The 72,089-nt window shown below is 42.4% G+C and overlaps 1 protein-coding gene across 1 annotated transcript; it reads right to left on the reverse strand.

The window, feature by feature from the left end:
- Positions 1-17,680: 17,680 nt before the first annotated feature.
- LOC113407206 (coagulation factor XIII B chain-like) lies at positions 17,681-47,656 on the reverse strand. The gene is made up of 11 exons (XM_026655380.1): positions 47,547-47,656; positions 45,476-45,652; positions 44,027-44,215; positions 43,697-43,879; positions 42,684-42,884; positions 40,873-41,055; positions 36,779-36,961; positions 30,217-30,417; positions 28,033-28,233; positions 21,830-22,030; positions 17,681-18,253 (listed from the first exon to the last, which is right to left on the reverse strand). The coding sequence occupies exons 1-11, from the start codon at positions 47,650-47,652 to the stop codon at positions 18,240-18,242; spliced, it is 1,839 nt and encodes a 612-aa protein (XP_026511165.1). The 5' UTR covers positions 47,653-47,656; the 3' UTR covers positions 17,681-18,239.
- Between the last annotated feature and the right edge of the window lie 24,433 nt (positions 47,657-72,089).

The following is a 72,089-nucleotide window of genomic DNA, read 5'->3' on the forward strand; positions in this document are numbered from 1 at the left end:
CCAGCAGCCAGCGCCTCCCACCCACTGGAGGTCCTGCCAATCAACTCCTCCTCCTCCCTCCCAGTGCCTCCTACCCACTGCAATCAGCTGTTCCGTGACGTGCAAGAGGTTCTGAGCAAAGGGGGAGGAGCAGGACCAGGGTGTGCTTGGGGGCAGGAAGAGGTGGGCCAGAGCAGGAGCTTGGGGAAGAAGTGTGGTTGGGGACTTGGGTAAGGAGCGAGGTGGGGCCTGGGGCAGAGTGAGGGCGGGGCCTAGGGTGAAGCACGGGTTGGGGTTTGGAGGAAGGGTGAATGGGGGCAGGGCCTGGGGTGGAGCAGGGGTTGAGCACCCCCGGGGGAAGGAGGAAGATGGCACATGTGGGGAAGTCAAATAGTGCTTGTGACTTATGCAGAGCCCACACCACCAAGCAAAACACCTGTCCCTACCCTCTCTCTCTCTACTGGGATTTGGCATCCGAACCCCCTGCTTAGCGAGTGCAGTTCAGTTGAGGGTGACCCCTCAATCAGGACAGGCTAAGCACAGTTCTGCTGCCCTTTATTCATACAGTAAGGATAACATTTTGTTACCCCTGCATTCAATACCAAAGTGATTTGTAACCAAACACCAGCCAAAATTGATCACTTGGGCAACACAGCTCTGGCTGCCGGATACCTAGACAGAATAGATGTGTTCATGTAAATACAGTCTGGTCTTGAAGCCTTTCCCCTCCACCCTCTGGCTCATCACTAGCTGTCACGGGAGCATTCATTCAGACCTTGCTTACAAATCATAATTCAAATTATTAGATTGGCCATCAGCACTGACATTGTCATAAAAAACACAGCTGTGTGAGGAAGCTAGTCTTTGTTCATAATTTCCATACCTATTATGCTTTTTCAGGTACAAGTATGTGATAGTGCCTTCAGTGGCTGGGCGACCTAGTGACTAGATTGTTGGGGGGAGGGGGGCGGTATAATGGAATGTAGGTCCTCCCTCTCCACCAGGTCCCAACCCAGGGCCCTGTGTAGTTCAACCTCTAAACAGGGGAGATGGGTCTCCCTCCTGGCTGGGGGGAGGGGTCAATACCCATTTCCCTGGGCTACTTCCTACTAAAGTCTCTTTAGTTTGGAGCATGGCCCCGCTAGTCCAGTTACCCCGCAGTTGGGTCTTATCTGCGGGTCCCCCTTGGCAGGGGAAGGCTTACTTGCCTCCAGTGGCTGCGCTGGCTGGCAGGTCACTGCTCTGTCCCTTCAGGCAGGCAACCAGAGCTCCTGCCTCCTCACCAGTCAGCCCCCAACTGAGCCAGGCTCCCTTCTTTTCTCCCCCCTCCAGACCTGACATTGGCTACAGATATAATGGGGTAGGGCTAGCTGAACCCACAGGTTTTCTTTAACCCCTGCAATGCTAGGTGGCAGTTTCTCTGCTTCTTCACAAAGTATTTTATCATATACTGTATATGCTTTTAAAGTGTGTATTAATGTTTCAATTTCAATTCAAATTTCCACCCAATGACTAAATTGACAACACTGCATGTAACCAGTTGACCACTGGGGGATGCTGGGGAAATTCAGGGGACATATAGGGATCTGTTTCACCACACACCTTGTCTTGTTTGGGGGTTTTTTCGCGTCAGTGTTTTGTGCGCTATGGAAATACATTATTCCAGGGAAAGCAGAGAAATACTAGCATGAAAGAATGAGCTTATGTGAAAGCAGATATACATACAATACAAGGGAAATGTAAGAGCTATGGGAGCATATAAAAAGGCAACCACAATAAACCACAAGAAAAGTTGAAGACTTCAGGTCATACATCTCTGCAATGTTCTTATTCTAGGCCTGAATGGATAACAGCTAAATTATATATTTGGCTTTAGTCATTATCATTTAGCTGTTTGATAAAAGTCCTATCCTCATGGAAACCCTCTTTTATACATCTCAGGATATTTTCAATGTTCACCTGAGGCAGAACTAATAGGAAGAGTTTCAGTCTGGGACTGTGTCACACCAATATTTGTGCTGCTACTGGATGGCTCACTCTAAGAAAGATTACTACTATTTGAAATCTATATGACTAGTTTTGATGTCAATGGCACTACTTGTGCTTGAAGTTAAGCACATGCTTAGATGGTTTGCTGCATTGTGGCTTCAGATCCTAGTATTTTCTGGGAAGTTTGCTTCAACAATGGTATACAATTGCCATATTCTGGCAAGAATAAGGGAGGGATGTCTCCGTTCCCTGGAGAAGGGGGGACCCTTACTTTCCTAAAAGGAAAGGACTAAATGGGTTATAACCATAATATTATTATTTATTATTTGCTGAATTAGTCTAAGGCAGAAATGATTACCAATCATTCCTTTTATACAAAGAAGCAGAAGATTAAGTCTAGAACAATAATCTCAGGCAAAAAAATCTCAAAACACTCCAAATTCATAATTTGAGCATCAATACTGAAGTATATTCAGAAATTTAATAACATCAATATTATGTTAATTGGATGGCCAAATTAGGTGATCAAATATTCCAGCTTGCTACCCATATCCTAGTATACTGGCCCATGTGCCTGTATAGTTGAGATCACCAAGAACCTGTACAATGCAATTCACTATGTAACTCTATTCTGCTAGGTGGTGCTAGTAGTTTATGAATCAGAGGCCAGGATGTGCCAGTGACAGAAGCACTGACTTCAGTTTGGCATTGTCTCTTCGCTGGCAACAGGTTCAGATATCATTAAGCAGTGGAGTTTCTTTGAGAAGTGCTTCAGGCTTCCCGTGTACAAAAGAGTGGTGGGGGAGGTCACTCTCTGTGTGAGTTCAGTTACAGTTTACAATATGTGATGTATACAAGGTTTTCTGGCAAAAATCAACCAATCATTCCTACTCCAGGTGTGGTGCACCCGCATCCTGAATGCCCTCCAATATTCCAGATCCAAGGGCATAAAATCAGAGCAGCCCCAACCACGGCCCAGTTCCTTCTAACAGACTGTGGGTGTGAGACAGAACCCCTACAGTATCCATGTCTCCGCACAGTGAGTGAATGTTTTTTCTCTCTAGTGAGTTGTTAGTTTAGTGTTATAGTTATTAGTGTAATCATATTCCCTCTGAATTAGCTACAATGCTTCTAGATATAGAAAAAACAATCCTGGACTCAGCCTACTCAGTAACTGTGAGATTAAAATACTGGGTGACTTTGTGGTAACTGACTAGTCAGAGTCACTCTGGCTGATCCCTACTAGGAAGCATTTGGTCCCAGGTCCATTTATATCTATCACCTCTATGTCAGTGCAGGATACTGCAGGACCTTTCAGAACTCCAGAAAGAATGGCTCCACCTGTCGAGGAGAGATACTCTTTCTCTTCCTCTGCATCTGAAAGGTGTGGAGCAATGTCTCTTACATATATGCCATACTCCTCTTCCCATGAGCCAGGTTACTCAGACAGTCAATGCTGAGGACATGCGTATAAAAGGGGGCATTGGAAGTCTCCAGAGGAACCTTTATGGTATTCTCTGTGGCCCGTTACACTACACCCATATCTCATGCCTTCCTAGCCATTTTTGGCTCTATGGGGGACCCAGAAGAAGGACACCATCCACTACTCCTGCCTCTAAACTCAGGTATTTTCCCACCATAGACCTCAGCTGATCTGGTATACACCATAAAGATGATGGGCCGGAGACAGGTACAGCCTATTTCTATGGCAATTTCTTCACTCTTGCCTGATGAGGTTAGTATGCCAGCTGTCCCACCTCAGCCAGACAACTATAAAATCTGGAAGCTTCCCCAACGGATTTCTGATAACCTGGAAATTCCAGTAGAGTTTAGTTAGTTAGTAAATGGCACTAGCATTTAGGGCAGCAACGAAGCTCTTCCACGCCTGTCCATTTATGGCAAGTCTTTCAATGGCTTCCCAGCTGTGCCCCAAGTTTTTCAGCTCAGCTTTCACAGCTCTTTGCCATGTTGTTTTTAGACAGCCTTGTTTTTGCTTGCCTTCAGGTGTCTATCTTATTGCTACTTTGGTGATGGAATCAGTTTCCATCTGAAACATATGGCCAATCGATCTCCAACACTTTCTGGTAATGATGATGCTCAGATCTTCTTAGTTGCACTATGTGAATAGGTCTTGATTTTAAATTGTTCTGGACTAAAAGATATGGAGGATTTTTCTGAGGCAGGTTGTATGGAATGAAGACAGTTTGGCATGTCAGTCTGTCATTCCACAGCATTCTGCACTATAAAGTAGTGTTGAAAGTACGCAGCTCTGATAAATCTTGAGTTTGATTTTTGATGTTGTATTTTGCTGATTTCCAGACTGAATTTAAGCTCCTGAGAGTGTTCTTGGCTTTATTGATTCTGTTCCGGATGTCCTGACTTGTTCCACCATCCTGGCTGTTGGTGCTGCTCAAGTATGTGAATGTTTCTACATTTGCCAGAACCTGGGAATGAGAGACAGGGAATGGATCACTTGATGATTACCTGTTCTGTTCATTCCCTCTGGGGCACCTGGCATTGGCCACTGTCAGAAGACAGGATACTGGGCTAAATGGACCTTTGGACTGACCCAGTAAGGACGTTCTTATGTTCTTATGGTGAGCACATGATCCTCTATGCATACTGGTGATGGTGAGACAATATTAAAGCTCTTATTGCGGTTGATTTTCAGTCCAAATTGCTGGCTGAATGTGTTGAGTCAGGTTGTTTTTTCTTGTATATGGTGTTGGGTATGTGATAGGAGATCGAGATCATCTGTGAAGTCCAGGTCTTCAAGGAATAAGAAGGGTGTTCATCTAATGCCTCTAGGCATGTCTTCTGTTTTACACCACATTATCCTGTCGATGATAATGTTGAAGAGGATTGCAGACATGACACACCCCTGACGTACTCCTGTTTTGACTTCAATATTGTGATCAATATTGTATGTAAAGTTGGAATAGACGCTTTTGATTATGATGATTATACGGAGAGGGATTCCATATATCTGCAGAATGCACTATAGGCTGGTCCTGTGAATTCTGTCAAAAGCCTTCTCAAAGTCTATGAAGTTTATGTAGAGTTGCCATTGCCATTCTAAGCACTGTTCTATTATGTTTCATAGAGTGAAGATCTGGTCTGTGCATCCACGCTCTTTCAGAAAACCGGCTTGCTCTTTTCTGAGAATGCTATCAACTGCCTTTTATATACATTGGACTATGATCTTACACAAAAGCTTGCTTGGCACAGATAGAAGTGTGATACTAGTAGAGGGTGCTGGAGAAGTGCTACTTGGTGTTTATTATTATTATAGCATTCTGTAGGTGCACACAGCAAGGAATTTAAGATAGCTAAAACTTGTAAAAGATTCATATAGCAAGTGAATGACAAGGAAGTGTAGGCAAGGATGCTTAAAAATGGGAGGGAAAGCTGTATGCTGCACTATAAGTGGGAAGGGGCAACATGAAATGAAGTACAAAGCCAAGTGTGGAATATAAGATAAAGAGAGTGGTTAGCAGTAGGATTTGGGAGGAGAGTAGGAATTTGGGATGTAGCAGTATAAGGAAATGTCATAACCTGAGAGGAAGTTATAATTTATAAGACTGAGAATAAGGAGCTTCACTTTGGCTCTTTGAAGAAAAAGAGATCAAGTTAAAGAAGGGCTTTAAACAGGGGTGCAGTGGTTGACATGGTCACAGCAGCAAGAGAGCAGAGGCTGCAAATTGGAAGGGACAAGTTTTGAATGTGGGGGTCAGGGAGCTTGCAGCTGTCAATGTGGTAGGTAGCTGTGTGATATTTCACTTCTTCGATGTGTTCACTAAAGGCGATAGGATTTTCTTTTAATTGAAAGTGAGGATTAGAGGGGTGTGTGTGCATTCACGTAGTTTAGTGTCATGATAGTAGTAAACTACTAGCAGTTTGGAGATTGGTATTGTGTTGAGCATATGTATTGATTTCTTTCAATGTTATTGTTTTCATTCTTGGGAGGAAATACAACTTGAGCAATGCAAAAAGTTAATGATTGTGTGTGTATACAAATAGAGAGGAATAAGTGACACTCCTTACAAAGCTTAGGTGTGAGGAGAGAGAAGCTGAATACAGTCCTGGAAGATGGACAGGCATGGGGAGGCGTCACAGTCATAGGGAAGTGAGGCAGAGGAGTTTGGAGAAAAGGCAAATGTTATTACAAACTAAGGGCCTAATGCTTCTTTAGGTGCTAGATGGCTTTTAAAAATCTTTATGGAAGTTTCCAACAACCCTTAGAGCTGGGATGTGAGATATTAATCACATCCTCTGACCAGGAGCGCTGCCAGCTTTTCCACTGCCCTAGGCGGTAGAAGGCCCCGCCCCGAAATGCTGCCCCTCCACAGAGGCAGCGGAAGGTCCTGCCACCAAAATACTTGTTGCTTTTTAATTACTATAATTACTGCTTAGTACATCTACCTTTAGTCTTAGTGAAGTTCACTAGTTTGAAAAAACAACTAGTTTAATTATTAAAACATGTTTATAGGCTAAAGGGTAGCAAAGATAACTTACTGCTTTTAAGTTACAGGAATAATTTGACATTCTCTGAACAATTGACTGGTATGAGGATCAGGGTATTTTATTCCACCATATCTTTACAGAATCTTCCTTAAGAAAATCAAATCCCTCTGCATGCATTAGTAAAATATTATAATAAAGTTAAAGATGTTTCATTAGGGGAGTTTCTGGGGGCAAAGCCTAGCTTTGGAGCACAGAATTCACTAGATTTCCTGTAAAAATTCAAAGCCCTTCTTTTCCCAAGAGACAAAAATAGTAATTTTCTCCCTGTTTCACCAGTAAGAAATTGGAGGGGGAACAAGTTGGAAATAATGTTATATCTGCATGGTTGACATCTTCAAACCACAAACCCTGAGACTACAGTAGGCAGGTGTTCATGAGCATCTATTAAGCCACATTGCTTATACAACAACCATCCTCTTTTCAGACCTGGGGCTACTTCTAAATTTCAAAAAGTCAAATCTCTACCCAACTCACATAATTTTATTCATGGGGTCCATAGTGGACGGGATAGCAAGGAAAAACTTCCTACCAAAGAACAGATTTTTAAAAATAGTGCAATATTTTTTAAACATTCAAATATGTTAAACTCAGAAAGTAATTTTCTTCCTGGATCTCATGGTGGTGACTACTAATATGACTCCATTTGTGCATCTCAAAATGAGGTCAATGCATCATAGAATGTCTCCGGTCTACAGACCAAAACTGGACAATCTTCCCGAGTTAATCAGCATACCTTCAGGCATTCAGATTGTTGATGTGGAGGTCAGTCAGAGCAGTTTTCCTCTGAGGAGTTCAATTCAATCCCCCTTCACCATCAGTGCAGGGAACTTCAGATGCATCAAATAATGGGGGGTAGGGGTCATAGCTGAGTCAGTTTACAGTTGACAGATCTACTGACCAGACACCCAAAGTCCAATTACTGTGGAGGTGGGAAGGCATCAGGTCATCACCTGCGCCAGTCCTTACTCAGCGTGAGCTGACTCTTACCTGCATTGGGCAGCTGCAGTTTCCAGCTGCGGCTCCTGGCAAGACCCGCCCAACCCAGGCGGGGGTAGGAGAGGAGAAAAGCAGCGACCGACAGGCTTGAGGGGGGGGAGAGAAGAGGAACGGATGGAGGTGGGGCCTGGGGGGAAGGGGGGGGGCAGGGCGGGGGGGGGGGGGGGGAGGAAATCTAACACTCCTGCTGGAGTGTCCGATTTTTAAATATTACCAAATTGGCAACCCTATCCTGCACTCTTTCAAAAGCTCTTATTGAGATTCTTTGTTCGTTTCAAAGTTTGAATATTCTGAATCCACGTGGGCCTCTCTACTCTTTCTTTTCCTCCCGTTCTTTCTTTTCTATGTATCTTAGGGATACATGGTATTTCTCCTGGTAAATGGTAGAAATTAAAAATATTTTAACTGGCCAAAAATTTAACTCCATTCAAGTTGATGTAGAAAGCCAAACAGATGTTGTTTTCCGATAGCATTACATAAGGGTCAAAGCCATGGCTTCTAGTGCAAGTTGATATGATCACATATCAGTTTATAATTCATTGTTCATTGCTTCTATGGAACACACACAATCTATTTTAGAACTAGAGTTATAACAGATTCCATCAATTTTCTGTCAGTGAATCAGATTCAGATTATAATCCAATTAATTTTACTATATTATTCAGTTTTAGAGTCGTCATCACTGTCTTATAAGGATTTGCTGACTATATTGTTTAAAAGAGAGAAAATTGATAGTGTACATTTGTCTCTCTCCCCTTTCAGGTGTAACATGTGGAGCTCCATCTGAAATTACCAATGCTGATATTGTAAATAATGAGGAGAGAAAGTATCTGCCTGATGCGAGAGTGCAGTATAAATGTCATGAAGGTTTTCAAAGTATGAGATTGAATTATGTAACCTGTCATGGTAGCGAATGGTCACAACCACCAATTTGCAAAGGTAGGAGTTTGTATTTTAATTAATATAGGTAAGACCAGGTGCATGTTGGTGAGCTGGGAACATAGAATCATAAAAATGTAGGACTGGAAGCAAACTTAAGAGGCCATCTAGTCCATCCCCCTGCATTGAGGGAGGATTAAGTATACCTAGCTAATCTCTGTTAGGGAACCTCTTCTTAAAACCTCCAATGATGCAGATTCCACAACCTCACAAAGTAACCTGTTTTGGGACTTAACTTTCCCTATTGTTAGAAAGTAGTTAGGGTGGAACATTTACCTTTACAAGGTCCAGACTCCAACTATTCCTGCCACACAAATTGTGGTACTGGCATCCTTCTTGGCACTGACATGTTCAGTGTCGCTGGGAACTGAGCCTTTGTCAGTAGTGCCAGAGTCTTGAAGCTCTATTTTCCAGCAAGTCCCTTCATCAGAAAAGTCTCAGTGCTTCCTCTGGTACTGTCCATCTTCTGTTGGTCCAGGTCCTGCAGTTTATCATCTCCACCTTGGCATTCCAATGCTGACTCTTCTTTAGACTAGAAGTCAGATCCTGCATATTGGAATCCCCTTACAGGAGATCTGAAGCATCTCAGGATTCCTTATTGTACTGTGCAAGTTAACGTGCTGGCACCATGACTCTTACATGAGCAGATCTAGACATAGCTTCCTTTGGAGTTGGGCCATGGTACTGCATCAATCCAGGAAGTATTTCTCTAGTCTCCAGGTGATCTTCACATAGTCAGCACTCTGCTAGGTCTCTATCAGGGTGCCATTCTCTAGCTGGCACCGTTTTGTGTACCAGAACCATTACACTGCAGCTGAAAGAGCTGTTTCCGCACTCTGAACTTTAGGGTACAAATGTGGGGGCCTGCATGAAAACTTCTAAGCTTAACTACCAGCTTAGATCTGGTCCGCTGCCACCATTCCCAAAGCTAATTCCCTTCCCTGGGAAGCCTTGAGAAACTCTTCACCAATTCCCTGGTGAATACAGATCCAAACCCCTTGGATCTTAAAACAAGGAGAAATTAACCATCCCCCCTCCTTCCTCCCACCAACTCCTGGTGGATCAAGATCCAACCCCCTTGGATCTAAAAACAAGGAAAAATCAATCAGGTTCTTAAAAAGAAGGCTTTTAATTAAAGAAAAAGGTAAAAATCATCTCTGTAAAATCAGGATGGAAAATAACTTTACAGGGTAATCAAACTTAAAGAGCCCCCTCTAGCCTTAGGTTCAAAGTACAGCAAACAGAGATAAACACTCTAGTAAAAGGTACATTTACAAGTTGAGAAAACAAAGGTAAACTAACACGCCTTGCCTGGCTGTTTACTTACAAGTTTGAAATATGAGAGACTTGTTCAGAAAGATGTGGAGAACCTGGATTGATGTCTGGTCCCTCTCAGTCCCAAGAGCGAACAACCCCCAAAAACAAGGAGCACAAACAAAAGCCTTTCCCCCCCAAGATTTGAAAGTATCTTGTCCTCTTATTGGTCCTTTGGGTCAGGTGTCAGCCAGGTTACCTGAGCTTCTTAACCCTTTACAGGTAAAAGGATTTTGGAGTCTCTGGCCAGGAGGGATTTTATAGTACTGTACACAGGAGAGCTGTTACCCTTCCCTTTATAGTTATGACAGGTTCTCTCTCCAGTTTCTGGTCCTCCAGCTATGGATGTCCATCAGACAGTGGAGAAGATGGAATATTTAATGCTTTCACTCAACACTTTATTGCCAGATGAGGCTGCTGTTTCAGAATCATCGTTCCCTGTTCCAGACGATTACAAAAAGTATGAGAAATTTTTGAAAAAGGTAATTACCTCTCTGGGATTGAAACTGAGTTGGTCCAGGATAATCCACACCAACTGGTGGCTATTTTGCATTTTTCAGGACCTGAGCACTCAGGAAGTAAATGCTACTTTTACTTAGTGAGGATGTGTTCTGCGGTTCCTTATGCTTCACTCCCTGGAATCTCGGACCTATTGAGTGGGCAGCTACAGGTCTTTGTGCTCTCTCTCTCCTTCTGGGAGTGTTTACCTCTCTGGAACTGCTGAGGAACAGTTGAATAAAAACAGCTGTTGTTTGATATTTGGCTGACCCAACCATAATAGATTCATGACATCCCTACTGTCCAACTTTCCCATATTAACTAAGCAGCATTTGGTTTTGTCTGCCAACTTGTGGCCATAACTGAGAGCAGACTTAACTGTGAAAGTTACTAGTGACCCCTCCTTAACAGCTAGCAGCCTTTATGTCAACCAGTGGCCATTAGGGGGAAGCAGATACCTCACTACACAGTAGCCTGAACTTTTGAACTGTCTTCTCTCCTTTGCCTTGAGGCAGAGGGAACTAGTTCCAAGCCGGTTTTCACTGACCAGATAGCAGAAGCACGGGTCTGGCAACCACCAATCAAGTGTTAACACAGCAAGGGCCTTTGTCTGAATGTGTATAAAGTATCTGTAAAATGTGTGTAAGACAGAGTTTTTGTACCAAGGTGCAAAGTTCTCCTTTCTTCTGCAGAATAAAGCAACTCTTCCTTATCCCTGTCTGGCTGTTATTGGCTCTCAGCTAGGTGGACCCGATATTTCGGTGACATAACCAATAAGCATAGACCCCATCTGGTGTCTGAACTCCCTGAGTATGCTTCCTGAACTTTGTCTTTGCTGGAACTCATACTGCTGGGACATTGACAGCCATTTCACCAGCTAAGCCAAGCCATTAAGAGCTGTAGTGAGCTGATTCAGATTAATGTTGCTCTTTGTATTTTACATTTTCCTCCCCTTTGGGGAGTTTCATGCAGGAGCCAGTCCCCCACATCACCAGGTCTCAAGATGGGGCTGGGGAAGTGGTGGTAATCTCTTAATCTCTACCTCCTTGGTATACCAAAGTGAGATGTTACTCGCAGGAGATCCTGCAGATGAACAAAACATGATTGCCTCACAGTGTGGTTCTCATACACCTTTGGGCAGGGCTGGGTTAAGGCACAGGTACAAATAGGAACCTACTCTCTGGCTTCCAGAGTCCTATGTTGACATCAGAATTTCAACTTTTATTAAAAAAAAAATATTGGTTCTAGTCCACATGGTTTTGAAAAAGAGCTCGAAAGCGATCAACTAAGCATAACCGATTTTGTGATATCTGCATGAGTCTGCAGCAAGAGCCATTAGAGGCACAGACCAGGCCCTTTGGGTAGTAGATTGAAGAGGGAGAAAGTACTGGCTAACTCCTAAATGCCATCCAGTCTCTGTTGATTGTGGAGTTCTGTAATCCTCATTTTTGTTATTGTACATGCTTTGATCAGCAGTGAAATAGTTGGGCATCTGAGCCAACCCTGTTTAGCTTCACAAGGCATTCATACCTCAGAAATATTGTTTCGGGCCAAGTGCAGAATCAGACAGACATATTGGCATCACTTACACTCATTTTATCGTTTTCTGTTAGGGAGCAAGAGCATACTATTATGTGGACAGAGCCGGTCATAAATTTTCCATAGAATAAAGTTTGGTTAGTCAAACATGAAACGTTTTGAGGAAACTTGATGATGATGACAAATCCCCACCATTGTTTGACTTTTATTTTCATTCCATTCATCTTAACCCAAAACAATTCACCAGAGTCTAGCACTATTGTCACCTCCCTGACATTTAAAGTGTTCTGCTAAACAGGCCTGGTTAAAAATTAGAGGATTTGTACACAACTAATAGAATACCATAGGTGATATAGTTAACCTGAGGTCCTTCATGGGAATGCGTAAGTGTTCCTGTATCTCTTTTCAGATATGAGATGTGCACCCTCACATAATCTAGCATAAAACAGGAGTAATTCTACTGATGTTGTTGGAGTTAATCTAGTGTTAAACCAATACAAGTGACTTCAGAATTGGGCCCATAATAAGAAAAACACCACAGTTGTATAACTCATCACAGTTTTTTCTTATTATAATTTTTTGTATCCACCTAAGCAAACTGGCAGGTCTGTCCATTGGCCAGACTCACAGCTAACAAATGCAGATCCCTTCATTAGATTAAAACTTTTGAATCTGTATTTTCACTCTTGACTCTGATTCAGATTCGGGTTGGGAAAAGGCCAGGGTGTTTCCATTATCATTACCGTGTGTGGGCCCACACTTTGCAGCAGGCTCTAAAATTAAGTACAGAAAGGGATAATGTATGCATTAGTGTTTACTTACAGTAAAATCACAATTTTTACATAACAGCACTATCAATGAATTGTGATGAAGCAGGGCAAAATCTATATAGGCTTTCATTCCTTTATTCTGAATATTTATTTCCCTTAATAGACTCTTGCTCCATTAAAGGCTAATTATTTTCTAATGTGCTGTGTTCTTCTTCTAGCACAGGGGTCGGCAACCTTTCAGAAGTGGTGTGCCAAGTCTTCATTTATTCACTCTAATTTAAGGTTTCGCGTGCCATTAATACATTTTAACGTTTTTAGAAGGTTTCTTTCTATAAGTCTATAATATATAACTAAACTATTGTTGTATGTAAAGTAAATAAGGTTTTTAAAATGTTTAAGCAACTTATTTAAAATTAAATTAAAATGCAGAGCCCCCTGGACCCGTGGCCAGGACCAGAGCAATGTGAGTGACACTGAAAATCAGCTCTCGTGCCGCGTTCAGCACGCGTGCCATAGGTTGCCTACCCCTGTTCTAGCATGACAAATAAGGCAACAGCTATCTACTCTGATCTATTAAATCATTGTTTTCTGAGGACTAAAATAATGAAACTCTGCTAAAATACAAGGTAATTCATTTCAAAGGTGTCAGCTGTACAATGCACACTTTTTAGAGTTATTTTTTTCTGTATTTACCAAATATAAGCCTTTGAAGTATTGATCTTCTGTTTCAAGTTTGCTCGTTTTTCTCTGAGCTCAGAATATCCCAAAGAATAGTAATTTAATTAAGTAAAACATACCTTTATTAAACTTGGGATATACGATATTACCTGAATTACAAAAGCGGTGGGATTCTGGCGGGATTTGAAGGAGGGAAGCTGTTCTAGGACTAGGAAAAGAAGGTGACTCCACATTCATTATGTCAATATCTACATTGAGAGAGAAACCACTGAACCCATTACTCAGTATAGAATCATAAGACTGGAAGGGACCTCGAGAAGTCATCTAGCCCAGGCCCCTGCACTCATGGCAGGAGTAAGTATTATCTAGACCATCCCTGACAGTATTTGTCTAATCTGCTCTTAAAAATCTCCAGTGACAGAACTTCCACAACCTCCCTAGGCAATTTATTCCAGTGCTTAAGTATCCTGAGAGTTAGGAAGTTTTTTCCTAAACTGCCCTTCCTGCAGTTTAAGCTTATTGCTTCTTGTCCTCTCCTCAGAGATTAAAAAGAACATTTTTTCTCCCTCCTCCTTGTAACAACTTTTTATGTATTTGAAAACTGTTATCATGTCTTCTCTTTTCCAGACAACACAAATCCAGTTTTTTCAACCTTCCCTCATAGGTCATGTTTTCTAGACCTTAAATAATTTTTGTTGTTCTTCTCTGGACTTTCTCCAGTTTGTCCACATTGTTCCTGAAACGTGACACTCAGAACTGGACACAATACTCCAGCTGAGGCCTAATCAGCGCGATGTAGAGTGGAAGAATTACTTCTCATGTCTTGCTTACAACACTCCTGCCAATACACTAGGGTTTTATAAGTCTGTGTCACATAAGTGGCGGAGCCAATGTAGTTGCCTTCATGTATGGTGATGGGAAAACAATAGGTGGGAAAAATGCAATTCTGTGGAAAAATAATCTAAATACAGATAATAGGAAGGGATAGTGACCCTTGTCCATTATTTCCAGGATCCAATGGCCTGGAGTTAACCAGTTTCAGGCCTCCTAAAAGCAAAATGGATGGTTCCCAAAGAGAGGAGAAGCAGAAGAAGGTAGATTGTGCAGTTCCCAGGGGATCTCAACTGCACCATCAAAACTGCCGATGTGAGGTCGAAGCACAGTTGTGGTGGAGGAGGAAGGGGCAGAAGGTGTCCCTCAGCTTTGCTGGCTGTAATAATAAGAGGAAGCTTGTCTCTGTCTGGAGTAATTGAGGCTTATATATTACTTTCTCCATGTGGCCAGGGTATATATCTACAAGGAACACAACATGGGCATTGAGTACTTTAAAGTATTCAAGGCATCATCTTTGTGTTTTTTGAAGAGGTTGCAGTCTTCAAAAGGTATTGTCATGACGAGGATCTGGGCCATCTGACCAAGTGGTTAGAGCAGGAGTCAGCCTCGGTCCAGTACCAGGAGGTCAGTGTCTGAGGGCAAACGAAGAGTCAAGTGCTAAGAGATGGGGTAGGTAGGGTTACCAGGAGATCCACAACAGATATCAGAAGGGAAGCAGTCCAAAGCAGGAAGAACCCCGTTGCACAGACTACTTTCTGTTCCTGTGCTTGGATTATTTCTGGCATCCTGGAAGGTCCTGCAGTATCCTGCAGTGGCATTAAGGAGATAGATAGAAAGGAACTGGGGCCAAAAGCTTCCTAGCAGAGGCCAGCAATGGGGACTTCGGCTGGTCAGGTACCACAAAGTCACTCAGTACTTTGACTCTCATGGCTATTGAGTAGATTGGGTCCAAGATTGTTTCTTCCACCTCTGGAAGCATGGTAGAGACCACAGAAGAAATCAGATTACACTAATAACTATAACAGTATACTAACTAGAGCGCAAAGAATCCATTCACTGACTGTGCAGAGACATGAGTGCTGCAGGGATTCTGTCTCACACCCACAGGCTGAAAGAAGAAACTAGAGCATGGTTGGGGCTCCTCTGGTTTTATGCCCTTGGCTACAGGACATTGGAGAGCATCCAGAATGCAGGCGCACCCGACTTGGAATACATGTGATTAGCTGATTTTTCCCAGATAACCTTGTATACGTTCTGTATTGTAAACTGTAATTGAACTCAGCGAGAGAGTGACCCTTCCCCCCCCCCCCCCCCCCCCGCCCATTTGGTAAATGCTCTCTGGAAGCTTGAAGTGCTTCTAAAAAAAAACTTCACCTGCTTAATGATATCTGACCTTCTGACCAGCGAATAGCCAGTGCTAAACTACATGGGTGCTTCTGCCACTGGCAGATCCTGGCCTTTGATTCATAAGCTGCTAGCACCACCTATCAGAATAGGGTTACATAGTGAACTGCATTGTACAGGTGCTTTGTGAGCCCGTGGATCCCAACTGTATGGGGATGTGGGCCAGGACACTGGGTTACCAGTAAAACATTAGCTCATGTGATCACCCAACTTGGCCATCAAATTAACATAATATGGATGTTATTAAATTCAAAGATTCTGCAGTATTGCTCCTCAAATTATGAGTTTTTAGTGTTTTGAGATTTGTTTTTTGCCTTAGATTATTATTCTAGACTTTATCTTCTGCTTCTTTCCATAAATTGAAAATGTGATAATAATTTCTGTCTTAGATTAATTCAGCAAGTTATAATGTACTCAATACCCTCTTTTAGTCGTTTCCTTTTAGGGAAGTAAGGGTCCCCCCTTCTCCAGGGAATGGAGACATCCCTCCCTTCTTCTTGCCAAAGTGTGCTTCAGTTTCAGCAAGGGAAGACAATTGCCAAACTTCTCAGAAAATGCTAGGCCACACTCCAGCAAAGCATCTAAGCATGCACTTAACTTTAAGCACAGGTAGTGCCATTGCCATCAAAACTAGCCATGTAGATTTCAAGTAGTAATAATCTTTCTTAGTGTGAGCCATTCAACAGCAGCAGCAATATCAGTGGGACACTGTCCCAGACTGAAACTCTTCCTCTTAGATCTGCCACAGATGAACGCTGAAAATATCCTGACATGTAAAAAACAGGGTTTCCATGAGGACACAACATTTATCAAAAAGCTAAAACACAACCTTGCCTGTTGAAGCCATTCTGTTTTCTATTAAACAGTCAGGGGGCTACAGCACCATTGAGAACGATTCTATGGCCCAGTGGTTAGCAATTCACCTGATATATATGAGTCCCAAGTTCAAGTACCTGTGCTAATGAGCATTTTAATTACTTAATTTGTTAGAAAAAGTGGAACAGCTGAATAGGAGAGCTTGAGAAAGACATATGCTAGAATATGCCATTGTCCCGTAGGGCAATCAACGGGGCAACCTGAGTTTAAGTCCCTCCTCCACATCAGTATTTGGATTTAAGGCTCCTCCTACAGGATGAATGCACGCCTGGGTATAATGGCATCACCACCTAGTGGTGTGAGCTTTACAAAAAAGAGCTGACCTGACTTAGGTGCCTAACTCCAGGAGAGAGTTCACCCCTGTCAATCCTGCATGGAGAAAGGTGCCCAACTCCCACTGAGGAGTAAGGCTTAGGCCACACCCTTGTCCTTGGCATTCCCCACTGGCTGGTTTAGGTGCCTCCTTGTTCAACATGCTGGCTTTTGTGAATCCCAGTCTAAGGGTATGTCTACATTTGAGCTGGGAGCTGTACCCATGGTAGAGCTGCCCAACCTAGCACCTAAAAGTAGCCGTGTGCAGCAGCAGCACCAGCAATAGCTCGGGCTCGCCAGCTGAGTACGTAGCTGAAGGTCTGGCAGAGTTGTACTCGGGGAAGCAAGGCTACGCTAGTGCCTGTGTGGTGATAGCTTGAGCAGAGCTAGGGCAGATATGGCTATGCAAGCTGGGAATCACACCTCCAAGCTCAAATGCAGCCCTACTGTTAGGTGCCTGACTCTCCCCAGCCCTTGGATAGGAAGCCTGGGTATTTAAGTTAGAAGTAGGGAGTCCACGAGGGAGATCAGTAACATTACCACTGCAATAATGTGAACATTTGCAGCCATCACACAATTTGGGGGAAATGTGTGTGTCTGGGGGGGGGGGGGGCGTTGGCGTTATTCAGCTTTAGCTGCCCCTGGTCTAGAATGTGGTTTATACACGTAGCATCCCATCAATGTTCACTGTCTCTTTATTAATTTGTCATTCTCACATATGTGGATTCTGATAAGTTCATCTCTATCACACCACTAGTCTAATTTCTAGTTTGTTGCATCCAGTAAAAGGTAAGAATAGTCAATTTGTTCACACACTACCCAATGCATGCATCATGTTGCTGTTTAATGGGCTGCAGGCTTTCATCTTTGTCTCCCTTTCAACAAATCCTAAAATTCCTTCTCACTTTTCTTCAGGTTGGGTTGTTAATAAAAAACACACTCAAACAACAGATTTTTTTTTAAATTGCTAAATGAAATATACAACTCTTTAATTTTAAAAAAGAAAAAAAAATAAGACACCATAAGTTTAAATTTTCATCAGAGAAGTGAATATTTTCTATACAACTGTGTTAGATGTCTGGATAATATTTTGGTTGCATGGACTAAAACATTTAAAAGAACGATGACCAACTGCTCATAGGGATGGGCGGAACTCAAAACGGTCTCAATCCATAAATAAACCTCTGGATGTAGCAATTGGGCTATAAGCCTCCAAGATTAAGGTTCCTTGTAAGACTTCTAGGAGTTCCTGATTTGGGCCAGAGAGAAATACTGCTACTTTCTGTTTCAGCAAGCGGGAAGTGTGTAATTCAGGACGTGCGGCCAAGTGTACAATTTCCCTTAAAGCTTCCTTTTCCAATTTTCATAAAAAAGCTGTAGTTCGGAACTTTTTGCCCATCTGTTGTTACTATTTTATGATTAGTTTAATATACATTGTGACAAAAGAAGTAATTACATGTATCAGTTCAGACAATCTAGGTTAAAATACTGACAAAGAGCATAATGTGTGAACATTACAAATAACTGGTTAATGGCTTCTGCTCCTCAAATCTGGGTTAAAATTATTTGTTTGATGCTTCTTTTTATTCATTCTGAAGTATCTGTCAGAGAGAGAACAAATACTGGAAAATTAATTTAGTACGTCAATTTTTTTGAAACAATATTACATACAGATCCCCTATGGGTCTCTCACAGGAACATACTATTGATTTCAGCACAACTCCTTAAAATTCACACTGGGTAATTTTAGCCATCTTTGGAAACTAAATGGAAACAAACTCAATCAAATGTAATTGCAGTTACTCCTGAACTGCAGTGGATCAACTACTGTTCATATTAAAAACAAATATTTTATGTTATGTGGAACTTAAAAGCAGGATAGAAAACCATGCATTGATTTCATACATATTACTGTATTTTATCAGGATCCATTGTGTAGCTACTAGCATTGGAAAGTGATGGAATTTTTGAAGCAGAGATCTTCATTCTGTTTCATCCTATGACTCCTTATCAGCTTCTTCCAGTCAGCCCTCTTCATATATATGCACGAATGATTTGCTTCTGTCCCCAGTGCTATAAAGGGGGCATCATTTCTCAAAACACTTTATCAGAGGTGGTGTGGGAATTATCACAATAATATAGGAGCAAGCCTATTATGGGAGGAAGATCAGCAATTACACCTCTTCTATAGCAGAAGACAGGATAACTAGAATGAGGTAAGACAAAATAGATCATTCCATTAATAGATTTTTGATAGTATTGTTGTATTGGAGGTTGGTAAGCTCACAGTAAGTGTGTCTTTAATCTATAGGTAGTCACAGACCTCAGTGGATATCTCTACAAAGCAATGTACGCTAAGGTTAGTGAGACTCGAATCAGCTGACCCGTGTCAGGGAACCCTCGGCTTGAGCATCTACACTGCATTTTAACTCTAGGTTAAGGATTTTCTGACCTGTGCTTGAACCTAGGACTTTGGCATCCACACCATAGTGCACAGACCCAAGACAAAATAACCCCATCCCAGAGTGCCTAGCACCTCCTCCCCCCTGTCCCCTGCCCTCTGTCGACACTCTAGCCTTATGAATATGTTGCACTGTGAGAAAACTCTCCTACCAACCCAGTTTCCTAACTGTGATGGTGCTATTGAAGGGCGTCCAGGAAGTCTGCACCAAAATCTGGCTGTGCTCTTGTGATCAGGAAGCAGCTCTCTTTGCAAAAAGCTTCTTCTGATCTGCGGGGTACTGCAGGGGGCAGAACCCTGAGAGAAAGGACACTAGGGTCCGGGAGGGTCACCAGGGCCAGTGGCAAGTGAGACACTGGCCTGCAGAGGGCGCTCCACTGAAAACCATGCAGGATATCTGGTAGTGTGATTTCAGACTGATGTTCAGCAGACAATGGGTTAATGCTGAACTGAGCTGCTGCCATTTTCAAAGGCAAGTGTGGATTACATTTGCAATAGGGTGCAATAGACTGCATCAGAGATTATAGGCATCCAGAGGATTGAGGAAGATGCCCCAAGGAACTCTGGGATACATCCAGAGGACTTCCAGGACCTGAGTCAAGCTGGGGCCATGTGCACACAGGAAAGCAATAGGGCTTGATTCCTGAGTCTGGGCATAACAAGGGCCCAAACCGTCTAGCACTGCAGGGTCCTGCACCTTAAGTATGAGATCTTGGTTAACACAATTGCTGTGTGGATGCAAGGGGAGGTTAGGCTTGAGCCAGGGCTCAAGACCAGGTTTACACTGCTGTGTAGACATACTCAGTGAAGTTGATATGAAAGATGACTATAATGCCTTCAGGCTCAGTGATGAAGACTTACATGCATTTTTGGTTGAATGGCTTCTCTGGGGACTGATAATAGGAGGACTGTAGATTAAATGATGGAAGTGTGTGTGTGTGTGTGTGTGTGTGTGTGTAAGAAGCAGCCAGAAAGCTGAAGAGAGCCAGCAGACAGCAAGAGAAGTATTAGTAGCATGGCCTGATAGAAATCCAAAAGCGACCTCCTTGATCAGAATGGTGAATGTAAAGGTAGGCTTGTATTGTGAGCAAGAAAAGAGCCTGCTGTTGTCTGATCCAACTGTTCAGAGAAACAGGACTTTGTGTACATTCTTTGTAAACAACAAGGATTGTGTCAAGAAAATACCTGTCTCTACCTCCATTTTTCCTCCTCACACAAAAACAAGGCAGACGACCCTATTGGCTAAACGCTTAGGCCAAAAAGGGCAAAAGTCAAAGATGGGCAAAATAAATTAAAACAGGAGATGGAGATTTTGCAAAAGGTATTGAAGTAGCAGTGGGAGGTTTCCTATGAAGATATGAGAGATGACTCGCAGTCTGAGTTAAAATATTTGTTGGGCCAGCAGATATGAAGTCTCCGGGCAGCTTGAGAATCCCGGCTGTGACACTCCCAGTCTGAAATAGAAAGGCAGATTGTAGCGGGGCAGTAACTCCGCTCCTGCCCTGAAGGGCTTAAAACAGCCCTGTGAGAGGGCTATGGCAGGGAATCAATAAGCTAGGCTGATTGGGGAGGCAGCCACAGCTGGGGCCATGCCCCAGTCAGGCCACAGCTGGCCCTATAAAAGGCCAGTGAGCCAGGAGCTGGCAGAGTCTCTCTCTAGCTGTTAAGAGGGATGGGTCTGGCTGTGGGGAGCTGAGCAGGGTACCTAGACTGGAGTAGGGCTGGGGAAAGGCCAGAGGAGCTGGGGAACTCTGGCCTGGAAAACCCCCGAGGCTGCAGGCCTTGCTAAACGATGGAAAAGGTACTGGGGTTGCAGAGGGCAGCCCAAGGGTAGGCAGAGGCAGCAGGTCCAAACCCTCCTTGCCGATGATGAGTGGCAATTATACTGCAGTCCGCTCCAGTGAGCAGGGGCTAGACGGTGACTGGCAGTAGCGAAAGACCGAAGCAAGGTGTGGATAGGAGGTTGGGGGTTCCCCGGGGAGGGGAAACCCATAGAGACTGCGGGGTACTGCAGGGGGCAGAACCCCGAGAGAAAGGACACTAGGGTCCGGGAGGGTCACCAGGGTCAGCGGCAAGTGAGACACCGGCCTGCAGAGGGCGCTCCTGAGTGGATAGAGCAAATTCCCAGGACAACCAGCAGGAGGCGCCGCACCAGTGAGTCATTGCCCCTTTACACAGATAAATAAGGTGACCAATAAATTGACTCTTGTGGATAGAAGGTTTCAAAGGAACTATGCAACATCAGTAAAGTTTTCCCCAATATGGAACGTGTTAGCAGCTATGAACTCCAGCAAGGAATTAAAGAGCTAAAAAAAATCAGCATAAGAGGGAAATCAAAGGAGTGTAGACCACAATGGAAGTCAGCTGCCCGGAATTGGGCAGCCAGAGAATTTGGGTGAGACAGGAAACTTACAAAACTTTTCTGCTCTGTTGGTAACCGAAAGAGGCCCAGATGTCAGAGGGAGATTATCCCAGCTCAAGTAATAGAGCTCACAAGCAAAGTGACCAGTGTATCTCTTTAACCGACCATTTGTCTTCTCTATTTAGATTGCAAGCTGTCTGGGTCAGGAACCATGATTTCCCACATGTTTTTATGGCACCCATCACAATGGTGCCATTGCATTTTTTTAAACCTGAGAAACCCTTGGTAAAAATTTTAACAAATGTTTTAGTTAGATGATTCACCAGAATTGTAGCTTACTTGGAGATCACTTACCTCTTCTCTTACATTTAGGATATGCCAATTTTCCCTCCACACACTGTACTCTAAATGCAGAAGATGTTGGATCCCTCACATATCCATTTTTACAGTCAAATTCAACAAAGTTTCCACTTTCTAAATTAAGCCTTGTTTTCAAGCTCCATTTCAGCCCAATATTGTTTTTCTCCATATCTTCTAGGGATGTTGTACATGGCTCTGGAAATAGAAAAATATAATTTCAGTATGTACATGTGGATGTATCATTGGACATTTGGTTCACTAATTGTATTGTGACTCCATGCTGAAGGATACTCTGTTGCTTGAGAAGGAATTGAGGGCAGTTCCCCCACGCAGTGCTAGATAACTACAGTGTAGTGCACAAAACTGTGCAGGCTGAACAGAGACTGCTATGTAAAATCTCCAATCAAAGGTGCAAGGGGCGCAAGGGCATCTAGAGTGTAGCACCCATTGGGACACTATTCGAAGAAGAACAAGAAGGAATTCAACTGAAGGAGCTTTCAAAACAAAGTAGGCATAGTTGTTGGCATTTCTCAGGTCTTCCAGAATGTTCTCATTATACCAAATTTGAAGAAAAGGGTTTTGGAGCTTATCTACCAGTTCTTCACCTCCACACTTGTAGACTTAAGCTGGTAAGCTGTCTGGTCCTGCTGGCTTGTTGTTCTTGGTTTGCATGATTGTTGGTGTTACTTCTTTGAGTGTGGAAGGTTCAGCAAGAGATTCTCTTTCATGTCACTGAAGTATGGATTGTTCCAATTTTTAAGAAAGGAGACAAGTCAGAGTGTGGAAGTTATCAAGGCATTGCCTTGCTATCTACAGCATTGCCTTGCTATCCCACCTGTATCCTCTTAAACCAATTACTTCCCCTTGTTGAGGAAATATTGCCAGAATCTCAGTGTGGTTTCAGACCATCCTGTGGGACAACCAACATGATCTTCATTCCCCACCAAATCTAGGAAAAGTCTCGGGGACAAAATCAGGACCAGTACATGGCCTTCATCGATTTGATGAAGGCCTTCAACTCTATCAATTGTGAAGCCCTGTGGAAGATGCTGGCCAGATTTGACTGCCCTCCAAAATTTATTAGGGTCCTAAGGCTTCTTCACGATCAGATGACTGCCACCATTCGCTGTACTGACTTAGAGACGTCTTTCGTCATCAAAACTGTGGTTAAGCAAGGATGCGTTATTGCCCCAACCCTGCTCGCCAGCTATTTAGCAGTCATTCTGGTTCTCGTTAAAGACCACCTCCCCACTGGAATTGAAATTCAATACAGAATGGATGGGCGGCTTTTTAATCTTTGATGTCTCTGCTCAAAGTCTGAAGTCCTCCAGGCATCTATTATTGATCGTCAGTATGCTGATGACTATGCCATTCTTGCACATACTGAGAATGACCTTAAGTCCACACTACATTTTGTTTCACAAGCTTACTGAAGCCTAGGACTCTCACTTAATATCAAGAAGACTAAATGCTCCATCAGTCTGTTTCAGGCCTTGCACATGATCTACCACAAATCACCATTGAGGGACAGACTTTGGAGACAGTTGAGCACTTCTGCTACCTTGGTAGCCAACACTCTCTAAATGCAAAAATGACAGTGAGATCCAGCACAGGATCCAGTGTGCAAATGCCTCCTTTGGGAAACTGCTCTGATGCATTTTCATAGATCATGACCTATGGAAGGACACCAAGATTCAGGTCTATAAGACAGTTGTCATCCCTACGCTCCTTTTTGGATGCGAAACCTGGGTTATCGACAGCACCTCAAGAGTTTGCAGAGGAACCACCAACGATGCCTCCAAAAAATCCTTCATATCAAGTGGGAAGATCACCGCACTAATGCCAGCATCCTCAATGAAGCCAATGTCACCAGCATTGAAGCAACGATCCTTATCCACCAACTCTGCTGGGCTGTACGTTGTGTGTGGATGCCAGATTCTCACCTCTCAAAACAATCCCTCTACTCTCAGCTCATGTATGGTCATAGATCCTGTGGTGGTCAGAGGAACTGCTACAAAAAAACACTAGAAGTGTAGCTCAAGAAAACTGATATGGACATCACAAGCTGGGAGGAGCAGGCCACCAACCAACTACAATGGTGCCACATCCTCCATCAGGCAGTGGCCCGCTTCGAGGAGAAGTGCCTTGCCCTCAAATTGAAGAGAGAGACAGAAGAAAGAACTGTCTCTCAGCCAGGGCCGTCCCTAGCTATTCTGGGGCCCTATGCAGCCCCCCCCCCATGTAGGGGGATGGGGGGGCCCAGGCCTCCATGGGGGGGGGCAGGACTGGCTTGGGGGATGGGGTGGTAGAACCACCCCCAGCACTCACCAGTGGCACGACTGGGGTCGGGTCGCTGCACTTCCCGCTGCCGGTGAGTGCAGGCCCAGCCCTGCTGCAGTCCTCAGGGGAGTGGGGGAGAGGCTGGGGTGAAGCAGGGGCAGGGGCGGGGCTTGGGGCAGAGCAGGGCAAGAGCTTGGGGAAGGGGTGGAGTGGGGGTGAGGTTAGGGTGGAGCAAGGGCAGGGGCCATGGGGAAGAGGTGTAGCAGGGGCTGGAGCAGCACGCAGCTGCTCAAGGCACCAGGAAATTTGGTGCCCCGAATTTCCTGGTGCCCTACACAGCTGCGTACTTTGTGTATGGGTAAGGACGGCCCTGCTTCCAGCACACAGCTGACCTGCCAGGAAATGTCTGTACCTACTGTGGGCAGATCTGTGGTTCCAGTCATCTCAGGACCCATATGTAAATCCATGGTAGCGATCATCCTCGAATCAAGGAATCACCGATGATAATGAATCATATTGTGTAAAGGAACAGTCTGTTGGAAGCTGGGACCAGATGAGCACAGGGAGATCCACACACTCTGGTTCTATTTTACAATCTGGCCCCTCTGTGTCACTCAGCTGATGCAAGAAGTTTGCCGAGTTATAGGCTGTGAAGCTGAGAGCGGGGGGACCAGGGTTGTGGCCCGATTGCTTTTTGACTTGGCGAAACCTGATCATCACTCTTATCCTGTGTGCCAGGCCACAATTCCAGTGGCTCAGTTTTGGAGAGGATGGGGCTAAGGGCTCATGGGCCAGGGCATTAGGCTGCTTGTGATTGTGTTGCTGGTGGAGTGCCTAGGAAGAGGAGAGTCAGGAGGGAGGCAAATCTATGGCCCACACACACATACCTTAAATACCATTGCACAGCTCCTGCCCGTAGCAATGGATAAACACAGGCGCTGGGGATTAATTGGTGGAGCTGTGTGTGTCTGAGTCAGAAGCTGCCAGAAAGTCAGGGGACTCATAGACTCATACTCATAGACTTTAAGATCAGAAGGGACCATTATGATCATCTAGTCTGACCTCCCGCATGATGCAGGCCACAAAGGCTGACCCACCCACTCCTGGAATAATTCTCTCCCTTGACTCAGCTGTTGAAGTCCTCAAATCATGATTTAAAGACTTCAAGTTGCAGAGAATCCTCCAGCAAGCGACCCCTGCCCCATGCTGTGGAGGAACGCGAAAAACCTCCAGGGCCTCTGCCAATCTACCCTGGAGGAAAATTCCTTCCCGACCCCAAATATGGCGATCAGCAGAACCCTGAGCATGCGGGCAAGATTCTCCAGCCAGACCCTCATTGACCATTGTTACTAATTACCAGCGATGGCACGTTATTGACCTATTGACTAAAATCACGTTATCCCATCAAACCATCCCCTCCATAAACTTATCAAGCTTGATCTTAAAGCCAGAGAGGTCTTTCGCCCCCACTGTTTCCCTCGGAAGGCTGTTCCAGAACTTCACCCCTCTGATGGTTAGAAACCTTCGTCTAATTTCTAGCCTAAACTTCCCGACGGCCAGTTTATATCCATTTGTTCTCGTGTCCACATTAGTACTGAGCTGAAATAATTCCTCTCCCTCCCTGGTATTTATCCCTCTGATATATTTAAAGAGAGCAATCATATCCCCCCTCAGCCTTCTTTTAGTTAGGGTAAACAAACCGAGCTCCTCGAGTCTCCTTTCATACGACAGGTTTTCCATTCCTCGGATCATCCTAGTGGCCCTTCTCTGTACCCGTTCCAGTTTGAGTTCATCCTTTTTAAACATGGGAGACCAGAACTGCACACAGTACTCCAAATGAGGTCTCACCAGTGCCTTGTATAACGGAAGCAGCACCTCCTTATCCCTACTAGCAATACCTCACCTAATGCATCCCAAGACCGCATTAGCTTTTTTCACGGCCACGTCACATTGCCGACTCATAGTCATCCTGCGATCAACCAGGACTCCGAGGTCCTTCTCCTCTTCCGTTACTTCCAACTGATGCGTCCCCAGCTTATAACTAAAATTCTTGTTAGTCATCCCTAAATGCATCACCTTACACTTCTCACTATTAAATTTCATCCTATTACTATTACTCCAGTTTACAAGGTCATCCAAATCTCCCTGCAGGATATCCCGATCCTTCTCCGAATTGGCAATACCTCCCAACTTTGTGTCATCTGCAAACTTTATCAGCCCACTCCTACATTCGGTTCTGAGGTCAGTAATAAATAGATTAAATAAAATCGGACCCAAAACCGAACCTTGAGGAACTCCACTGGTGACCTCCCTCCAACCTGACAGTTTACCTTTCAGTACGACCCGCTGCAGTCTCCCCTTTAACCAGTTCTTTATCCACCTCTGGATTTTCATATCGATCCCCATCTTTTCCAGTTTAACCAATAATTCCTCATGCGGTACCGTATCAAACGCTTTACTGAAATCGAGGTATATTAGATCCACCGCATTTCCTTTATCTAAAAAATCTGTTACTTTCTCAAAGAAGGAGATCAGGTTGGTTTGGCACGATCTGCCTTTCATAAAACCATGTTGTAATTTGTCCCAATTGCCATTGACCTCAAGGTCCTTAAGTACTTTCTCCTTCAAAATTTTTTCCAAGACCTTGCATATTACAGATGTTAAACTAACAGGCCTGTAGTTACCCAGGTCACTTTTTTTCCCCTTCTTGAAAATAGGAACCATATTAGCTATTCTCCAGTCCAACGGTACCACCCTCGAGTTTACAGATTCATTAAAAATTATCGCTAACGGGCTTGCAATTTCTCGCGCCAGTTCCTTTAATATTCTCGTATGAAGATCATCCGGTCCACCCGATTTAGTCCTGTTAAGCTGTTCGAGTTTGGCTTCTACCTCAGATATGGTAATGTCAATCCCCCCTCCTTTATTCCCCTCTGTCACGCTGCCACTATTCCTAAGCCCTTCATTAGCCTCATTAAAGACCGGACAGCAAGAGAAGTCTTGGAAGAGTGGCCCTGAGGAAAGGCTGAGAGAGCATTTTTTGGACAGAGTGCTGAATGTGAAGCAGGCTTAGAACTGTGAGCAAAGAAACTTCCTCCTGATGTTTGTTCATTTTGCATTCAGAAAAACAGGACTTTGTGTACACTCTTTGTAAATTAAACTGCTTCATAGAAAACCTGACTCTATCCCCAATTTCTCTTCCAAACACAAAAAATGAGGTGGAAGACCCTCAGTATTGGCTAACCACTCAGACCAAAAAGGTAAAAAGAAGATAAAAAGAAATTAAAACAAGACCTGAAACAGGAGTGGGAGACGTCACAAAAGAAACTGAAGCAATATTTGGCAGTTTCCCAGAAAGGTATCAGAGATGACTCACAGTCTGAGAGAAAATATTTGTTGTGGCAGCAACTACAAAGTCTCTAGGCAGATTGAGAAGCCCAGCTGCAAAATTCCCAGTCTAGAATGGCAAGACAGATAAAAGAGGTGACCAACAAAGGTTTCCCAGTAACTAGAGGAGATCAGGAAAGCTTTTCCCAATATAGTTCTTGTTAACAGTGATGAGCTCCAGCAAAGAGTAAAGGAGGTTTAAAAAAAAAAAAAAATCAGCTTCAGAGCAAATGAGTGCAGGCCACAATGGAAGTCAGCTATCTGAATGAGGAATTGGCCAGCCAGAGAACTTGGGTAAGACAAGAACACTTACAAAACTTTTCAGCTCTGTTGGTATCCCATAGAAGCCCAGATGTCAAAGGGAGATTGTTCCAGCTCAAATCATACAGAGGTTACTTTGCTTGTTAGCTCTGTCTCTTTAACCCACCATTTCTCTTTAAAAAAAAACCCTTAGAATTCCTCAGTAAAAATTAAGAAATCTTTTAGTCAGGTGATTCACCAATATTTTAGTTTCACTGGAGATTACTTACCTCTTTTCTTACACTTAGGATATGCCAATTTCCCCTCCACACACTGTACTCTAAATTCAGAAGATGTTGGATCTCTCACATATCCATTTTTACAGTCAAATTCAACAAAGTCTCCACTTTCTAAATTCAGTCTTGTTTCCGAGCTCCATTTCAGCCCAATATTGTTTTTCTCCATATCTTCTGGGAATGTTATACATAACTCTGGAAATGGAAAAATATAATTTAAGCATGTACATGTGGATCTATCATTGGAAATTTGATTCACTAACTGTTTTGAGACGTACCCCATCACCAAATGGTTTACTTAGCTAAATAAAACAGAAGTATTTACAGATAAGATTTATAAAGTAAAGGAGAGATGGTAAGGTTGAGAGAACAAGAAGGAATTATCGAGAAACAGGCTTTCACACAAATCCAGGTGATACTGTGGGAAGGAACAGAGAAGTGACCGGGGCTAGATGAATAGCGAGAGAGACAAGGTTAGATTCTATTTTACAATCTGGCCCATTTGTGTCACTCAGCTCATGCAAATGGGCCAGAATCTAGCCATAGCTGGCCAACAGACTACTCCCCATGCAGAATGATACTCTCTCTGAGGCTTGAAAAGGAATTCAGGGCAGTTCACCCTCATAGTGCTGGATAACTACAGTGTGGTGCACGAGACACAGCAGGATGCATGTGCAGGCTGAACAGACACTACTACATGAAATCTCCAATCAAAGGTGCAGGGGACGCAAGTGCACCTAGAATGGAGCACCCATTGGGACACTACTCAAAGAAGAACGAGAAGGAATTCGAGAGAAGGAGGCTTTCAAAACAACGGTAGTCATACTGTATAAAGGAACAATCTGTTGGAGGCTGGGACCAGATGAGCAGAGAGAGACACACACACCATGACTCAATTTTACAATCTGGCCCCTCTGTGTCACTCAACTGATACAAGGGGCTTTACTAGGTATAGGCTATGAAGCCAGGGTGGGGGGAACCTGTGGCCTGATTGTTTTTTGACTGGGCCAGACCTGATCTGCACTGTGATCCTGTGTTCCAGGTCACAACACCAGGCACTGATTTGGAGAGGATGGGATTAGGAGTTTATGGGCCAGCGCACTTAAACTGCTGGTTGTGGTGGTGTTGGTGCCTGCCTGAGAAAGGAAGAGGACAGTCAGGAAGAAGGCAAATCTGTGTTCCACTCACACACTCCTTAATTTTTGCTGCGTTGCCCATGTCTGTAGTGATGAATAAACACAGGAGCTGAGGATTAATTGATGAAGCTGTTTATGTCTGAAGTAGAAGTTGCCAGAAAGCTGTGGGAAAGCCAGTGGACAGCAAGAGAAGCCCTGGAAAAGTAGCCCCACAGAAAAGCTGCGAAAGCATTTTTTGGACAGAGTGCTGAATGTGAAGAGACGACTTGCAGTCTGAGAGAAAATATTTGTTGGGTCAGCAACTACAAAGTCTCTAGGCAGATTGAGAAGCCCAGCTGCAAAATTCCCAGTGTAAAATGGCAAGACAGATAATTGAGGGGACCAGCAAACTGACCCTCATGGATAGAAGGTTTCCTAGTAATTCTTGCATCTGAAGAAGTGAGGTTCTTACCCACGAAAGCTTATGCTCCCAATACTTCTGTTAGTCTTAAAGGTGCCACAGGACCCTCTGTTGCTTTTTACAGATTCAGACTAACACGGCTACCCCTCTGATACTAGTAACTCAAGGCAATCATGAAATCTTTCCCCAACATGGAGCTTCCTAACAGTGATGAGGTCCAGCAAGGACTTGACTTAAGGGGCTAAAAAAATCAGCTTCAGAGGGAAAGCAAATGAGTGCAGACCACAATAGAAGTCAGCTATCTGAATGAGGAATTTGGCCAGCTAGAGAACTTGGGGTAAGACAAGAACACTTACAAAACTTTTCTGCTCTGTTGGTAACTTAATGACGCCCAGATGTCAGAGGAAGATTGTCCCAGCTCAAGTAATAGAGCTCACAAGCAAAGTAACCCATGAATCTCTTTAATCCACCATTTGTGTTCTCTATTTAGATTGTAAGCTGTCTGGGTCAGGAAGCATGATTTCCCACATGTTTCTACGGTACCCATCACAATGGTGCCATAATATTTTTTAAACCTGAGAATTCCCTAGTAAAAATTAAGACAGGTAATTCACCAATATTGTAGTTTCACTGGAGATTTACCTTTTCTCTTACATTTAGGATATGCCAATTTCCCCTTCACACACTGTACTCTAAATGCAGAAGATGTTGGATCCTTCACATATCCATTTTTGCAGTCAAATTCAACAAAGTTTCCACTTTCTAAATACAATCTTGTTTCCGAGCTCCATTTCAGCCCAATATTGTTTTTCTCCATATCTTCTGGGGATGTTGTACATGGCTCTGGAAATAGAAAAATATAATTTCAGTATGTACATGTGGATGTATCATTGGACATTTGATTCACTAGCTGTATTAAGACTGACCCTGTCCCAAAATGCTTTACATAGCTAAATAAAGCAGGGAAATATTTTCAGATAAGATTTGAACAGAAAAGGAGAGTTGGTACGGTTGAGAGAACAAGGAGCTCTAGAGAAGGAGACTTTCACACAAACTGGTCCAGGCTTTTGCTAGAGTAGGCATCCCTAAGGAGATCCTGACAGAACAAAGGACTCCCTTCATGTCGAGAGTAATAAAAGACTTTTGTACCCTGCTCTGCATCCAAGCCTTGAGGACCTCGGTCTATCATCCCCAAACAGATGGTCTGGTCGAGCGATTTACTCAAGAGCATGATCCGAAAGGTGGTGGCACAAGACAGAAAAGACTGGGATTACCCTCCTTCCATACCGGATGTTTGCGATACGAGAAGTTCCCCAGGCATCTACTGGATTCTCCATCACAAGGGTGAACCGCCGCCCAAGTAGGTAGTACCATAGAATTTCCATGGCCCATTTAACTGCTAGGCATTCCTTTTCTACTACGGCATACCGTTGCTCCTTGGATGCGGGGTTTCTTACAGGAATGGCTTTGGGGTACTGCGTAGTGTAGTCCAAGATGATGAGTATGCTTCGGTGGCCCTGGGCTGATCTTTCTCGTGGGCCCACTAGATCCATGGCTATCCTTTCAAAAGGGACTTCAATTACAGGCAAGGGTATCAACGGGGCCCTTAACTGAGGTCGGGGGCTATGAAGCTCGCACTGTGGGCAGGAGGTGCAATAGCGCTGGACTTCTGCCCGTACCCCCGACCAGTAAAACCTCCTTAGATCTCTATCCAGGGTCTTATCTGCTCCTAAATGTCCCCCAAACAGATGACTCTAAAGCACACCCTTGTGTGCTTCCGTGGCACCAAGAGCTGTTCCACTACTTCCCCATATTGGCACTACCCAGTACAACAGATCATGCTTGATTATATAGTATGGCCTTGGGCCTTTAGTTTTCACTTCTACAGGCATGCCATTTACCTCTACTATCTCCTCCCTCACATTCACATACAGTGGGTCATAGGCTTGGACCCACCCAAAACACTCACAGGCGGGACCGTTCTGGCCTGATTCTATTGGATCGATCTCCGCTCCTCCTCTTGGAGTGCTTTCGCTCGTGCTGGGAGCCATCTCTGGGTCTTCACTGGTCTCTGCTACCTTGCGGTTTCCCTGATGGGGCTGCCTCCCAACCAGGGCAGCTCTCTGGTTTGCTGCCAAAATCCTGGTTCCTAATATTTTATCTGCCCTCCTTTCCCATCTAGATTTCTGGGACTTCCTGGGGGGGGGGAGAGGGGTGTGAAAATAACTCTGGGGAAAACCCAGCAAAAATTGGGGCAGGGCCATCCAGGGGCGCCTCGCTCTCTGCCCAGGGTTTACTGCCCTCCCCTAACTTGATGGGGGGGGCAGTAGGCTCTCGAAACAGGGAAAGTCAGGTAGGGGAGCTTGGGGATCACCCCTGCAGTCACCTTGGTAGTGTTCCCCGGGATCTCAATCTGTATTGGGATTGTGGGGTAGAAATTTACTGTGCCGTGGACACACGTCACTCCGGTGTTCTTGGTACATCAGAAGAAGGAAGTCTGCTAAACAACCAGTGGAGCCCCTGGATGATCAAGATACAAAAGGAGCACTTAAAGACGATAAAGTCATTGCGGAGAAACTAAATGGATTCTTTGCTTCAGTTTTCACGGCTGAGGATGTTAGGGAGATTCCCAAACCTGAGTCAGCTTTTGTAGGTGACAAATCTGAGGAACTGTCACAGATTAAAGTGTCACTAGAGGAGGTTTTGGAATTAATTGATAAACTTAACATTAACAAGTCACCGGGACCAGATGGCATTCACCCAAGAGTTCTGAAAGAACTCAAATGTGAAGTTGCAGAACTATTAACTATGGTTTGTAACCTGTCCTTTAAATCAGCTTCTGTACCCAATGACTGAAAGATTGCTAATGTAACACCAATATTTAAAAAGGGCTCTAGAAGTGATCCTGGCAATTACAGACCGGTAAGTCTAACGTCAGTACAGGGCAAATTAGTTGAAACAATAGTAAAGAATAAATTGTCAGACACATAGAACATAAATTGTTGGGCAAAAGTCAACATGGTTTCTGTAAAGGGAAATCGTGTCTTACTAATCTATTAGAGTTCTTTGAAGGGGTCAACAAACATGTGGACAAGGGGGATCCAGTGGACATAGTATAGATTTCCAGAAAGCCTTTGACAAGGTCCTTCACCAAAGGCTCTTACGTAAATTAAGTTGTCATGGGATAAAAAGGAAGGTCCTTTCATGGATTGAGAACTGCTTAAAAGACAGGGAACAAAGGGTAGGAATAAATGGTAAATGTTCGGAATGGAGAGGGGTAACTAGTGGTGTTCCCCAAGGCAGGGGCGGATTAACAAATTTGCCGCCCCTAGGCCGTCAAAAAATTGCCGCCCCCCCCCCCAGCTCACCTCCGCTCCCCCGCGGCAAGCCGGGGAGGGAGGGGGGAGAAGGGGAGTTGTGGCGCGCTCGGGGGATGGCGGCAGTGCAGCAGGGGTGAGCTGGGGCAGGGAGTGGTTTCCTGCCCCCCCCCAAGAGTTACTCCCCGTGCCTGCCGGCCCCAGCTCACCTCCGCTATCCCCCGAACGCGCCGCTACTCGCTTCTCCTCCCTCCCTCCCAGTGCTTTCGTGCGGCAAGCCTGGGAGGGAGGGGGGAGAAGGGGAGTTGCGGCGCGCTCGGGGGATGGCGGTGGCAGTGGAGCAGAGGTGAGCTGGGGTGGGCCGGGGAGCGGTTCCCGGCCCCCTGTTACTCCCCGTGCCCGCGGGCCCTAGCTCACCTCTGCTCCGCCTCCTCCAAGCGCGCACCAACTCGCTTCTCCCTCCCTCCCAGCGCGGCAAGTCTGGGAGGGAGGTGGAAGGAGGGAAGTGCGGCGCGCCTGGGGGAGGAGGCAGGCTGGAGATTTGGGGAAGGGGTGGAATTGGGGAGGGGGCAAGAGCAAATTTGCCGTCCTGGCAAATTTGCCGCCCTAGGCCTAGGCCTTGTTGGCCTAGGTGATAATACGCCGCTGCCCCAAGTGTCAGTCCTAGGACCAATCCTATTCAACTTATTCATAAATGATCTGAAGAAAGGGGTAAAAAGTGAGGTGGCAACGTTTGCAGACTTTACTAAACTGCTCAAGATAGTTAAGACCAAAGCAGACTGTGAAGAACTTCAAAAAGATCTCACAAAACTAAGTGATTGGGCAACAAAATGGCAAATGAAATTTAATGTGGATAAATGTAAAGTAATGCACATCGGAAAAAATAACCCCAATTATACAAACAATATGATGGGTGCTAATTTAGCTACAACAAATCAGGAAAAAGATCTTGGAGTCATCGTGGATAGTTCTCTGAAGACGTCCACACAGTGTGCAGAGGCAGTCAAAAAAGCAAACAGGATGTTAGGAATAATTAAAAAGGGGATAGAGAATAAGACGGAGAATATATTATTGCCCTTATATAAATCGATGGTATGCCCACATCTTGAATACTGCGTACAGATGTGGTCTCCTCATCTCAAAAAAGATATACTGGCACGAGAAAAGGTTCAGAGAAGGGCAACTAAAATGATTAGGGGTTTGGAACTAGTCTCCATATGAGGAGAGATTAAAGATGCTAGGACTTTTCAGCTTGGAAAAGAGGAGACTAAGGGGGGATATGATAGAGGTATATAAAATCATGAGTGATGTGGAGAAAGTAGATAAGGAAAAGTTATTTACTTATTTCCATAATACAAGAACTAGGGGCCACCAAATGAAATTAATGGACAGCAGGTTTAACACAAATAAAAGGAAGTTCTTCACACAGCGCACAGTCAACTTGTGGAACTCCTTGCCTGAGGAGGTTGTGAAAGCTAGGACTATAACAGCGTTTAAAAGAGAACTGGATAAATTCATGGAAGTTAAGTCCATTAATGGCTATTAGCCAGGATGGGTAAGAAATGGTGTCCCTAGCCTCTGTTTGTCAGAGAGTGGAGATGGATGGCAGGAGAGAGATCACTTGATCATTACCTGTTAGGTTCACTCCCTCTGGGGCACCTGGCATTGGCCACTTTTGGTAGACAGGATACTGGGCTAGATGGACCTTTGGTCTGACCCAGTATGGCCATTTTTATGTTCTTGGCCCGGCTCAGTTGGTCTTGCCCCACTAACTTCCCTGAGACCAGAGTGACAACACTCCCAGAGTCCACTCTGGTCTGGATATTGTTCATCTTTACTGGCCTGGTGTACTCATGTGGGGTCGTTGCAACCCCCACCAGGCTGATTAGGCCACATTGGTCCCTGCGATCCCCCAGATTGCCTTGCATGGGCTCCTCTCTGTTGGGGCACTGGGCTGCTATATGCCCCAACTCCCCACACTTGTGACAATGATATCTCATCCCGGAGGTTGCCCTCTGTCTTGGGCTCTCTGACCCATTTGTCCAGCCCTCCTGCCCCAGACCCCTAGGTCCCTTCAGGGCCGTGGGCCGCTCCTTGGTGCCTGTTCTTTCAGCTATGGCTTTCTTAGAGTTCTCAATAATCCAGGGCCTCTGGGTCGGGACTGGATTCCTGGAACACCGTATTTCACCTCCTTGGGTTTCAAACAGTTCACGGGCTACCAGTTGTCTCTCCACGAGAGTGACCAGTTCATCATAGGTGGAGGGGTCATTCTGGCCTACCCAGGCTCAAGGATAGTCCCCTCATATAGCGGTCCAGCACCAGGAGCTCCATCATTTTCTCAGAGCGGAGGGCCTCTTGGTGTAACCACGTCTGGGCTAGGTGGATTAGGTCAAACAGTTGTGACCGCAGTGTCTTGTCTTCACAATACTGCCATTCATGGAACTTCTGGGCTCGCAAGGCCATCATTACCTTGGACCTGGCCAGGATCTCTGCCTTCAGCAGGGGGTAATCTGCCGCCTCCTCTGTGGTCATATCATTTTGTGCCTCCCCACACAAAAATGGGGCAAGGATGCCCGACCACTGGTCTTGGGGCCAGGCCTCCTGTAGGGCTCTCCTCTCGAAGGCCAGGAGGTATGCCTCCACATCATCCTCCCGGGTCATTTTCTGCAGACAGTAGCTGGCCCATGTAGTTCACGTCCCGCCATACCCACGGCTCAGCTCTGTAAGGGCCTTCACCTGGTTCACGAGTTCCTGCAGCATGGCCCGATCTTGGGTGGCCTGATTCATCAGCAGGTGATTAGTCTCCTGCTGCAGCCGCATGGCCTCCTGATGGGTGGCTGCCTGGACCCGGGTAGCTTCCTGCTGGGCAGCGGTGGCTTACACCAGTGCTTTGACCACGTCCTCCATCTTGGGGATGGGGCGGTCATGACCCACCCTGGGTTACATTCATGGCACAGAAATCCCACTCCAGACACCACGTGTGGCAAAACGGCCGATGTTGATATGGTGGGTCCCGCACTTTTCTTGGCAGGGGGAAAGTATGCCACCCTTTGCCAGAATCTAGCTATATCAGGCCAACAAAATACCATCCATGTGGAAGGATACTTACTTTTTGATGATATGAAGCTGGCAGATTGGGCTCCCCGTTGTCCTCTTCCCCCCGCCTCCCATCCCGACCTTTGTGTAGGTGACATGGCAGAAGAGAAGGGGATGTGGTGGGCTACATGATCAGTTCATCATAAATTTAAGAACCACACAGAGGTAGTTGCACAGCTGGGGATCACTGCACCACAGTGTACTCCAGCCTCCCCCTCCCCTCTCACTCTCAGCATATGGAGATTGGAGAGAGCAGACTATATTGGTTTTATGCCAGTTAGAGTTCCCCCTGGGCAAAAGTGGAATCCCCTGCTGCTCATGCCAGCATCGTGTCCACTCCAAGTACTGAAGAGCAGTGACCAATATTCCTCCTGGTCTTCCATAAGTTATTGAATTGTATTTCACAGCATCTGCTATAGTTGAAATCTTTTCAACTAAAATAGATATTTGAATATATCTTTTCACGTACAGGTAGTTTCATTATAATGGTTGTTGCAGGTTTTAACTAAGATATATTTTGGGGGTTCATTCTAAATACTTATAATGGTGTGAGTGTTTGCCATTTGCCAATCTTTTCCTTTTGAAAAATCTGCACTGATGTCCCTATAAAGAATGTGAGTCTCCCCCACACTTGCTCTGGTATAAATCAGGGGTAACTCCATTCAGATTTATGGAATTAATCTGGTGTTACACCAGAACAGGTGACTTCAGGATTGGGCCCATAATATGAAAAATACCACAGTTGTATAACTCATCACATTCTTTTTCATATCGTAGATATTTGTACCTACCTAAGCAAACTGGTGGGTCTGTCCATTGGCCAGACTCACAGCTAACAAAGGCAGATCCTTTCATTCTATGAAAACTTTGGCACTTGTATTCCACTCTTGAACCTGAGTCATATTCTTTCTGTAGGAAGGCCATGACGTCTCCATTATCAATAGCAGGTGGGTGCCCACACTTTCTAGCAGCCTCTAAAATTAATGTAGAAATAAAAAACATGCACATCAGAGATTATTTACAATAAATGCTGTAAGATCACAAATATTACAGAATACTGCTATCAAATGTACTGTGATAGAGCAGGAAAGATCCCAAAGGAAAATTTTAAAAAATCCTCTTGGTATTGGAACTGAACACAAAATACTACAAGATATATCTTTAAAGTTGACACAGCATGATACTTCCATACTAGCAGTATGGAACTGATGGCAAAATAGGTAACTATCTACTCTAGCTTTGTCAAAATCTGATTCTGGGTTGCTTTTCAAACAAGTTAATTTGAAAGCCTTTGGGTCAATCATCTCTGCCCAACTAATCTCACCATTCTGTCTTGAGCACTGACTAGCACAGAAACAGAAAGTAAGAGGCTTTGGCCCAACTTCTCCCCTCTCAAGGCTCATGTGGATCAGTCAACTGAGACGTGCATCCATGTGAAGTACCTACTCTCTCCAGGACCATATTACCATGTAGGGTATTTGATGCATCCAGCACTTGTCTCAGAGTATTATGAATTATGATGTTACCATGGTATCTGCATATTGAAAGACTGGGGGTAAAATAATGGTAAGAGGATAGAAGCTAAATAGAAGTTGGGACAATACGGGCCAAAGGAGTGGAATATGAAACATAGAATAATGCTAGAGAGATAAATGAGTGTAAATCATACAACAGGGATCGGCAACCTTTGGCATGTGGCTCACCAGGGTAAGCATCCTGGTGGGCCGCTCTGGTTTGTTTACCTGCCGCGTCCGCAGGTTCGGTCAATCGCAGCTCCCACTGGCCACAGTTTGCCGCTCCAGGCCAATGGCGGCGGCAGGAAGCTGCGGCCAGCACATCCCTCGGCCTGCGCCATTTCCCGCAGCCCTCATTGGCCAGGAGCGGCGAACCGCGGCCAGTGGGAGCTGCGATCGGCCAAACCTGCGGACGCGGCAGGTAAACAAACCGGCCCGACCTGCCAGGGTGCTTACCCTGGTGAGCTGCATGTCAAAGGTTGCCGATCCCTGTCATACAAGAAAGAAGTACCACACAAATGGAGGGAAAAAGGAAAGAAAGAATCCCAGGACACAAAAACCTCCTGATGTCCCTATAACTGATAAAATCATAGATGTGGCTAAGCTGTGCCCTTTAGAAAGAACCCTTCACCAGATGGATTTTAAAAATAATTCATAGAGAAGCCAAAGTCATCATCTGAAATTTACTCTCTAATACAAACTGCCTTTTCCGCTCTCTCTGCTCCTCTTCTCACAGAAAGGGAAGTGAGATTGGGATAAACAAGATAAAGTTTTGAAAATGGTAAGGCTAAAAATTAACATCAGTAATAAAATACTATACCTTTACTCAACATAACTTGACATGTGTCTCTGCCCTCTTTCTGCTTTATGGCCCACCCCTTTTGCCTTATGTCCCATCCCTAGGTCTCACTTTTGAAATGTGCATTTCTGGCACTGGTTGCCATTTTGAAAAAAAAAGTTTTTCCTTTCTATTTAATTTATTCTTATTAAATGCATTAGAAATAGAAAAGAAATATATGTTTCTTGCTCTTTCCTCATTTTAACAAGAGAACACATTTTATATTTTTAATGCAATACTAAATAAAGTCTAGTAAACAGGTGTACAATGTTGTAATAACCGAAGAATAAAGAAAGGCTAACGTGCATCTTTTCTGTAGGGAAAAACAGTTGTGACAAAAAATGTTAGTAATGACAGAATCAAGTGTTCCTATATATATAATACTTTTTATATGTAGTTAATACATTTCTTAATAAAGCCTTAAAGTCAGAGGAATAAAGGAGAAGAGTTTATATATACGCACACACAGACACACACACACAGACACACACACACACGTATAAAATCACATATTTTTAGAGAAAAATATTATTTTATGCATTTACTGTGTTTTTAAATAAAGAAATTAAATAATTGTACCACGTCTAAATGACAGGGACTAAAGGAGAAATTTTCTATATGCTCACCATGCATTTTTCTTATTTTTAGAGAAAATATTTTTATATATTTAGTACATTTTTAAATAGTAATTAATTATACAAAGTCTTAAGGTAGAGACATAAAAGAGAACAGTTAATACATACTGTATATAGAATTATGCATTTTTATAAGAAAAAATATATTTCATGAAGTTAATGCCTTTCTAAATAGTCACTAAATAATACTTTGTGACCTTTGTGGAACTGTTTTATCAACTTCGTTTAGAATTGTAATATCTGCATAATTTTTTTTCTAAAAGTGCATAATTCTCTCTATATGTATATATTAATACTTCTCCTTTATTCCTTTGTCATTAATACTTTCTATAATTATTTAATGATTTTATTCAGAAATATGCTAACTGAATTAAAAATATTTTCCTATAAAAATGAGGAAAATGCATATTAACATGTCATAACATTTCTCTAGTCTGCTGTTACTAAGCTGTTTTTAATTATGCAATGACTTTATTTAGAAATGTACTAACTTAATTTTCTCTACAAATGTATGATTTTATGTAACACTCCTTTATTTCTCTATCATTTATTTCTCTATCATTCACTTTGTACAATTATTTAATGAACTAGAACTGTTCTAAATGCACAAAAATATTTGTCTCTCAAAATGCATGATTCTGTATATGTATTAAGACTTCTCCTTTATTCCTCTGACCATAATGCTTTATTTAGAAGTGAACTATCTGCATTTAATTTTTTTCTTAAATGATAGAAGGGATGCTAATATATATGTGTTAACACTTTGTTCTGCCATGGCTAAGTTTTTTGTAAATTAGTACACTGCTAAATAATTATTAAAAAACTGTCTTAAAATTATTTTTTTCTAAAACATGCATGTTAACTTTTTTGTATTGTTCTGTCATTAAGACTTTGTACACCAGATTACTAGACTTTATTTAAAATTGCACTAAATGCATAAAAACATATTTTCTTCTTAATGAGGAAAGGGCCACAAAGCTTCATTCAGTTCTACTACTTCCAGAAAGGAGAAATGGAATCAGAAATTTTAAAACTTCCATTTTTTTTCAAGACAGCTGCCAGCACCAAAAATGCACATGTCAAAAATGAGACTTAGGGGAGGGACATAAGGCAAAAGGGATGGGTCATAAAGCAAAAGAGGGGCATGGGAACATACCAAAAATCACATGATGAGTGAAGCTATAGCTTTTTTTAATGACTAACATATTGAATTTCCCTGGAAATAGAGGATGAAAGGCAGCAAGAAAGTGAGAAGAAAAACTCTCACAGAGCTACACAGCTATTGGCTTTCTACATATCACTTAGCCTTCTGTATCTAATAGCTAAACTTTAAGAAACTGTTTGGGGCAGCATGGAGGCTCTCCACCTCAGGGATAGCTCCAAAACCATTGCATCTCCCTTCAACACAATGGTTTAGCTTGGTGCTTTATGGTGTGATCAGGGTGCGTTGCATGCTCCACTACAGTTTAGAGGGGGATGAGTTTTATGCTCCCCTTTGTGGTTGGCTAGCTCTTCTGCCAAGGCCCTGCTTCCCTCTGCCCCTTATGTGGTGGGTAGCATCCCACTGAGAGCAGCACTAGTAAAAACATTTGGGTTAGGATGCATAGAATGAAAGTCAAACAACTATGGAGATTTATCAAAATCATCATGTTTCTGCAAAAAGTTTGAATCAGTGTTTTATCGGTAGGAAAATTTCTGACGAGCTCTATCCACATCATACTGTGCTCTTCCTCCCCAACTCACAGAAACTCCTCTGTGGGTTCTCCCTTGGAGTTTATGCTCTGTGCCTGAGGTGGATATGCCAACTAGTCTCTGCCAGATTGTCTAACCCGACCCCCAAAAAAACAAGAGCAAAGTCATGTTTCTTTTTCATGTCACAAGGATAATTTTATATGTACCTGAGCATACTGGTGGGGCTGTCCATTTTCCTAAACGACATGTGATTATTTTGGATCCCGTCATTCCATGAAAACTTCGACATTTGTATTCCACTGAAGAGCCTGCTGCATATACTGGCAATAGGTCAGAAATGATGTCTCCATTTTGAATAGAAGGTGGGGGGCCACACCTTCCTAACACATCTAAAATAAACACAGAGCGTTGAAACACAGAGTAATTGCACTATATTAGGGTACTAGTTACGTAAAGTGGAAGTTCTAGTAGCACTATTCCCTGCCCTAACTATACCTGTAAAATCTGAGCCTTCAATAAAGTAAAAGATCAATCTTGCTATTTTTTTAAATTAATGTTTAACTTGCCTCATAATTTTCTTTTCTTCCAGGTCTCTCTTAGTTCCTGATTCCAAGTAGTTACCTCTCTCACTGTACAGACAACATGGAAGGAAGGGTGGTAAGGCTAGAATATTGGAATTACTCTTCCTGAGAAGTTTTAATCTACCATGAGATCCATGCTCTATGAAGGCTCAGTAATGTTCATGCATCTTGGGTAGACTATTTCTATGTGCTCTGTATTGGACTGACTAAGAAGGTGGAGAAGTGCTTACATCTGTCTAGTGAGGTTTCCAGTGTGAGATGTGATAGTGGTTATTGTGATATAAGCACTTCTCCACTGACCTACTTAATATACATTAAAGAGCAATTTAATATCATAGTCTGGACGAGTCTAGGAGAAATTCCAGCATAATTAAACATTTGTGTCCCTCATTTGGGGTCCTTGTTATACATTGTGCCCTGCATTTGGGCATGGCATGTTGAGAAGCTTGCCCTGAGTTGACTTAAGTTCTTGCCACTCTAAGTTGTCATTAGTTAAACTCTAGAGGCCACATCCTTGAACCCGGTTAAGGTCTTTTTGCACCGTTGAAGTGACATGAAAAAACTTTTAAACTATCTCTAACTGGGAATGGTGAAGATTCCCCCTGTATGATGGAATGGTTTGTCATGGGCAGCCCCACCCCGTCCTCAGCTGGTAGAAGGTTTCCTATGGGACTTCTCTTGTCAGCACAACTTAGAACAGTCCTTGTGCTGCTTACAGTTATGGCAGGAGCTGTTTCTCCCCCACTATCCACTTATGGCCCCAAATGTGGAGAGAGCGAAAGGTGCCTGAATGCCGTTCTATTCTCTCAAACCCACTAAGCATTACCCCAAGTTTCCCATTGCCTGGCAAGTTTCTAACTTATATAGAATTGTATTCTTTACTCTGAGTATTTGTTTCCCTTAATAGATTGTCGTGAAGAACCCTGTTGAGAACACGAAAAAAAAACACCCAAGGAAATTCTGCCTTCTGGTCCCATGTATCCACTGTCTTACCAACTCTTTCCAATAATGATAAATGAATAGAGAAGCACCTCTGCTAGGTTCATAAACCCACACCTGTATTTGCAAGGGAGCTAATTTAACCATAAATGCATCTAATTTGATTTCTCCTTTAAAGGCTAATTATTTTCCAGTGTGTGCTGCTCTATTTCCAGTATGACAAATAAGGCAACAGGGCACTTAATGCTGCTATCTACCCTGATCTATTAAATCTTTGTTTTCTAACAACTAAATCAATGAAGCCCTCCTAAATAAAAACAAGTTAATTCAGTCCATAAGTGTCATCTGTACATTCCACACTTTTGATAGTGGTGTCATTTTTTCTGTATTTATCAAATATAAGCCTATGAAGCACTGGTCTTTTGTTTCAAGTTTGCTCATTTTCCTCCCAGCTCAGAATATCCCAAGGAATAGTAATTTAATTAAGGAACACATACCTTTATTGCACTGGGGATACACAATATTGCCTGAATGACACCACACAGTGAAATCAGGAGATAAAAATGCCTGGGGTACATGTCCTGATTTGCACTTAAACACAACAAAATCATCATGTTGTATGTATTGTTTTCCATTGTATGTCTCAGTCAGCTCTATGCCACGGTTTTGCATTTCTTCCTGAGAGATAACACATGGCTCTAGAGTGAGAAAAGCAGAAATCTAATGATGTACATATAGTTATCGTGGTTGAGGTCTAGGTGGAGTGATTCGGGGGCAGAGATAGAAGAAAAGTGTCTGGATTGTCAGGAACAAACACTGAACAAGATATTACCTGGCTTTTCCAATAATCACAAATTTGTTTTGATGTTAGTAATAGAAAAATGGTCTGGTCAAGAACCTGGGATTCCCAGATTAGATCTCAGCCAGTGGCCTGTACCAGATGCATCAGAGGAAGGTGTAAGAACCCTGAGGCAGGCAGAGATGGGATAATTTGCTCCCCACCCCCTAATATTAGATCTCAGCTTGATCTCTGATAATTACAGACTGATTTAACCCTGAAACAGGAGTGTGAATATTGTTTCCACATTTTTTATCATTATTAATCATGATAATTCTGGATATTCTTGTAGGCCATATAAACACTGAATTCCTTTTTGAGTCTTGCTAACTTCTTGGCCTCAATCACTTCCTATGGCAATGAGTTCCACCATCTAATTACGTGTTCTGTGAAAAAGTATTTACTTTTGTCAATTTTGAATTTTCCACCCTGAAATTTCATTGAATGTTCCTTTAAAAGGACTTCATTGAAATTGTAAAGAAAATACATTTTCCAATAACTTCTAAAAGAAGCTCAGGAGATTTTGAACTTTCATCAGAAATATTTAGATTTCTAACAGTAAAATCTCTATATTACAAAGTTCAAAATATTGGTACAAAATAATGTAACAAAAATGATATTTGAACTGTGAAGCACTTTTACCTACTACCAGATATATAAACATCATCTTACCCTCACAAATTGGTGTTTCTGTCCAGTTTCCATTGTTACAGAAAGATTTATTTTGCCCTTTCACTGAATAAAACTTTTGGCATTTGTATTCCACAGAAGAACTTGAGGCATACTCTTTTTGCAAAAAAGTAGTTATATCTCCATTAACAACAACAGGTGGACGTCCACATTTCTTTCCTGTGGCTAAGCAAAAACAAACAAAACAAAATGATACTGCATGCCCAATCATTGCTTGTTCACCCTTAAGGCTACTTAGGATGAGATTTTCTTCGTTATCTTCCCCTCATTTCATGTGAGTTATAGACAGTGTCTGCAAATTATCAAACTTACCAGAGATACACAGTGGAAAATCTATGTGTCCATCAACACACTTCCTGGCTGAAGGATCTGTAGGGTTATATCCTTCACTGCAGGAAAATTCCACTATTTGATCATTTACAACCATTATTGTACGTCTACGGCCACTGGACAGAAGCAGTTTTTTGTCCTCCAGTTGCTGTTTTGTGATGGTACATGGTGCTAAATGAAAACAGGAAAAAATTAGAACGACATATTATTCACCACAAAGCTTTAAGTTAATCAGTTCCAAAACTCTAAATCAGATTACACACAATTAAAGCTATTGCTTTATTTTAATCTTTCACCATAATAAGAATCTCTTCTATGATCTGGCCGCAGAAAGTGATTATGGCAAATATCAAAAATAATTTATTAGCTAAATCTCATAATAAATTTCATGAGTCTGCATTAGATATGGGGCCTAAAACTGTTTCCATTGGGTGATTGGGCTCAGAGTCTAATTGCATTTTGATTGCAAATTAAACTTGTCAAGGAATGGTGAAAGGGAGATGGTTGCTGATTGGATAGTTGGAATTGGAGTCACCAGAGAAGTCACTGAAGAGAATAGAAAACTAAATTCAAATTACCTCTCCAAAGCGACCACCTTTATTAAGCAATTACTTTCATTAGGAGACCATCCCTAAGAACCCCAAAGTATATTGAGTACAATTCTGTTTCATTTTTATCAGAAGATCATTTCTGTTGACTGATTTTTATCAGTCCCTAAATGGATCACTTTTGATAGGTTTCATTGTACTAGTGAAAATGTGGCACACGAGTTAAAGTTGTGACTAAGAATATTACTTTTAGGGGCTCGGTGTGGTATTCACAATACAGGGGGAAAGGGTTAAATTTCTTGGGAGATGTATGGGGCGAGGCAAGCAGGGGTTTAAAGTTAGCCATTTTACATTAACCTCTTAGGCTTTCTAATATTTCTTAAATTGCCAAATGTTTAAAATTACTATTTATAAATTGTCCTCTTGGGAGCTGGAATAAGGAATGCCTGAGCATAGATTGCAGGGAGCGAGGGAAGTCAAGCCACAAGAGGTGGGTTTTGTGGAGGGATTTGAAGGAGGAAAGCTGTTCCAGGAATAAGGAAAGAAGGTGACTCCACAGTCATTATAATGTCAACATCTACATTGAAGGAGAACGCATTGAACCCACTAGAAAAACAATGCTATAAAATCCAGTGATGGAAATTTAATATATTACTTGTTTTCTCCCTGGTCAAATACCTGCGTCAGAATGCACCCTAACTCCACAACATGGAGACACGGTGACGGCAACCAACTGCTTTCCTGCAATAGTGGAATAATGAAGGATTCTTCTCACCTATGGTCTCTGATCAACTACCGAGTTCTACATACATCTGCATTCATTAACAAAAATTCACCAAGACTTAAACTGTGGGGAATAAAATAGATTCAAATTTCCCTTTACCCAAACATTTTGGCGCTGGCATCCAGTTTCTCCCATCACACGTTATCCGTTCAGATCCTGCCAGTGTGTATCCAGGATAGCAGCTGTACTGCACAGAGTCACTCTCCACATATTGCGATTTCTCACCACTAATAATTTTGCCAAAATCAACATCAGGCGGCTGTTCACATACTGGCACTACACAAACCAAACACACAGTGTTATTCATTATAGGTGCAGATTGGGTAACTGAGCATCTGAAAAAGCATTTCAGACTATTTTGTCAGCTTGCAGTGCAGAGCTCTGATATATTTTAGATTGTATAAATATTTCCAAAAGACTGACTTGAGCTAAAATATAACACTTTTATCTCTCCCTTTTTCTCTACTTTATATAAACAAACCATCATTGAAAGAAAAAAAATCATTTTGCAGGCAGGTTGGACTTTCATGTTTTGTTACTTAGAAACCTATTCCATGTTGGTGACATTATCACTGAAATGATAAACAGTGAAGAACTGTGTAATCTTATCACATCCACACTGGTCAACGCATTCAAGTCTAAAATATGGCATGGGGCTCTGGGAGAGGGGGAGGGAGTCCTACAGAGAGAAGTGGGCAAAGGCTAGTGTTCAAATCAGATATCATTTAGATTTGGAGGCTCTGAATATTGTCCAAATATCAGAACCCTCCCTGCCCAAATCTGAATAAAACTTCTGAGTCTGAATGGAAAACAATTCTGTCTAATCTAAACTAGTCTACCTAAGCATTTATAATGAGCCCATCATGGCAGAATCTACTTCAGTGTTGTCAATTAAGATTGAACATGCCCTCTCAATTATTATATATATATAATGCTACTAATAGCTACATAATCTGGCTTATTTTTAAAGATTTCTATATTTTATTTTAGCTACATTAGGTCCATAAAACCTGCACATGTACTTGGAGTCTAGAGGTCAGTTCACCAGTGTTCCCAACTACCATTTTGTTTAGTCTTTTAGAAAAAGAAATCCCTCAGTTATACTGGATCCAACACCCACAAATTCTGGGAAATCTAGATCCAATGAATGAAAAATGCTGAGGTCTGGAGAAATGTTATCTAATCAGATTATGGCAGAGATGTTCAAAGATGCCTAGAAGATGAAGGAGAAATACTATTATTTTCAATAACTATTGTGTATCTAAATTCTCATATATATAAAGGTTTTTTTTTTTTAAATCATGTAAAATCACTCACCTAAGCCACTAAATGATGATGCTGTTGTCACCTTTGTCCTCCCCTACTTGTATTTGTCACCCCATCTGTTACTCCTCTTAATTAAAAGCCTGTCTAGCACCCTCACTCATGTGAGTAATCTCTGCTCATAAAAGTCATCCCTTTATGTGGGTCTGCTCACAGGAGCAAGGCCTGCACCTTTAGCCTTCTGCTTTGACCCTTTGAATGTAAAGAAAACTGTTACAAATAAGAAATCAATGACCATAAAGCAGAGATTGCCATATATTGATTCAAGTATTCAGAATTCTTGGAACAGCTTATGCTTTTTCCTGAATTAACATATCAAATCATATCAGGATTTATTGTTTGTCAATGCTAATATTTCTCTTTGAACACAAACATTTTAATGTTCATGTAAAGAAAACTCAATATTAATTTAGTGTAGCACCTCCTTACCAATGCCAGGGTTATGGCTGAGACAATTCTTTCATTCGAAGCATTTACTGGGGCTGAAGTTTGTCATGTTCTTTGTCAGTCCAAAAGTAAATGTTTGGGGGGAACTTTGACCAACGTCTGATCAACCATTTTTCATTACTCAAGAAAAAAGAAGTTACTTCATTAACATTACTTTTGCACTCTGAATCCCTCTGAAGTATTTTGTTTCATTAGCCTTGTTTCATTAGGCAGTAGACACATGGAAATAGTCTCTAGAACAACACGAAAGTAAGGCTCCATAACTAACCCTCCATCTGCAAAGGTTCTCACGCACTCTCCTCCATTTGTCACTAAACCCCCTATTTACTATGTTCCATGAGTCATTGTTTTACCCTTGCAAAATGGGGCTGAGGATCTTTTAATTCATTTTGCATCTTACCTTGTCCCTTAGCATAGAAAGCCCAGAGTATCTGAATGATGATACCTCTCAGCAAAGTCATGCTGGTGATTGATAAAGTACACCCAGCACTTGTAATAGCTGACATGGAGTTCTGCTCTTCTCTGGATCCTGTCCTCAGCAAATGAAGACTGACCTTCCTTTATAACCCCTCTCTGTTGCACCCCGACCTCTTCTCTTGCAACATCTAATTCCAGAAATAACAGATATAAACTCCACCAGGAACACAAAAGCAGCACCAGGAGGAGGCAGCTGGGCTGGCAGGTGCAGTAGACAGGTTATATCTATGCTAGAGGTTTACTCCAGGTTGATCGATTCAGTAAACCAGGAGCCTGGAACAAACATTTGGGCAGTGTTTACATTACCCTTTATGTCTGTGTCAACTACCTCATATTAACTGGCAGCCAATTAGGTTGTGGCGAAAAACTTGAGTGAAGCCCAGGCCTGAGAGATAGCATTTGCCAGTGGAAGCTGGTATTGTGCAAGCCTGACTGTTTATCAGTCATTGGTCAGGACATACAGACACTTTGAATTTTGGAGTGAGGTAGAGCTTATTCTGGTAAATCATGTTTTGGGGGAACTTCCCAGCAAAGGTTAAAGACTATTAGTGCTATTCACATTTACTTACTTTACGTTATCAGACTGTAGCTCATCCTCCAAGTCCTTTTGTCCCTCTGGGGAGTATAGTAGATGTGGATAATTGCTTTTGTGGAGACATCCAAAACACCATGAGGCAGGGACACTTACAAATACAGGATTATCTTTAGTGCATCACACTACATTGTACGGGATAGGCATCAACATTCACTGAAAGAAACTGAAAAAGTTTTGGGAGCAGAAAACTCTGTACATTGCTACCAAATAACCGTAAAGTTATGTTCTCTTATTTTGCAACTGTGGTTCCAATCTCACAGTTCTACACTCACTGTTAAGGAAACACCAGACTGTGGAGAATAAGTTCCCAAGCTATGTTATAGGAAAACATTTACAAGTATTTTATCTGTGGGCTGTTGGTGAAAAATAAATGCAATTATCCTAAAACACCTACATATTATCTTTTTTATTTAGGGATAAACAACCCACACAAATATCCATTGCATGAATATTTTTCTTATGATGCTTTAAACATAGGGTAGGAAGACAGCATATTTGCAAACATTTTAATTTCTTTTTCATAGGCTAGAATGAAATTTCTTTTTCATAGGCTATGTGGTCCCCTAGGATCCGTCCAAACTAATGTAAAGTTATTCACTATAGTACATGTTCTAGTATTCTCTCCAGTCTAGTTGCTTAACAACAACAACAAGAAACAAAGAAAGCAATATTCATCTATGAGTGGGACTCCATGACACTCCTTATAATACTTTAAAAAATCACAGTGCCTACATGCTCAGTAGAGACTTCCTCGAATTTGACAACTAAATTCATCAAAGATTCTGTCTGCACTGGGCAATCACCATTCTGGGGCTGCAGGAGTTTTCCAACAATTGCTCTGCCCTAATGTCAGAGATCACTGTGGCATTGGGTACAGAAACTGAGAGGAGGGAGACTATGTCTCATGTACTATCAGTGCCCCCCTGGCTGGCATCTAGGTAGCCTGAAGGAGAATTAGGAATCAGCCTGATTTGAATAAAGAGGGATGAGGAATGATGTTTAGTGGGAGAGAGCGGGGACAGAATAGCAGCAAGGAGGGAAGGAGGTTATGGGAGCCAGAGAATGGGGGGAGCAGAGTTGGTGGAGTGAGTCTAAGGGGCTTATAGGCACAAAGTCAGATGAGGCAGGAGCTAAGGCATTGTGAGTGGTAACATAGGAATTAATGGACTGTAACTAAAAGAATGTATCATAATTCATACACACAGGGAAGATTAATTCAAGATGCACAGCAACCTTAATTCTGTCATTTCCTAATTTTTGAGTGCTTGATTTTTGCAAATTCAAGTTTCTTAATAATTGGAACACCCTCTCCCTGCCCTTAGAATCATAAAACACAGCTCCCAGGATTGCTAGCGATCATACAAATGTGTTCATTGGTCAGAAATATTCTTCAAAAGAGTCAGTTTCCCACCCCAAAGCAGGATTTAAAGAAACTGGAAGTCTAGTGGAATGGTGCTGACAGTCTTTTTGGTTCATGTGTCCCTCCTGCAGTTGTGCTGCTGCTAACTTTGCCCTATGAGTGCCTATGTGGACAAGGGCAAAGTTAAAAACTAAGGGAAATGAAGTTGTGACAGCAGCCTTAACCAGGGAGTGAAATGGGGACCTCCAGTGCTAAAGGTGGGAGATGCTGTGCCATAGCAGTGGCTCTACATTTCTTAAGTGTCGTGCAATTAAAAGCTTAATGTGTCATTTACATTTTTGGGGGGGGGAAGGGAGGCATACCAAGATACTGAAACTTTTCCCTGTAATTAAAATTTCTCCACCCGCCTTTAGATCATGCTTTCTGTGACTAATTTTTTGTACACACTCCCACCTACTTTAAAGGGCTTTGAACCTGGCACAGAAAGACAGTTATTGGGCTAAATTCCCAAAGACACAATAGAGAGGTACTTTATGTAGACACCAGATGACCTTAGCAGGGCCCAGGATCTGCCCCAATCAGTGCTGAGCACCATAGAGAAATCTAGTATCATGTAATAAATGTTTTTACATACTAAGAAAACTGGTGGTTCTGTCCACTGGCCAATGTGAGAACCCTTTACCGCATGTAAACGTTTGGATTTGTATTCTATTGTTGAACCTGTTACATATTCTGGCAGTGGGAAGGAAGTTATTGCACCATTACCAATAGTAAGTGAGTGCTAACACTTTCCAACAATATAGAAATAAAGAATAAAACTATTAGGCAGCATTTCATTACAGTAAATTTTATATGAACAAACTAAAATCAAAACAAGAAATCAAACTAAAAAGTGAAAAATACATATATTAATATTAGAGCTGGAACCAAACTATTAAAACCCATATCCATATCAATAACCCATTAGGGTCGGATGATAGGAATGAAAAATAAAAGGCAAAAAATATCTGCTACAAACCACCAGGATTGGCAGAATGTGAGAATAAGTAAGTTCCTGGACCAACTCTTGTGGTGTGTGGAAGCATGTCATGTTACAGTCTTTGGCGGGAGAGCTGACTGAGAATCATAGAATCATAGAATATCAGAGTTGGAAGGGACCTCAGGCGGTCATCTAGTCCAAACCCCTGCTCAAAGCAGGACCAATTCCCAACTAAATCATCCTAGCCAGGGCTTTGTCAAGCCTGACCTTAAAAACCTCTAAGGAAGGAGATTCCACCACCTCCCTAGGTAACCCATTCCAGTGCTTCAGCACCCTCCTAGTGAAAAAGTTTTTCTTAATATCCAACCTAAACCTCCAACACTACAACTTGAGACTATTACTCCTTGTTCTGTCATCTGCTACCACTGAGAACAGTCTAGTTCCATCCTCTTTGGAACCCCCTTTCAGGTAGTTGAAAGCAGCTATCAAATCCCCCCTCATTCTTCTCTTCTGCAGACTAAATAATCCCAGTTCCCTCAGCCTCTCCTTATAAGTCATGTGCTCCAGCCCCCTAATCATTTTTGTTGCCCTCCGCTGGACTCTTTCCAATTTTCCCACATCCTTCTTGTAGTGTGGGGCCCAAAATTGGACACAGTACTCCAGATGAGGCTTCACCAATTCCGAATGATCACATCCCTCGATCTGCTGGCAGTGCTCCTAATTATACAGCCCAAAATGCCATTAGCCTTCTTGGCAACAAGGGCACACTGATGATTCATATCCAGCTTCTCGTCCACTGTAACCCCTAGATCCTTTTCTGCAGAACTGCTGCCTAGCCACTTGGTTCCTAGTCTGTAGCAGTGCATGGGATTCTTCCATCCTAAATGCAGGACTCTGCACTTGTCCTTGTTGAACCTCATCAGATTTATTTTGGCCCAATCTTCTAATTTGTCTAGGTCCCTCTGTATCCTATCCCTACCCTCCAGCATATCTACCACTCCTCCCAGTTTAGTGTCATCTGTAAACTTGCTGTGAGTGCAATCCACGCTATACTCCAGATCATTAATGAAGATATTGAACAATGGGAGAACACTAGGGGAACTTGGAACCAGTGACCGTGAGTTGCTACAGTGGGCACAGTAAAGAGTGGGATCCTAAAAATCACCTGGACAAGGGTATTCAATTTCTTAATTCCTCAACATTTACTTTGTTGAAATCATGCCCCTGCTCCCCTCCACCTCTGTGAGGGGGTGTGGAAGGGGAGCATGCCTTCCTCACAACATCCTGCCTCTTAAACTACTCTACTCCTTTAATCAGGGGCCAAGCACATTCTTTGTGTTCCCCTGAGTGTTAGGGCTCTGCAAGTCTAGGTGTTACATAAAACATTAGACTGCTAGAAGTGGGCAAGACTGGGCCAATGCAGTTGGCTTCATGTATGTTGGTGCAATATAACAGGTGGGAAAAATGCAATTCTGTGGGAAAATAAACTAAATCTAAACACAGTTAATACGAAGGAATAGTGACCATTGTCCATTATTTCCAGAATCCAATGGTCTAGAGTTAGCCAGTTTCAGGCCTCCTAAAAGCAAAATGGATGGTTCCCAAAGAGGGGAGAAGAAGAAGGTAGATCCTAGAGTTCCAAGGGGCTCTTTACCGCAGCATCAAAGCTGCTGATGTGAGGTTGAAGCAAGGTTGTGGTGGAGGAGGAAGGGGAAGGTGGTGTCCCTCTGCCTCAGAGGCTCTGATGACCTTTGTTAGCTGTAATAATAAGAGGAAGGTTGTCTCTGTCTAGAATAATTCTGAGGCCTACATATTACTTTTTCCATGTGGCTGGGGTATGTATCTCAAAGTAACTTAACATGGCCCTTGAGTCCTTTAAAGCATCCAAGGCTTCATTCTTGTGCTTATTGAAGAGGTTGCAGCCTTCAAGGGATAGGGTCATGACCGGGGTATGGGCAGTCTGAAGTAGTGGTCAGAGCAGGAGTTGGGAGTAAGCCTGGGTCCAATACCAGGAGGTTAGAGTCTGAGACAGGCAAGAGGGCAAACCTAGAGTCAGGTGTCAGGAGGCAGGCACTGTCAGGTTCAGAGGAGATCTGCAGCAGGTACGAGGAACAGATATCACAGGAGAAGCAGTGCAAAGCAGGGAGAACCTAGTTACATGGACTACTTCCTGTTCCTGTATTTGGGTTATATAGAGGCTGGGGACCAATCAGGACCCCCAGGGTTCCACCAATCAGATCCTGGGACAGGAGTTCTCTGCTAGAGTTCACAGCTGCTATCCTAGAATCTGGCAGCAGGTCCCTGGGTGGCAGGTTGGGACTTCCCACTTCTTAGGTGTCCCGTGTACCAAGGTTCAAAACCTATAGCTCCTCTATGGTCATTTGGCCCTCCTTCATATCCCCCAAGAGCACAGCTAACAAGCCCTGTGCATCATGGACACAGTAGCCATGTCTGAGGGAGCAAGGGCTGCCTGTAAGGAGGTACATGCAACACTTGTGCTGCTAGCTCTAATAATAATATGGGAATTTAATGTATTAATTTATTTTTATTTAATGTTATTAATTAATATTAATAATAATAAACTATTAATATTAATTAGTATGGTTCTTAGGCTCGCCAATCTGTTTGATCAGAAGATAAAAGTTCTTGTCCTGAATCAGGCTCCACAGAATTTACAAAGGACCCTCGGGGGTATGACAGGAAGCTCACACTGAGACAGATATAACCTTAAAGACTTCTTTTTAAAATCAATAATAGTAAGTAAATGGTAAAATACCCAGAGTTACAAAGTTACAATTGCATTACTGCTATTCAAAAGGTGCATATAATTCTATATTAGCATATGTAACAAAGCTTTGGTTAACATACTCACACCCTCTCTTGATAACCTGGTGGTAAGAGACACAGGACCAGCCTTGCAGTTCAGGTTTCTCAATTCTTGAGTGAGGGATGCAGTACTTAGAAAATTCTAAGAGCTATCAGAGCTGACTAGGGTTTATTTGACTAACTTAAACTTAAATCAAAACCTAATAAACTAAGAATATAACTTAGGGAAACCAAGCTTAGCCTAGTTCCCTTGAAACTTAAAGTTTAAGAAGAACAAGTACAACCTACTAATAGTAGCAGTCGTAGATAGAGAGAATAGATAGAGTGGAGGAAGTAAGTAAGAATAGAGCAAAGTGAGAAATGGAGATGGAGATGGAGCAAAGTGAGAAATGGAGTACTCTATTGAGGTGGGTTACCTCTTTTATAGAGCAAATGCTGGAAATCTTTCCTCTTATGTCCAAATTTAATTCATTCACTCAGAAGTGTTAGGGTACACTTACCCCATAGGCTAATATGTATGTGCGTATTGATGACAGGTATGTACGCACATCAGTCTCTTGTGGAGTACTTGTTAAGTTTGTGGGTACAACATTGAAAACCTCCCTATGCCATTCTCCATTGTCTATTGGTCTAAATAAAAGGTCATAGACATAGGCGTAGGTACTTTATCTATTTGGGTATAGGATAAACAAGATAAAGGTCAACTTTGCTTTCTGAGTAAAAGGACTTAATATAGATATGCTAACTTTGCTTTAGCTTACCATACAGGATATGGCCTGTAGGTCTCTTGCATTACAGCCAAACTTATTTTTAATATACATTTATAAACCTATTTCAATAAACCAAATACTTAAACTATAAGAAATATTATATATATATATATATATACACAAGCAAGCAGGTTGTAGCCTATAGGCTACAGCATCCTCCATTGGGGGAAGCTCCCCTCCTGGGTGTGGTGTTCTGTCCCTTCTAGTGGCAGAAGAAGGGAGGGGGGGAAGAGAGAGAGAGAGAGAGATATTAATGAGTTTGCTCTACAGCCTTAGTTAACAGGTGGTAGCTCATGTGGTAGAGGCTCATGCACTAAACTCCAGAAGTCCCCAGTTCAATCCCACCCACCAATGACCGACATAAGAACAGCCATACTGGGTCAGACCAAAGGTCCACCTAGCCCAGTATCCTGTCTTCCAACAGTGCCAGGTGCCCCAGAGGGAATGAATAAAACAGGTAATCATCACCTGTTGCCCATTCCCAGCTTCTCGCAAACAGAGGCTAGGGTGCCTATCCTGGCTATTAGCCATTGATGGACCTATCCTCCATTAATTTATCTAGTTCTTTTTGAATCCTGTTATAGTCTTGGCTTTCACAACATCCTCTGGCAAAGAGTTCCACAGGTTAACCATGTGTTGCGTGAAGAAACACTTCCTTTTGTTTGTTTTAAACCTGCTGCCTCTTAATTTCATTTGGTGACCCCTAGTTCTTGTGTTATGAGAAGGAGTAAATAACACTTCCTTATTCCACACCAATCATGATTGTGTAGACCTTTATTATATCCCCCCTTAGTCATAGAATCATAGAATATCAGGGTTGGAAGGGACCTCAGGAAGTCATCTAGTCCAACCTTCTGCTCAAAGCAGGACCAATTCCCCACTAAATCATCCCAGCCAGGGCTTTGTCAAGCCTGACCTTAAAAACCTCTAAGGAAGGAGATTCCATGGGTTACCTCCCTAGGTAACCCATTCCAGTGCTTCACCACCCTCCTAGTGAAATTTTTTTCCCTAATATCCAACCTAAACCTCCCCCACTGCAACTTGAGACCATTACTCCTTGTTCTGTCATCTGGTACCACTGAGATGACACTCATTTCTTAGGGTATCATCTCATTTGTCTATTAAACTACATTAAAGGAAAATCAACCCAAAGACTATCTCTAATAACAATAACTAATATAGAATTCATGGACTTTCTAATAGAATTTTGTAAATATTAATTGCTTCCATGCCAATTACAGTAATGCATATGTAAAAAATAAAAAATAGTGGGCTGAACCTTTGCAGGTATGTTGCATATCTCACTTCTTTACACACCATAGCGGTAGTATGTATATAGTGCACATCCCCAGGTTTATCTAAGCATATCCAGTTAGTATGTTCCCCTCACTCGGTGTTTTTTCCCCTGCTTTCAGATGAGGACATTTATCGGTGAAGCAGGCCATGATAAATGAGAAGCCCCCCTCCAAGATACAACCTTATGGGGCCCATCAACTCCTATGAGGTCACTGCAATGAGTATCTGGATAAATATTATTTGCCAATTTCTCCTAATACTGCAGCTCTCTTCTCTTTCTTATGATCATAGAATCATAGACTTTAAGGTCAGAAGGGACCATTATGATCATCTAGTCTGACCTCCTGCACAATGCAGGCCACAGAATCTCACCCACACACTCCTGTAGCAAACCTGTGTCTGAGCCATTGAAGTCCTCAAATCATGGTTTAAAGACTTCAAGATGCAGAGAATCTTCCAGCAGTGACCCGTGCCCCACGCTGCAGAGGAAGGCAACCCCCCGCCCCAGGGTTTCTGCCATTCTGCCCTGGAGGAAAATTCCTTCCTGACCCCCAATATGGCAATCAGCTAAACCCTGAGCATGTGGACAAGACTCACCAGCCAGACACCCAGGAAAGAATTCTCTGTAGTAACTCATCTAACATCCCATCACAAGTCATTGGGCATATTTACCTCTAGTAGTCAAAGACGAATTAATTGCCAAAATAAGGCTATCCCATCATACCATCCCCCCCATAAACTTATTAAGCTTAGTCTTGAAGCCAGATATGTCTTTTTTCCCCCACTACTCCCCCTGGAAGGCTGTTCCAGAACTTCACTCCTCTGATGGTTAGAAACCTTCGTCTAATTTCAAGTCTAAACTTCCTGATAGCCAGTTTATATCCATTTGTTCTTGTGTCCACATTGGTACTGATCTTAAATAATTCCTCTCCCTCCCTGGTATTTATTCCTCTGATATATTTATAGAGAGCAATCATATCTCCCCTCAGCCTTCTTTTGGTTAGGCTAAACAAGCCAAGCTCTTTGAGTCTCCTTTCATAAGACAGGTTTTCCATTCCTCGGATCATCCTAGTAGTCCTACTCTGAACCTGTTCCAGTTTGAATTCATCCTTCTTAAACATGGGAGACCAGAACTGCACACAGTATTCCAGATGAGGTCTCAGCAGTGCCTTGTATAATGGTACTAACACCGCCTTATCTCTACTGGAAATACCTCGCCTGATGCATCCCAAGACAGCATTAGCTTTTTTCTTGGCCATATCACATTGGTGACTCTTAATCATCCTGTGATCAACCAATACTACAAGGTCCTTCTCCTCCTCTGTTACTTCCAACTGATGCCTCCCCAGCTTATAACAGTAGTTCTTGTTATTAATCCCTAAATGCATGACCTTGCACTTTTCACTATTAAATTTCATCCTATTACAATGGTGTTTCATCTCCATATTCTTTGTTATGGATATTTTTAACCATGCCTCCAGTATTCAGGCCCTGTGTCATTGCTCGCATTCAGGTTTATTTTTAATAAAAATCCTGGAATTTGATAAAATGGAGAAAATTCTCTCTTCTGTAAAATAAATAAATAAATCTAGATGCTCCATTGTCTTATTATAAAAGAGACCTACCTAATTCAAATTTCATATTTGAAACTATATGAGGATCGGTAAAGATCTCATTAACAGATGATGGCTTGAGCCATTAACCAGATATTTGGATCCAAGGATCAAGGCTAGTCCAATCGGAGACATGAATCTGCTCTGAATTCTGATACCACTTCCCCTCTCCCCCATAGTTGAGGAGCGTTTGAATTTGTGGGTTTGATTTGGGTCCATCTCTACTAAAGAACCAACCTCTGGGAAAAAGCAAAGAAGCAGTTCCCCTTACCCAAACACTGTGGTGCAGGTGTCCAGGTTTTCCCAGTGCGTGTGATCCATTTAGTTCCCATCAGGCTGTATCTAGGATTGCACTTGTACTGCACTTTGTCACTCTCCAAGTACGCTGATTGCTGATCACTAACAATCCCCCCAAAAATCAATGGCAGGTGGCTCTTCACACGCTGGAGCTGCAATAGCTCCACAGACATAATTGTTATTGTCTGATGTAGAGACAAGTGTTAAGATTTTGTAAGATCATTCTGCTTACTAATGAACGCCTTACGGGTGGCGTTGCACAATACATTAATTTTAATAATTTAAAGTTCATCTATCAACATGGTACCTGGGAACATTACTGCACAAACACACACAACTATCAATCACTGCAATAACCTGACAATAAAAGGGAGAAAAGAAAAGGAGAGAGATGCTTTAGATTAGACCAGGGTTTCTCAAACTTCATTGCACCATGACCCCCTTCTGACAACAAAAATTACTACACGACAGGGGACTTGAAGCCCGAGCCCTACCGCCATGGGCGGGGGGGCAAAGTTGAAGTCCAAGCCCTGCTGCCTGGGGGGACAAAACCAGGAGGAGGGTGAAAGCCGAAGCTTGAGGGCTTCAGCCCTGGGTGGGGAGGAGGGGCTGTAACCTGAGCTCCGCTGCCCTTGGGCTTCAGCCCTGGGTGGTGGGTCTTGGACTTTGGCTTCAGCCCCAGGCCCCAACAAGTCTAACACCAGCCCTGGCAATTCCATTAAAATGGGGTCACAAATCCACTTTGGATCCCGACCCCCAGTTTGAGAACTGCTGGATTAGACTAAGATTTGGCTACACTGGTGAGCCTTGCACCATGCACTGAACATCAGCAACACAGAACTGACTCATCACCACAGGGAGCGAGCACCACAGTTGTGGACCCTCCACATCCAAGAATATCCTGCCTCCAGTCCACAAAAGTGCACTTCAAAGGACTGTCTGCAGCAGTGCCTTGGCTGATCTGAACAGTCACAACAGTACATAAGGGGGGAAGGAGCCTCCAATGTGTTACACCATGTAGGGTTTTATAGACAAAAACCAACATCTGGAACTGCTCACTATACAGCAAAAATACACATAGCAGAAAGAGGAGGTGTATAGAAAGGCAACCATGATGAAAGAGCCAGAAACCTGAGACAAGGAAGAATTTATTTATATGCTACATGGTCCTGCTCCAAAGAACATTTTTGTTCAGCTTCACAACAGTATTCTCTGAAATGGGTAAAAGACCTCTTGCAATTCTTCCAAAAGCATCCTTGTAATTTAGGAGAAAAATAGGATTGTGGATTATGAATATAACCAATGGAGTTAATGTCGGGGTACAGTCAAAAGTAGATGAGCAGGAGATGAATTGGGCCTCATATGTATAACACAGTTGGGGGTGGAAAGGAGCATAAAACTATAAATATGGAGGTCTCAATGTATTATATATTTGCACAGCCAGAAATGCAAATAGCCTCAAGTTCATGTATTTCCACAGGCAGAGGAATAAAAGGAAGAGATGCAAGTCCTAAACCTCATTTGGACTGGGCTAATATTGTGAGTCATTACATCCCCAAAAAAGTGAGGCATTTAATTCTCTACTTTTATCACTGTATTTCCTCTAGTCTGGAGAAAAGGGACCAGAGGAAGAAACTCAAAATACTTAAGACAACATCAGTAGATAGCATTCTGAAACCTTTCTGCTCTGGTGCTTTACATAAAATGTATGTCCTTATGACAATGGCAGTAAGTTCTTTTATTTATGATGCTGACACCTTCCCAAAAACAGATTTGTTTTCTTATTTACACTAGTCACAATTAAAGGAAGAGCATGAAAAAATCAAAGATCCTTTAGTCTTGTAAATGTGCCCATATGTGAACCCCAAAACTTTGCCCCATACATGAGCACAATGTTCATCTGATGGCCCGGAAAAGAAAGGACCAATGTGACAAACCATTAAATTATACACAGAAAAGGAGCCATCCATCTTTGAGGCATTGTGTCTTCCCCCATCTCATTTCCTTCTGGAGTTGTGTAACCAGTTTGACACCTATATGTTGCTTCTTCATTTAAATTAAATCTGTTCTTACTTGCATAGAAATAACCATTCTGTACTTCAGTTTTTTCACATATTTCTAAAAGAGAGAGAGAATGACATTACCTCAAGACAAAATACTGTTAACATGCTTTTTTATAAATATAAAGTGACCGTGAGACGTGGGGCACATGAAATGAAATGGAGGAACATTATTTAAAAGCTTTTTGGACAACATGTTCCTTCATAGTATCTTGGCTTTTTAGAGGGTGGGTGAGGAAGGCAAGAAATCACCATGGTGCACAATACTGTTTCCCATATCTTGCCATTCCTGATACTAATTTGTCAAAGCCAATCTAAAAGATGGTTAGATGGAAAATGATCATTTTGGTTCTGATGCTCCTGGCTTCTACTTTCTGGAGAAAGATTTCTCTTTTCATTTTATTTCCTTTATGTACAAGTAATGTTGTGTAGATGATTCATATTTTAAATACACTTTACAAATCATAAAGGGCTCATCCAGGAGAAAGACAGCACTATAAACTCACATAGATACAGTCACTTAAGTTACCTCTCCCACTGCAATTCTTCCACAGTAGTAATCAGTGGAGCTTTTGTGTTGGACCCCCTCAGTTTAAAGGAGAGAGTGTTACCAGCAGGGCATTATCCTAGAGGGGCACTGAGCTTTGGAATTCATTCTCTTCTGGAATTTGCTGATCTGCAGGATACATTATACAGCTCATCTGTTCTTCTGGGCATTTGCAGAGGGTAGAGAGAGGGAGGGAATAGTGTATCGAGGCAGGATGTGTTAGTATTGGCTGAATGTTATGGGATTCAGCTGACTGAAATGGCCTCCTGTGCTATTCCTTATGGAGGGAAGGGAAGAAGGTACAGGGAGAAGATGGAGCTATGACTTCAACCCACTTCACAACACCCAGAAATGTTGGGCGGCATAGACCGAGGAACATGCTCCATCATCCCAACAGGTGGTACACTGCACACACTCCTCCAGCCTGATAGGAAGCTACAGGAGGCTTCCTGAGATACAATCGCTCGCTGGACCAGTTTGTGTCAATGCCATCTCCAACACAGGCTGCTTAGTAAATGCCACAATTTGGCCATATTATAGGTGCCTCAGGTAGTGATGCCTATATAAGACACTGTTTTCAGTTGTTTATAACTTTGTCCAACTTTAGTCATTCTGGTTGAAAAATGACTATGCTGGGTATTTTCCTCAGGTTGAATGTTTTTGGATAGTTTCTGCTAAAATAGACACTATAGCCATTTACACAAATGAGATGAGGAAGAAATATTTTGTTTTGCATGTGTAAAAATATTCTTTCAACTGTTTTGTTAAGGAGCTCGAGCGCCCACATGCTTTGGAGTAGGAACTGAAATATGGCTGGGGTGTCCCACCTGGTGTCAGGGGTGTGGCTTTTTCTGTCTTCTGGAAATCTGGCAATTTATAAGGGTATGCACAGTAGAGACTTGTTAGAGTTTGACAAACAAATTCTCTGAAGATTCTGTCTGCACTGACTATGCTCCAGAGCTGCACATGTTGAGCAGGACTTTCCCAGTATTTGCTCCTCCCGGCTTCTAAGGGCCACTATGTTGCCAGGAGCCAAAACTGAGAGCAGGGAGAGTGTGCTCATTGCCCGCCCTATTGGTGCCCAGTCAGCCTGTAGGAGGAGGAAGTAGCTTAACTGACCTGCAGTGGGGTGAGGAATACGGGGAGCCAAGACAGGCTGTGGGACAGGGATAAGGAGAAACAGCTGCAGACTTTGTATTGTTACTGCTGTTATACATTGCATCCAAAGTGAAGAAATATCGGGTACCTGTCCAAAGGAGTTTACATCGAACTATTAGACGTGACACAACAAGTGGAGGTGACAAACAGCAGGGACGGGCTGGGTGAGGAAAGGTGAGGGTCACAGAAATATGATTGCACACTTACATCAGAAACTCAAGTCGCCTGCTAGAATTGGTATTCTTGTATTTATCTTAGGAAAACAATTATAGTAACATGTCTACAGTTTTTAGCTAAGAGCACAATATTGCATAAATCCTGCATATTCTTAAGGATGCATCTTGGAGTAGGTGACCAGTCATTCTTTGTGCATGTAACTTTGGACTGTAGATTTTTAGGGCTATGTTCATCAGCACACTCATATGAAATTTCATCACCTTCTTTGTAGGTTTTCGAATAGCTAGATAGAAATCTACCGTTTTCCAAATGACCAGGAGAACTCTTTTCTAAAGAAAAAAGGTTAAGTACTGTAAGCCACTGGAAGTCAGAGATTTAACAATAAAAAAACCCCAAAACCAAACCAAAAGAAAAACTCAAACTAGCTATTTATTAGAAAAAAATATTGCAAATAAAAGGAGAGATTCCTCACCTTGAGCAGTAAACAGCTTGTGTGTATATTGAGGCATCAACAGATACCTTGACCTTAAAGGGTGAGGTTGTGCAGGGAGTTGGGGAACAAGATTTTTCAAGCTTTAATGATTGTAGTAACATTTTCAAACACCTCACAAACCCCTGATGGCCTATTGTGACCACTTTGGGGATTGTGGCCTTTGGGGGTCCCCAATCTCTGTTGTGCCCCTAGCCGCTACTGGAATACGACCAAATATTAACAATACCAGTAATTTCCAGGAGGAGAAGTAAAAATGTGATTTCCATAATATATTTATATATGTTTATGAAGTACTATGTGTGATTGTTCATTACAACATTAGTAGTTAATGTTTTTGTGTAAAGAACATAATTTTATTATATTGTGCAAGGCTTAGAATTAGGCTGTTTACAGACTAGCTACATATTTAATAATATTTATCTAGATAGGTATAGAGATTACTATTTGTATGATATTCATGTAGCATAAATTTTTCAAAAGTACCTAACTCTCACTGAGAATCTTGAATTGTTAAAGTATCTTTCTTTTTGTAGATTTTTGATGATTGTGAAAATCACCAGAATTAATCCAGTCTTTGAATGAATCAGAATGAAGATTTTATAGATAGTTATGAGACAAAGATTTTTGACAGCTAGCCTGAGGCTGCAAAGTGGAATGACATGAGTCTGAGTAGGCTGGTTCTATGCCATTGGAGTTTTCTTCTTATGCTAGGGGAGTCTTATCTGGCCACTTAGATCAGCTTTAAATCTGCTTTGTACAGATCAAATATCACAAAGCAGACTTAGCATGTGTCAGGATCACCAGCTGTAGGCCTCCATATCCACAGTATCTGGCAGTGGAACTCCACCCTCTTGGCCACCAAGGAGTAGCACCTTGAAAGGGCACAATAGATGGAGCCCAAATATTGACCTCCAGAGGAAGCTGCAAGAGCCATCTAAGAAATAATACATTCCCACACAGCAGAAAGTGTGTTTTTCTGCGTGCACATGTGTGTTTGTGTGTGCATGTGCCCGCATTTGCATACATGTTGAAGGGCACAAAAGGGAAAAAAAATCCCTATAAGTCTGTCATCCTCACAGACACTTTCCTCACAACTGAACATCCCAAAGACAAAAGATCCCAGCCCTTTCCACTAATGCTCTCTCTTTCTTAGGGATACCAAGTCCTAACTCTGGAGTTCCATTATCAGAGGGTTAATTTATAACAATACTGCTGGGCTTCAAATCTTCTTACACCTCTTCCTGTTTTAGACAGCTTTCATTTGTTTGTAATTACCAAAGCCAGACTCTGAAGTCCTTGTTCTGTTGAGTCCCTTCTCAACTCTCATTACAGCCTTTTTACCTGAAGAAAGACTGAGTAAACATTTGATTTGACATTGGAAGAACTGCCTGGAAGAAACGTATGTAACGTTGTTGAAGTTGTGTTGGTTCCAGGATATGAAAGAGACAAAGTAGGTCAGGTCATATCTTTTATTGGACCAACTTCTGTTGGTGAGAGTGTAAGCCTGGGACTTAATTCACCACCATACTAAACTAGCCTCGATTAGCCTTGTGTGAAACTCAGGGATTTCACCACTAAAATTAAGAAAAAAAATGTTCCACTGCTGCTAAGCACCCCCACCTCAGGAATGCCACTAATAACAGTTTTAACACCAAGGGTTGTAAAGTAGAGACACCCAGGTGCTGGCAAGTTTTGAGGCTACTGAAAGACCCCAATAAATGGTAAAATAGATAAGATATGCTCTGACCAGTGAATTTATGCTGACCATCTGCACAAATAAAGAAGGTCATAAATAAGTTACAATTTGGGTATGAAAGATAAAATGTAAAAAAGAGTTGAGCTGAGAGGAGAAAACGTAGGTGCCAGCGCACAATTGGTTAAACTTTGTTACGTTGGGGTAAAGGAGGTAGCTAGTTTTACCTATATATGTGAATAAAAAGCAATGCTCTTTGGGAAGCATTTTCGGACTGCAGTTCAACATCAAGCTGCAGGAACTGTGACCCCTCTACATGACCGTGACATGCAGAGACATTGCTGGGAACCCCCAGATGAGTGGATCCTGACTGGCCATTGGGTGAAATTTCTCTGTATATTGGGAGTGGTGAGCATATGAGATTTGCTTGGTATATGTATTTGGTGTGTGTTGCTAATAAACAGATATTTAGAGCACAGCTATGTAAGGCTCTTTCACTGAGGGTATGTCTACACTACGGGATTAATCCGAATTTAGATAATTCGAATTTGGGAAACAGGTTGTATAAATTCGATTGTGCGCGGCCACACTAAGCACATTAATTCGGTTTTTAACCACATTAATTCAGTGGTGTGCGGCCACACTACCCCATTAATTTAACCACATTAATTCGGTGGTGTGCGGCCACACTAACCCTAATTCGAATTAACAAAATCGATTTTGGCGCTACTCCGCTCGTCGAGGTGGAGTACAGAAATCGATTTTAAGTGCCCTTTAATTCGAATTAACTGGCTCTGTAGTGTGGACGGGTGAAGGGTTAATTCGGATTAACGCAGCTAAATCCGAATTAAAGTCGTAGTGTAGACCAGGCCTGAGAAAAGGTCACACAGACCCATATAGCCCGGAGCCCTGTGGGAAAGGGTGGGTACTTCAATTGACCAGGTTTTTTTCCTCGAGCCCCATGGGTAAGGATAGGTGCCTTACAGCTCAAGCACTTGGTAGAGAAAGGGTGGGGATGCCTAAATTAACTGGGTCACACCTTGAGCCCTCAGTAGAGTACAGGCGGGGTGTTTTAGGTTTTTGCAGGTAACAAGAGAGGCGCATTTCAGCTTATGCAGTGCTCTTTTTCAAGACAGTGCAGAATAAATGAGGGAACAAATAGATGGTACAAAACTAGAGCTTTGGTGTATGTGAGTGACTTAGAATCCAAATATGACCCATAGGTTTTTATTTTCATTTTTACTATTCATACAGTACAAGTATTGTGCCTGGCATGCTATAATTTGAATGGGTAAAATACACAACTATTAATCCTCCTCATAGAAGGACTGCATCTAGCACATTTTTTCAAATAAATCATAGCATATATGTTGGTTATATAGTTATTTACAGCTCTATTAACTTAAACCATATCATCTTATTTTCACAGATGCTTTATCCAAGTTCATCAAAGTAAACTTTGTAAAAGGAAAAACACTGGAAATATGTCTTTTACATTTTCAATTGCAGGAATTGTATAGTCTTTTGAGCTTTGACATTTTAAAAACATATTAAACTAAAATCAACTTACCGATACTTCTTGGAACAGGTAACCAGCCATTCTTTGTGCATTCTGCTGTGTTATCCCTATTGTCTGTTTCAAAGTGCAGTCCTTGGTTACAGTTTATTCTGATTACATCCAATTCTCTGAACGTTCTCTTTTGAGTGTGGTAGGTTCCATTAGTCACTATTGAAGGATCACATCTAATTTCTAAATAGAAACAGACAAACAAGTTTAACAACTGGAAACAGGACATTAGGCTGTAAATCCCCCTTTAATTAAGATTATTAGTATCTATCTTTTTTTACTAGCTTTACTAACATTGTCATATCTGAACATTTTCTGCATAAAATTGGCAAGGTGAGATTCCTATGGACTTGATCAAGTCCACAGCTCCTCTCCCATATTTAGTGATGGAAGTATTGCTTAGGGTAGTTTATTTTATTTTGGGGGTGAGAAGGGAGCAGTTGTTGTTATGTGTCATTCTGACTATTGTAGAAAACCTTTACCCAAAAAATGAAGCCTTACAGTGAGACCTAAAGGTGATCACACTGGATTTGTCTAATCTCTTCTGGCAGTTCATTCCACGCTGCACTCCTGTTGTGTTTAGTTGGATGGAATAAGGATGCCCAGAGAATCCAAGGTGTTAACATTACCCTGTTATGGTACAATACAAACATGGCTCAGAGGTTTGAGTACATTGTCCATGGCAAACACCATTAAAATCATGCTAACTTTTTTAAAGACAGAAAAAGAAGGAAAAACAGTTAAAGCATTTGAAATGTAAAGTATGAAGTAAGGCTTTTATTTTACCAATATCCCTTATGCCCTTTCCCTTTAGCTGTAGAGAGGCTGGGAATGAGTGACAGGGAAAAGTTCACTTGATGATTACCTGTTCTGTTCATTCCCTCTGGGGTACCTGGCATTGGCCACTGTCAGCCACTGGGCTAGCTGGACCTTTGGTCTGACCCAGTACGGCCGTTCCTATGTTCTTATGTTCAGAAGGAAATCCCTCTGTCTGGAAGTCCTTTAGACAGTATTAAAGATGGTGGTAACTGTTCTTTATGGGGAAAAGAGAAGTTAGTTGAGATGGGATGGAGCTGTTGCTGCTGTTGTTAGTCTGATCCTGCTTCCTTTAGGATGAAACAAGGCAAACACACACAAAAGGGGAGAGAGGAATAGCAAAAATAGACAATGCAGCTTTTGTCTCTGGTGCTGACTCTTACCGGCCATTTCACCGCTGGAGAAACAGAAGCACAGCAAACCCCCTTTACCAGATGCTTAAAGACTTGGAAAATGTGTACCAGCGTCAGGCTGTTTAGGGCATTGCTTTTAGCTGTCTTTTTTGTCACAGGATCACAGCAGTCTTGCAAAATATACAATCCTGGCCAACTAGGCCAGACTTTTACTAAAGAGTTAAGATTACAATTGTGGTAAGCCAGCTAGAGCTCAATTATTACAATTTTTTCAGCAAAAATACCTTATATCTGGCTCAGCTATACTTTTTCCTAGACTTGCTTGGCAGGTCATAAATGGAGATGCAATTTCTAATGTTATTGGGACCTGATCTATTAATGGCTTTGTGATCTTGATCAACACCTTGAACTGGGGTTGGAAATATTTTGGCAGCCATGGAAAGGATGAGAGTATGGGCTTTATGTGCTCTTGTCACATTTATGATAGTGAAGGCTGACAGCAGATTAATTACTGTGTGCAATTTGAAGAAGTTCAGAGAGGATTTTGACTAGCTAGGAGACTAACATCTAACTCCCCAGTGGCCAGGAGGATGGCTGGCCACCAGAACCCTGCTGCTGACCACTCGACAACATCTGAGACTTTGGGTAACTATATCTGCGGTGCTCTAGACTATTGCTATTATAGACGTGTGCTTGAGACTCAATAAAAATAAGGATTTTGGGGTGAAAGCACTCTTGTGTGTACCAATCATTTATCAGATGGAGGTGCTGCATGCCCATTGATTTATTTCCTGAAATCACCTGGAAAACAGGGATTAGTTACCATAGTTTCGGGTTCAGAAAACTCCAAGTAACAGTCAGACTTCCCTGAATTAATCCCCGCTCTTGTTTGTAGATAAAAAAAGATGACTTCATTTTGATATGCTTTTTATTTGGCAACTTTCTTGAGCACCAAATTACTCAAGGAATGAAAATATTTCCCAAGAATTCTCATAACAAACTTTTTGATAGAAATCACAGTAAAGGATGTAAGAAGTTCCAGTGCATGGGATCTGAGTTTGGGTCCTATCCCCAGCCCACAGAATTTGGAGGACAATGGAAGCAGTACACCCAGGCCCTGTGGGAGGGACTGGAGCAACAGGGACTGTACTAATATCATATTAAGTTCATAGATGAGTCTTTAGAAAGCTAATACTTCAAAAATAGGGATTTGGAAATAGACCCTGATAGCTACTGATGGGAATTTTGAAAAGTATGGATGACTTGGTCGTACAATTAACAATTTTGATGCATAGTAAACAAATTGCTGTTCTTATTCATTGACGGGTCATTAATAAATCACATCATCCTCTTATATGATCCTACTGGCTAATCCAAACAAGGTGTTGACAAGCTACAAAGGAAAATGTGTCCAGCTTTCATTGACTGGAAGGATATAATCTCAGTGTAGGATATTAGAGTCTATAACAGTGGCCACTAAAATCAGGAGATGTTGACCCTGTAATGTGACAGGATATTCATCTTTGGATCCAACAGCAATCAGGAATTTCATGTGGTTTCAGTGACTCTTTTGCATATTTCTTTCTGTACTGAGTGCAGATTTTACATTTGGATATGTTATCTTTGATAGCAACATTCATGCCTGGTCAAAATAGGATTTTGGGCTCTGTATTTACAATTCTCAATACCTACATGGGCACTGAGGATTATGGCTAGCATTTCTGATCTCATGTTGTGTAGTATGATGTCACAAAGTCCTTTGTGCAGAATCCCATCATATGTAACTTTATGTGCATGACACCCTTACTGTCCCAACATAATTTTCTACTTGGAGGTACCTTTGCTTTCTCTGCTTTGCAATTCATTTGTCTTAAGTTGATGCAAGGTTGTGTCATTTTTTGAATTTGAGTTTATTTTGTAAATGCTCATATTAAACTCAAATTACTCTTCCTGTAACTCCTCCTATTTACTATTTATAAGGCACTCTTGAAAGAATGTTCACCTCAAGAAGCTCTTTACTCAGCTTGTATTTCACATTTATAATGAGTATTTTTGCAGTTTCATTACCACTCTCTGAAGGTTGTGTGGTGCATTTGTAACTAATTATTACCTCTGTGTTGTTGGGGAGGGGACCCTTTTTGAATAGTTGCTCGTAGATTGGAACTGGTTAGGTCAGATGTAAGTGTCCAGTCTGTTTCCAGGCAGGCTACATTAGTTGTCAGGAAGGCACTTCATCGTTTTACACCAGGGTAAGAATGCTCAGACTGAGGGCCAGGTACCACGGTCATTTTATGAAGGTCAAGCAAAGTTCTACTGAACATGCTGAGTGCAAATCAAGCTACTTGAATGTACTGCATGGGTTCAGCATGGCAGCTAGTTTGTTGTCTTTATAAATACAAATAACAAGAGAAAGAAGTGGGGAAATGGCTACAATGGGCAACTTCTTGGCAGGGCATCTGCTGGGTGCAGGGCTCAACAATTACATTTAATTAATGGCAGGTCAGCAATTAAAGCACACTCTGAAAATTATTGCTCCATTGTTTTGTGTTGAAAATATTGTTTCTGCATTGATTATATGGTTACAGTAGCATGTATTTATATTGTGGGATAGGTTTTTTTAATTAACAAAATATGATTGGTTGACTTCTCTCTGCAGCCAATGCTGATACCCTAGCTGGGAATTGTTCACTTCAGTTACTTCACTCCTTCCATCAGCAACACTGGTTAACACAAGGCTGTGGCAACCATGTTAATACATAACAATAAGATAATGTAAGTAAAAGCACAAATCAATAGCTAAGATTATAGCTGATAAATATGTAGATATCTTATTCTGTAATTACAATATAACTAAGATTTACCCTAAGGATATGTGTGAGAGAGCAAAGGGATTGAGAGAGCTGCCTGCAGGAAACTTGAAGCCTGGAGCAGGCTTGCTGAATGAGCTAACCAGAGACACACTGGCCCGAGGAGGAAATCGCAAGCAGCTGGTTCCTTATAAGAAAGCTGAAGCAGTTTGAAGAAGCTGACTCTGAGAAGTCTACAGGGTAGTCAGCTCTCAGCAGGACAGTTGCAATCTGAACCCCAGGTGGGTCACCCTGTAAGGATTCGTTTTTTAAAAAGGACTAGATGAAGGAACTCTGAGAAAAGAGCCATGCCTTGGGACAGATTTTGGGAATCTGAATTTTACTTTTGAGTTATTGTCTGAATAAACCCAGACCCCTATATGGGTCACGATTGGACAAGCAAGTGTGAAAAGTCTCTGTAAAAACGCCTGGAAATGGGAGAATAGAGGGCAGGACACAGATTAAAGGGCATGGCACCATGGCCATGAGAGGGAGCCAACTCATCTACAGTACATCTACACTTTGAGCTGGGATGTGATTCCCAGGTCAAGGAGAAATACTTGTGTTAGCATTAATCGAGCTAACGCTGTGTGAGTGGGGAGAAGTGGCTAACCACCCCAAGTGTGTGTCCAGCTGAGACCATAGGCATGAACTTGGGGTGGCTGCTCCCTTCCACTGCTCACTCCACCATGGCTACACTCTCTTTTTAACACACTAGCTCAGTTAGAGCTAACATGGGTATGTCTCCTCAAGCTGGGAATCTCACACCCAGCTCACAGTGTAGACGTACCCTGAGAAAACTATCCTGGAATGTAAACACTTGCTACTGTAACAGTGGAACCAGAATATTTTGAGATTCATAAAGAGCCTAAGATCTCAGATGATGAAAAATCACACGGGCAATAACTAGAATAGAACCCTTTCCCTCTTAAATTCTGTGGAACCTCTTTTACAGCTCCCACCTGGAGGAGGGTGTGATGCTGCCTACCCAGGAGCCAGCTCAAATAAAAGACACAGGCCCATTTACTTGTTAGACTAGAGCAAAAGGGAATGTTATTCCAATAACATGTATATGGCTTATGCCTTGCAATTACATTTGCTCTAAATGCATGAAGACTAGTGAAATGCTAATGTTATTGTGCTCACTTATCTGTAAACCTGCTGATTGCTATCACCTTACATTATGTATATATTTAATTTATATTTAATTTATATTTAATTAACCCTAGATTAAAGTGTGTGTTAGTATTAAGATGTTTGATGTGTAAACTGCATGAAAACTAATGAAGGATTGTTTCTGGCTCTCTCTTTGTTCCTGTAAACTAATGAAAGATTATCTGAATGGCTATAACTAAATGCATTATGTATAATTGCCCATCTAATGGGATGGAAGCATTAGAACTGTAAATGAAGAAACATGTTAGTTTAAAGCATGGGTCTTTATGTTCAACAATGGGAAGTCCACAAACTTTGTCTGCATTTAGTCAACAAAACAAGAGCTCATGCTGTGCTGTAAATACGTGCCAGACTGTTTTCAGCTATAAGAAGGAATCCTGGATTCTGCATCTCTGGATTGATTAATTCTGACTGAAGGAATTCTGGGCAAATGGACAGAGGTCCCCAAAGCCATATTGAGTAATCCAGAGAGATTTATGGAAACTAGCAGACATTACATCTCTGCTATCAACTGGATTTCCAAACTCTGACTCACTTGTTATATATTTTACCTGCTTTAACTTCTCAATAACTTTCATTTCTTTTCCTTAACTAATAAATCTTTAGTTTAGTTTACTAAAGAAATTGGCTGTCAGCATTGTTTTTTGTGTGAGATCTGAAGCATCCACTGACCAGGGGTGAGTAACCAACCTTCTGGAGTTGGAAGAACCTAGCGTGAGATGATTTTTGGTTTTAATAACCTTTTATCTCAAAGTCCAGTTTGTCTGAGTGGCAAGATGCACTGGAGAGCTTAAGGGGACTGTCTGTGGCTCCATGGTATGGTTAATATAGTAATCCAGGAGTGTATGCTTGTTACTAGTTTGGTAAAATCAAATGATAGAATATACCACCAGTTTGGGGTGTCCTCCTTGTTAGTCTGACCTAAGACTGGCACTCTCAGTTGTGAGCCATATATCAGACAGCGTGACAGAGAGATTGGACCTCCTGGACCAAAAATTGTTCATGAAGGGAGATTGGGAGAGGGGTAGCAAGGAGGGATAGAAATGAAGTGAAGGGTGTATCCCACTTCCACCATGCTTAATACCCAGTGGTCCATGGTGATTCAGGACCACGCACTGATGAAGTGTGACAGGTGGTCCGGAAAAAAAAGGGGAAACTGGATTCGACATCATGGGGACTGGTACAGTGACCTCGATCACCCCATTGAAAGGTCTTCTTGGAGGTCCCTGAGTGTGTGGGAGGGGCAGACGTCAACCTGGAGGTGAATGGAGGTGGAAGTGGCCTATGCTTAAACCTTCTGCTCCTTCTTCTGTTCAGGTCCTGACAGGTTGGTGAGGCAAAGTACTGGGTGGGCTGGTGGGGTTTGTAATGCCTCCTAGAAGATGCTGGACTTGAGTTACCCTGGAGTCCTTTAGCCCATGGAGCTTAGCAACAGTTTGCTCTATGAAGAGTGAAGACCCTTCAAAGGGAAGGTCTTGGAGGGTTTGTTGGACCTCCTGAGGGTCCTTAAACTTGTGCATGGTGTCCCATATATTAAAGTCATATTGACCCAGCAGCAGCTTCTGGTTCGTGATTCTAAGCTGCAACCCCTCCGTCAAATAAATCTTTCTCCCATATAAATCCAACTTTTTGGACTAGGACAGTGACCTGTTCCGTAACTGGTGTTCTTCGAGATGCATTGCTCAGGTGTATTCCACTATAGGTGTGCGTGCTCGCCACATGCACCGGTGGCAGACGTTTTTCCCTTAGCAGCATCCATAGCGGGGGAGCACCGCTGTGACCCCTAGAGTGGCGCTGACATATCGCGCCATAAAGGGGGATGCACACTCCCCCCACCCTCAGTT

This window comes from Terrapene carolina, unplaced genomic scaffold (genome assembly GCF_002925995.2).
Source record: "Terrapene carolina triunguis isolate 2854851 unplaced genomic scaffold, T_m_triunguis-2.0 Scaffold210, whole genome shotgun sequence".
NCBI classification, from domain to species: domain Eukaryota; kingdom Metazoa; phylum Chordata; order Testudines; family Emydidae; genus Terrapene; species Terrapene triunguis.

Bases quoted from the DNA above. Each gene is read 5' to 3' on its own strand.
- LOC113407206 (XM_026655380.1), bottom strand. From the start codon at position 47,652: ATGTCAGCTATTACAAGTGCTGGGTGTACTTTATCAATCACCAGCATG. The intron at 42,885-43,696 runs GTAAGATGATGT...TTCTCACTCTAG, and splicing joins AGAAACACCAATTTGTGAGG to AGCCATGTGTTATCTCTCAG. The intron at 36,962-40,872 runs GTACATATAAAA...CATTAATTTTAG, and splicing joins AGCCCCACCAGTATGCTCAG to AGGCTGCTAGAAAGTGTGGG.